This window comes from Patiria miniata, unplaced genomic scaffold (genome assembly GCF_015706575.1).
Source record: "Patiria miniata isolate m_02_andy unplaced genomic scaffold, ASM1570657v1 HiC_scaffold_5, whole genome shotgun sequence".
In the NCBI taxonomy this organism is placed as follows: domain Eukaryota; kingdom Metazoa; phylum Echinodermata; class Asteroidea; order Valvatida; family Asterinidae; genus Patiria; species Patiria miniata.
In genome coordinates, this window is record NW_024037072.1 from 1166368 (window position 1) to 1238456 (window position 72089).

Consider the following 72089-nt stretch of genomic DNA (forward strand, 5'->3'; position numbering starts at 1 on the left):
CCATTGAAAGTATGGTACGATCCCCCTCCCTCCTCCACCTATTGATTCTACGGAGCCAAGTGTGCGGACAAAAACCCTGTCTACATTTCAGCATTGATTTGCTGATGAACCCCCCACCCCCCCCCGGCCCCCAGCAAAATTTCCTTGATCCGCCCCTGAATGCGCTTGACCTATTGTGTTTGTGCTGGGACAGCAGCAACACTGGTGTACAGTAGCCTACTATATAATTGAGAAAAGACCTAAGACAATACACCATTATCATGTTGCGGCCATCTTGATTTCTCCCATTCAAATCAACGTAACCAAAGCGAGGCTGGAAGGAAAATAGTCTGGTTTCTTTTTTGCAGAAAAAAATTATCATTCAGTATTGTTATTGGATATAGGGAACATGACTGAAATGGTGGTATAATGACGTCACGTCTTTGTTTCCATGTACGCTTCCTTACGAGAACCAGATGGGACGCATCCAACCTGGTTCTCATATTAAGCCCAGACCTTGTAGATACGGACACAATAGGAGGGCGCTGTTTGGAGGAGATATCAGAAGCTGCCTTTGGTTCCATGAAAATTTGAGAAAATGTCGAAAACATGGCTGCAAATTAATTCATTGCAAAGAGCCATGACCATCATCCACACTGCAGAGAGAGATGTCAGCATGTTATTCCAAGCACCAGGCTATCTCAACGAGTTATCTTATGCTGATAGTGTGTGGATTACCCTGTCTCCTCGGATGGCTACACTCTTCAATCTAGAGAGAGATCGGGGTGCCGCGTTTCGGGGGTGGGGATTCGGCTACAAAGAGCCACGTCTATTATCAAACAAGTCGTGCATTTTCAGTAATTAACAGGCTTGCTGTTCTGAAATATTATTACCAAAGTCATACACCATCTTCAGGAAAAAAATCTATGACCATAACTTGTTTTAACACACTGACTATTCATAAAACTGTATCCGGTGTCGATGTCCAGTGTTTGTGCCTGTATTCCTCTAGCCTACCTGGAAAATTTGTTTGTAAGTAGATATTCATCCCAAATTCAGTTTAATAAGCAGTGGGCAGAGGTGGAAAAGTGTTTTTTTTTTATCTGTCTCTGACAACCTTATTCTCTTATTTACTGGAGGCCCATATGCCTACATCACAGGGGAATCTATGAAATGTTGAATTTGAGCTGTAGCCCCTAACGGAACGCTGTCACACAATTCCAAAGAAAGGATAATAAAACCAACGAAGAATTTGCTGCTTGAAACGTTTAATATCAATCACGTCAAATTACCATAGAATCACGTCAAAAAGTGAATAGAATTTAATGCAAACCCTCCACCTTTTGAGTAAAATTGAATTAAATAAAATGTGATGACGTTAATAACACAAAAGAAATTACTTCAAAGAAAAAGTTAATTAAACAAAACAAACTGCACCCGAATATTAAAGTCCTTACGGTCACGTTGGGGGAGTGGGGGGGGGGGGGGGTGAGGGGAGCCCCAAACAGGTGTAACTTTTGCAAAATTGAACCGGAATAGGAGTGAAGACGACTGTTTCTGAATTGATGCTTTTACAATTTTACAATTGATTCCATCATGTACTTAATCGTCCTTCCTTCATTTTTACAAGTGATGCATACAGAACACATCACTTGTGAATTTCGACTAAATCCATTTCACCCAAAAATCTGGCGAAAGGTGCGGCCTTCAGGTTTCCCATAAAGCACTGTAGAGAATCATACTCCCTTGGACCTTTCCTCCCTTGTGCAATTTTGGTGTTTTTAAATGTTTTGTGTTGGGTCTGTGATAAGCCTATTTTCCATATAATCGTTAGAATCGCCGACAGCGTCGCCGAAGGGCCCCCTATGCTACGCCGACATTATGGAAACGTCTTGTCGGGGACTTCTCCAACTGACGCGAACACGGACGGCGATAGTCGGACGTACTGCCTGCGAAGTCAGCGATATGAAAACCAGGTTTTATGTGACTGTCATTGTGCAGGGTTGGAGAGACACGCCCTATTGGCGACAGTGTTTTGTTGCACTTTTGTTCTTCTCTTTGGCAGCCCCGCACTGCATGTCCACGTTCTGTCTTTCGTGTGTAGTGTTTACTTGGTTTCTTATTGTTTGTGTTCCTTTGTTTTAATATCCAATTGTATGTATTTATTGTAATTGTGTGTATTTGAATATGCCGAATAAAAATATAATAACAAGTATACCCTTAAGAGGCACTTTAGCGTCCTAAGTTGTACCTTTGGGAGACGCATCACATTAGGGAGACATTTCAATGTCTCCCTAAATCCATATCCCCTTTTAAGAGGAGGCAAAATGTTAACGTCGCAAATAGACTAGATCGATTGCTCGTGGTCCAGTTAGTGAAAATACCGATTTTTTTTTTTGGGGGGGGGGGTAAGATAAGGTAACATTGAGGTAAGGGGTCATTAAAGTTGGGAAAATGTGTGCACAAGTCTATGGGAATGTCTCCTCAATACCCAATTATCGGTAATTATTATTATTTATTGTTATTGTTATACATGTAATGGTACCATTAAGGAGACACGTTATCGTAATTTCTTCGCACAATGGGAGACATTGGTCATTAAGCCCCAGTTCATACCTCACGTGAAAGCGAAAGCGAAGCGAAATTCGTGACGTCAACGATACAGTCAAAGCGCGTCCACCATTGTTGACGACATGAATTTCGCTTCGCACATGCTTTCGCGTGAAGTATGAGCCGGGCTTTAGGGAGACATTTAAATGTCACAGCCCCACTTTAGAGGCACAATTTTAATGTCACAATTAGGTTATATTTGAAGCTCGGGGTCTAATTAGTAAATATACCGAAATTTGTGTATAAAGGACAAGGGAATATTGGGTTAGGGCACATCTAAGTTTGAAAAAAATTGTGCACAAGTCTAAAGGGATGTCTCCCAAAATGTCCAATCCAGGGTAATTATTATTATTTTTTATTAATGGCCTCTCCGCACTCTTGGGGGTTCTAGTTGTACAATGTTTCAAACCAAATAAAAAGCCTTAATTGGACTTATTCAGGGCTGAGTTTTTTAAAATCAAATTTTCAACAAAAAGTAAAAGAACAAAAACAAATTCCCCTAAAACCCAGAGTAGTCGTAACAAGTTAAATTCAACAAAATAAAAGTCTTAACGTGGAACAATGACAAATACCTGTTGTTACTTAACTGCTCGCGTTTGTTGGCCTCAATGTTTCGAACTACACAGCAGTGCAAACCAAATTAAAGGGAAAATACAACATTTGCAAACATCAACAAATAAAACTACCAAATCATTTTGAAATACCTTGCTGGGCTGTTAGTGAATGACAGTGTAAAGCATCCTGTAAAATCATGGCACCTGGTATACTGTCATTTTCAAGAAAAGTGGTATTTTTGTATCAATTTCCAACGCTGGTCGGCCGACCAGCGTTGGAAAAAACTGGTTTTTTTTTCTTCAAATACTGGCCCCAATTGACCATCGCACTTGTTTGCAATCGATTACGCACCCATAAACGGGTACAAGCCAGCTAGACTTGTACCCTAACCTTACAATTCCCCAATGTATGTAAACTGCTCTGTTTCTGCTTATATGGAGTCAGGGAACCAGACTACAGGAAAATGATTGTTTTTCTTGGTTTTTATAGCATTTTCGAACCCAAAACCTCAAAAAAGTCAGTGTAACTATATTTGCTATATATTTCCGACCCCCCAATTCCATCCATTTCTGAAAATTACAGCAAAAGCAAATGATGTATATTCCCTTTAACTACTCGAGATAAAAGTCATGCAGGCTTTGTTTAATAAACGTAACATGGAAAGGATAGCGCAGTGATGGAATCTGCCACAAATAATTCACCTTGGACATATGGGTGAACATAATTCTTTGAAGTTTCCACATCCATGTGTTTTGTGTGTAAATCATATGCCAAGACTCAACCTACCTAAAGTTGACCAAAAATGAAAACTTAGAACTACTCATTACGAGAAAATATGAAACATAATTTCCTGAAAATGTAAGTCATTCTTAATTCGTAACAATAATTACGTTTTTATAAGCATTTCCGTCGGGTGCACGTATGTTCATCCCCTCCACTTAGTTTGTGCGTCAAAATTCCGCTAATGCCAGTGATTTGTCGAAATGGCAACGCCACGGTTGCGTTGACGTTTTTCGAAAATGTTGTTTTTAATCGTTGTCTGCTTTCCATTTCCATGCCTTCTGTCTTCATCGGTAAAAAAGGACAACTTACGTTGGGATTTTTGACATTTTTTTTCCAGTTTCCCCAAACATACCACGTATCACATCATTTGAATGAGAAAAATAAACAATGTTATTACAGGTTTGGGCTCCTTAGGTGGGTTCCTTAGGAGGGTTATAATTTTGTAGTTTTCTAGCATGCGTACATGTACATGTGTGTATATGTACATGTACATGTACCAACATGGTAGACCTGACGGCCTGTATTGTATAAAACACCTTCAATTCAGAAATAATAGTAGAATAATACAAAAAGCGTAGTTTGCGTAGAAACTTAAATACAATTTGACCGTTAAAAAACGGCGAACAGTAAGAACCGATGTCACCGATGTCGCCGTGCACGAACGGCCACGTTGGGCCGTCCACTGGAGGCACCGGCCCTGCTTGCGCATTGCGGAAAATCACGCTGCGATACATCGGTCAGCGGCAAACACGCTCACGCTTTCTATCTCAACCACTGACTTTTTGGAGTGTTTCCATCGCAAATTTTTTTAAAAACGATGACCAGTTTCTTTTTGTTAATTCGTAGTAGGTGGGTACAAGACTTAGGTACGAGTTCACCTGGGAACGAATTTGATGAATGCGGTTTGACTCGGGCACGAGTTGACCTTTCCCTTCATTCGCTGTCTGAATGTCATCAGGCAGGTACGTGGGCGCATTGGGTTTTGGGCGCATACGCTGTTGCACTTACACTAAAAGTCGGTGGATAAGTCGTTCTTATCTTTTTGAATTGTTTATCTACATGACAGTGTCTTTCAGTTGTTCAGGGAAACTGGAGAAATAGTTCAAAAATTAGATTGACTTACAAGGGCTTTTAAGATTGTTTTGGAAATATGTTTTTGTCCTTTAAAATCATCTTTAAATTCATATTTTATGGTCTCATAAATTTTCATAAGTTTAGTATGTCTGTAACTTGTGGAAATAATGCGACATTTTTCTCTGCTGATCAACAGGTGCGGAATATTGCCAAAATAGTCATAATCTTTTGGCCTGGTGACCAGACTGTCTAAGTGGTGGACAAGTACATTGGCATGAACATTCGGGGGTGTGTGATCAATAGTTGGATGAGAGAAGCCGACAGAATGATGGAAGATTACATAATTATTTATTCTGCAGAAATCAATGTAACTGTCGAATTTCACTTGATTAAATCTAAAAAGCAACTTTAAGGTAAAGTCTATACTAATTGCACGAGATATGAATTGGAATGATCATGTTTGGGATGCATTAGAAATTCAGTAAGTGAAGTTTCATTATTTCCCGGCCATACTTGTAATAGACGCAAAGTATTACACACCACATTTTCCTTCATCAACGCTGATGTCATCAAGTGCCATGTCACCATGGTAATCACTTCCACGTTCGCCAATGAAAATCACCTGCAAAACAAAACAATCAAAAACAGCAATAATCAGATAAAAATATTTAAGCATGTCTGCTTCTGTTTGGACGATCCTGTTCTTTTTTAGTTAAGGTCTCTTTCAGTCCATTTTTGTGTGTGTATCAAGATGATCTCTTGTCCAAAATCAAATCAAATACCAAAAAGTATGTGCATGATAAACACACTCTTTGGTACGTGATTCCCGTAAAGAGGCGTATTGATAAAGTAAACCGTTTTCTACATTAAGTAAATATATAATTGCTTTCTCAATTGGTGAGCAATCTTTGTGACTATAAATTGTTTAGATCCTTACCCGAAATTCGAGCCCAGAGGCAATATCTATTGATGCGTCCAACCACTTGTTTCCGTAGTTATCACTCGCTGACCAGCGGGCAGGGCCAAGACCACCTTGACCATCACCTGTGTAGACCGTCAATGATCCCATGCCTGTCCCGTACATGTGGTACCAAAATCTGACACACGCACCAGTGGCAGGTGCAATGGCTTTGGGGCTGTCTAGTCGAGCTTTATCGGATGGAAGTCTTGGACTCGATGCTTCAGTGTAGATGTAGACACCATTTGCTGTAAAATTAATTGTGCAGATTTTTTGGTTAAATTAACATTTAAGCCAATTTTGGTCAAAAATAATATCAGCAAACGGTAGTGAAGTTGTTGCATACCTAAAGTATTCCATGTATCAATTAATAATACATATTTAAACGTTCATGCATACGTACTTTTATTTGGTTTAACTTACAATTTCCTTGAGTGTGGTCTGCATTGGGCCCAGTGCTTGAGCTGGAGGTGCCACCGCTATCGAGTGTCCAATCGAAGTCATCATTCTGGCTGTTGTTGAATTGACATAGGTTGTAGGAATCGAAGTCACATTTCAAATCCATCAATGGCACGGTCGGCCCACCTGTGAACAATGGTGTACAATTACATTAAAATGTGTAAATGGGTGGAATGTAGTTTTTGCTCTACCTACTCTATCTACCCCTACGGTTAGATCATAACTTTGTTGTGTATTCACTGTGTTGTTTAATTTAAATACTAAACTTTGAACTGTAATGCATTGAAACTTTATCTTTTTTTCTACAGCATTTGCCAACGTATCTTAAACAATATCATTCGATTCATACAATTGCAAGAGGCTTCGCCGATTATGCCACCAACTGTGTTATGTCTTTTGTAATTCTACGTTTAATTCTTTAAGCTAGCAGTTGTTTTTCCAGAGTTTGTAAAATTTATGTCAGCATGTAAAGCAATTGATAATTGGTTCTGTCCACACTAACGGTTACAACTGATAACTTTATGAGTGAATCATGGGAGGTGGATTTCAAAGCAGTTTTCTTTAAAGACATTCCTGTACTATTCGAAATTGCACTAATAAATAAGTAGGCTGATTCATTGGTATTGGAAAAAATCACTAGGCCATCTTTAAGATGAAATGAATGATAATGTTCATAACAGGGACAATCTTGAATCATACTTTATATTCTTGGGATAAATTAATCCAGCGTATCCCCTGTATGTTCCATGTTACTTGTTTAGTGTAGAATTTGTATCATTCAAAAATAAAACAACCTGTATTTATGAAATACGGATGTGTCTTGATACATGTTCATAACATTGACAGAAATTTGTGATTAATTTCTGTCCCTGTTATGAACTGGGAGTCTTAAAGATGTGTACACCCTGTACTCAAAAATACCAAGAGGTTTAACCTAAGATCTGCCAGTGGCAATCCCTCAATTGATAGCTTTACATTAGGAACAAATTGGAGATAATTCATGTATTTCATTGACTGTCTCCCAACACTTAAAAATGAAATGTCTGTCCATGTTATGAACGTTAAATCTTGAATATAATCCTCTGTAAATTCTCGAAACCTGAGAAATTTATCCAACATGTTCTTACTAGGATATTGGATGTAGAAAGAGGGAAAACATGACAGATTACTTTATGTATGGACTCCTGTCCATGGTTCCCTCTTAAAGTCACACTTTTGTTACCGCTTGTGTGGACAGGCCCAATGCATAATGTAAAAGAAGGAAAAAAAAAACGTACTACATATTTCTTCATGGACGCTGATGTCATCAATAGCTATGTCACTTGTAAAATCACTTCCACGTTCACCCATAAAAGACACCTGCAGACATAAAAAAACACGAAGTGAAACAAAAACAAAAACAAACGTCGTTAACGTAAAGACTTAAGTAGCTGTTCTTCAGATAACTCCAAGCAAATACAATTGGGTATCAACATTCCTGACGCGTATTACCTATTTTTTGTATTTGAATGATTTTTTTTTAAATGACTGTTTCTAATCAACCATCTTTTTTTTACTCTGAATCGTTAAACAAACCTTTGAATTGTTTACCTGAAATTCAATCCCAGGGTCAATATCTATTGATGCGTCGAACCAGTTGTTACTAGCGTTACCACTTGCTGACCAGCGGGCAGGGCCAAGACCACCTTGACCATCACCTGTGTATACCGTCAATGATCCCATGTGTGCCCCGTACATGTGGTACCAAAATCTGACACACGCACCAGTGGCAGGTGCAATTGCTTTGGGGCTGTCTAGTCGAGCTTTATCGGATGGAAATCTTGGACTCGATGCTTCAGTGAAGATGTAGAAACCACTTGCTGTAAAATGAATCATTAAGTTCAGTTTCATTCATTCATTCCGGTCCGATATTTTGGTTCTATTTTATTGAAATATGGACCCTAAGTATTGTACTGCAACTTTAATTTTCTGCTAACAAAGTTTGAAGAGGCATTTTTTATATGTAACTTTTGTTTCGTCTGCATCTTTGAAAAAAAAAGCGTTTTGATGGACGGCAACAGTTAGTATGAAATAGAAGAGGGAATAGTGCGATAAGTGTCAATGTCATGAATTCCATCACTTAAAATGAACCGCTTTTTGGTTCAAGGTCTCTTTCTCACGTGAGAAGGCTTTGAATCGAGAGGGAAAGAAACAATTTGAATCTAACTTCAATATTTGGGATTGTGCTTGATATCATTACAATCAGTATATCTTTCCAAGGTTTTAAAGTGTCGTCATTTTCCTGTTTAAATTTTGTTTCAGTTTTTGCTTTTGCTTTTTCTATTTGGAAAGTAAAAACTTTCAAAGTCATATGAAAACAAGTTTGATCAAAATCTGGTAAGGGAAAGGAATAAGCATACTTTTAGAAACACCTTACCTCATCATGGAGAAATTCGCAGGGCAGGAAGAAAATTCCTTTCAAATTTGCTTTTTAAATTAACTTTTTAATGTGTACGATTCAACTTACAATTTGTTGTAGAGTGGTCTGAGTCAGGCCCGGTATCTGAGCTTGGGGTGTAGCCGTTATTGAGTGTCCAATCAAAGTCATCTTTTTGGTTGTTTATGAATTGACAAAGATTGTTGGAATTGAAGTCACAATTCAAGGCTGGCAATGGCACAGTTGGGTCTGTTGACAGAGATAGAAAATAATACCAAACGAGTAAAGGGAAGGAGTACACAGAAAGAATTCGTTGTGACAAACAAACAATAAAACATAAAAACATCATTAAACAAGTAGTTTTATGCTCTCCATATAGCTCTACACTTAAAATCATTCTTTTACTGTTAGTATATATAAATGTACTGTGCAGAGGTAAAATCATTTTCTTAGATTTTAACCCCGATTTCAAATTTTGTAATTTCTGATATTTTACGAAATTTTCCTATGGAGGTTTGCATCTTCCATTCTTTTGGTACTAGTGTAAAAGTCTGCTATCTTTGTGTATTGAGCTGCCCGCTTTTTTAGTTTTGAGTCGTACAGCTTTTTATATTGGTTTTTTCATTTTCCTTTTAAAAATATTTGTAAGTAAGTACATTTAATTAAAAAAGGGGCATTGTAGCCGAGCGGCTAGAGCGTAAAGCTACCGAGTGGAAGGTTGGCAGTTCGCGTCCCATTCGGACCAAAAACTGGTTTTATTAAAAAACAAAACAAAAAGTGTAATACAAAAGAAAACGTACTACAAGGGCCTTCATCAACGCTGATGTCATCAACAGCCATGTCACCTCTGTAATCATTTCCGCGTTCACCAACAAAAGAAACCTATAGAAATAAACGAATACAGAGTAGAGAGTAATACAAGCAAACGTCTGCACGTATACAGCTTGGCTTAATTAATCCCAAAGTGAACAACATTGGTTAATTATTTTCTTGACATGATTTGGTTTCTCAAAAAAATCTATTCCCTTCTTAATTAATAGTGTCTTTTATTTTGTGAGCCATCATTGTGACAGGAAGTTTTTTTCAGTTCCTTACCCGAACTTCCATCCCAGAAGCAATATATATTGCTGCGTCCAACCACTTGTTACCAGAGGTACCATTTGCTGACCAGCGGGCGGGGCCAAGACCACCTTGACCATCACCTGTGTATACCGTCAATGATCCCATGTCTGCCCCGTACATGTGGTACCAAAATCTGACACACGCACCAGTGGCAGGTGCAATTGCTTTGGGGCTGTCTAGTCGAGCTTTATCGGATGCAACTCTGGGATCAGATGTCTCAGTGTAGATGTAGAAACCATTTGCTGTAAAATTAATTGTGGAGATTGAATACATTAAGTTAGACAAAATGTACATTGTTTTGGTTGAACTTCAAATTTAACATTTAAGCCAATGTTGGGGAAATATCAGCAAACGGTTGTGAAGTTGTTGCTCGAGTGGATCAGAAAATAACTTTGTGATCGAAAACCTGATATATTCCCTGTATCAATTGAAATAGATGTATAAATGTACATGCATACGTGCTTTTCTATTTGTTTTATTAACTTACAAGTTCCTAGAGTGTGGTCTGCAATAGGCCCAGTGTCTAAGCTGGGGGTGCCACCGCGATTGAGAGTCCAATCAAAGTCATCGTTCTGGCTGTTGCTGAATTGACATAGGTTGTAGGAATCGAAGTCACATTTCAAATCCATCAATGGCACGGTCGGCCTACCTGTGAACAATGGTGTTCAATTATATCAAAAAGCGTAAAAGGGTAGAATTCAAGCAACAAAATATTGTAGTTTTTAATCCGCCTATTCTTTTCCCCCTACGCAGCCGTGTGGTTGCGAAGGCCTAAGCGCCGCCGTGTTAAACAACGTTAATCCGATTACGTATTTAGACGCTAAAACAGAGCAGTGAAATTCATGCACCCCAAAAATATGGCTTTTGGAACGTTGTGTTTCTCAGAAAATATGCTCTTTTATGATTGAAATGTTAAATTGTAACAGAAGAAGAAATACTATTCTTCATGTCAGTGAAAATGTCGTCGTCGTTGACTGCCTAAACGTCAATTCTGGTTACTGGTAGAGTTAACCTTAAAGTCGGGAAGAAATAGTTCAAAAACACATAAATCTCAATTTCTTAATTTTACACGAGCAGTTGAGCATTTATATCATCTAATTTTTTTTTTTATTTCAGCTTAATCTGCAAATTATTGTGTTACCAAGGTAAATTTCGACAAGAATTTTTTTGCTGACATAATTAGCTCACGTGCATGGTTTTCAAGTTTGCTGATTTTGGGGCAACAATGACGAAGTGTGTATTAGCGTATTCAATAGCGTGACTCGGCGTAATTCGCGTGGGTCTTTGTATCGACCAATGGAAGCTGGCAAAAAAAGTGATATGTATTTAAAAAAAAACTTGTGAAGGAAGCTATTCTGCAAACGTTTACTGCACACCATAATGTATAGAAACCTTATTTATTTTCGTGAGGCTTGAAAAGATTGTCCGACTTTGCAAACACCAGCGTTAGAACTTTAACAAATGTGCGTAACCAAGCCTATTTTTCCAATTTAACGAAAGGCACGGAACATATCACACCGATTTTAAGCACATACTTGGATCATTATAAGGGAAATAAATCCTGAAAGTTGCATAAAGATACGGTCTCCCAAACGGAACAAATTGGTTTTCAAAGGTTTCGCCCGCGAACGTGAACATGTCTCTGTGTGCATGTTGTTTAATTCAAAATAAAGTGTTACTTAAAGATATAGTCCATCATTTGTAATTTGTGCATTTTGCTCGTTTGAAGCACAAAAGTGTTCAAAATCTAATGAAGGATACTGAACAACTAACCTGATGAAGGTTCAGCTCAGCTTCAGCTGTATATGTTTCATACAGTTGTAAGAGGCTTCGCTGATTATGTCACCAACTGCGTGATGTCTTTTGTAATTCTAAGTTTAATTCTTTTAGCTAGCAGTTTTTTTTCTAGAATTTGTAAAATTTATGTCAGCATGTAAAGCAATAAATAATACATAATATAAAAAGAATTAAATAATACATACTACATTTTTCTTCATGATAGCTGATGTCATCAATAGCAATGTCACCCTTGTCGTCACTTCCACGTACGCCCACAAAAGACACCTGCAGAAACAAAAGAATTACAGGAATACAAAGTAAAACCAAAAATACTCAACAGGCGTCGGTAACATAGTATTACGGACTTCAGTCGCTGTAGATAAAAGACTTTTTTCTACCTTTTCTTTTACCAACTTTTTAACTGAACCTAAAAACAAGTTGTTTAATTCCTTACCTGGAAATCAACCCCAGAGGCAATATCTATTGCTGTCTCGATCCACAGTTTACCAGAGTTACTATTCGCTGACCAGCGGGCAGGGCCAAGACCACCTTGACCATCACCTGTGTATACCGTCAATGATCCCACGTCTACCCCGAACATGTGGTACCAAAATCTGACACACGCACCAGTGGCAGGTGCAATGGCTTTGGGGCTGTCTAGTCGAGCTTTATGGAATGCAACTCTGGGAGCAGATGCTTCAGTGTAGATGTAGAAACCACTTGCTGTTAATTCAATCATTGATAAGTTAAGATACATCCATTCCAGTTATAATTCAGGTTCTGTTTTACTTAAACACCTACCAAATCCCTTGGAAACGTTTCATTTTTCTCCTGATATATGTTCAATTTGTATTTTAATAATTAGAAAAAAAATCAACATTTTTTTGTCTGCATTTTTTCTGACCCAAAAAGGACTTTTGGGGGATGGCGACGGTTGTCTGCACAAGTAGATGGGCAAATAATTCGAAATGTTTAAATTATTCCATGAGGCCAAAAAAAAAGTCTCCGGTTTCTGGCATGGATCTTGCCCAAAAAATGGTGCGGCGACGCGGCTTTTTTTTTTACTTTTTTTTTTTTTGCTTCAAATGTCGGCTGATGACTGCAAATGGTGCCCAACTAAACTTAGTGCAAATATATGGAAGTCCAGAGAGGCCACATGAAGCTTATTCTCGATCATAACCCCCATCTAAAAACACGTTAAAATCGTGCAGCAGCAGGATTCCAGTCAAACCAGTGAGTTTGGCGGTTTTGAGACATCATCTTTTATTGAAAAAAAAATCATTTTGCCGACGCGCATGGCTACGGCGATGCGCGCGCATACCAGAAACCGGAGACTTTTGTTTGGGCCGAACTGAACGTGGACTGCATTTTGGTTTAATATCTATTTCTTAACCCTAAAAGGGCCGGACTTTTTCCGCGACAGCCTTTAAAACATTTTTTTTCGCGACCGGAGCTATTATGACTTTTTAGCCTCGAGCCTTGCACATCTTTTGACACCAAAAATATAAAAATCGGACAAGGGGTTGGCGCGCAGCGAAAATTTTTCCGGCGCTTCGCCGCCATGAAAACTGAATTTTCCCATATACGTCGTGTACACAGACCAGAATTACCCTTCGTACATATGAATAATTAATTAGCCATAATTCCAAAACCCTTTGACCTATAGTCATGACATTTCTTGAGTATGTTTATGTAGAGTTGCGTTATGCATGTAACGAGTTTCAATCTTTTTCGTCACTCGATGGCCGAGATCTTGGGGGGGGGGGCGGAATCCGCCCTCCCCCGGCTGAGAGATGGTCAAAATAACCCGGCCCTTTTAGGGTTAAATGAGAAGCCTTTGTACTCTTATAAAAAGTAGCAATTTGAAACTACGATGAATATTGGGATTAAACGTGATGTCGTCACGGGCAGTGTACGTTTTAAAATCTCATAATTCCCCCTTATTTTAACTTTTCCTTGATTTCCTGCTTTCTAGTGGTTACACTTCAAAAATGTTGATGAAAGCCAAATTTGCTTAAAATATGGCAAGGCAAAAGTAGTTATCCTTCCTCATGTTGTGGCATGAGAGAAAAGAAAAGGTAACTCGAGGAAACACCACCCTTAGCAGTTCACAGAGCAAGAACCAAATCCCTTTAAATTTTGCTACAATCTAAAGCCGGTCTCAGGTCGACCTGCGATTTGCTTGCGCCACGAAGGAACTGTCAGCATCAAGCAGAAAAATGATACTCAGGTCACAAAACTGAGAAATTATGTGATTCTCTTGAAACAAGCGGCATCCCGACGCAAAATAATCTCAACCATACTCATGTCACCGGGACGCGACGATCCACCACGATTCCACAGCATAGACAGTCATGTGGCTTCTTTGACAACAAAGGGAATAATTATGTGCTTGGCCGGTTCGGCTAAATTCTTTATCAGCGAGCATTCCCCTGATACGGTCTTCAATGTACTTCTATTCCCATTCACAAATACTTTTTGAGTAAAAAAGTCGACACAAGTCAAAAATTATACATTTCTAACGATTTTGTTGAACAGTTTTACTTCATTGCTTTTTTTTTTTTTTTTTTAAACACCCCTCTAGCTACGATATGGAATATCCTCTCGCAAGTAGTAGTAAACAATATGGTAAGGCCAAAAAAAAAGTCTCCGGTTTCTGGTATGGAGCTTGACCAAAAAGTGGTGCGGCGACGCGGCTTTTTTTTTTTTTACCTGATTTTTTTGCTTCAAATGTCGGCTGATGACTGCAAATCGTGTCCAACTAAACTTAGTGCAAATATATGGGAGTCCAGAGAGGCCACATAAAGCTTATTATCGACCATAACCCAATCTAAAAACACGTTAAGATTGTGCAGCAGCAGGATTCCAGTCAAACCAGTGAGTTTGGCGGTTTTGAGACATCATCTTTCATTGGAAAAAAAACCTCTTTCATTTTGCCGACGCGCATGGCTACGGCAACGCGCGCGCATACCAGAAACCGGAGACTTTTTTTTGGGCCTATTTGACGCGCTCGCTTTTTGCATATTGCGTGATGTTTCGCAGAACGAGGAGCGTCGGTGTGTAGTGTGCTGATTGGCTTCACAATAGACCCCTTGCAGACGCGTTCGATAATCGACGCGCGAAGGCGCGCGACGCCATGTTGTGGGACAGGCGTATATCTATCCACGCACATTTTGTCCCATAACATGGCGTCGCTCACCTTAGCGCGTCAATTATCGAACGCGTCTGCAAGCGGTCTATTGAAAAAGGATGTCTTGATGCGCACACGATCGCGAAGTCGTCGTATAATACAAGTTGAAATTTTCCTACTCTCAGACGGGGCTTGATCCTGAAAAGTCGGTCGCCTACTAATCTGTGTTGTCGCAAGAATAACCTGAGGCCGGCTTAAAACGTCATGAGTCAGGTTAACCGGGAATCCGGGTTCTATGAGGCATAAACACTTTTCCAAAATAAATTCACTTTTTCGGGTCAAACCATTCCATAAAATTCGTCAGAGAAGTGTCATGTTGACGCATAAGAGTGTCTTTTTTCCCCCAAAAGTATCGGGCCCAATAGAATAAAAAAAAAACCAGGTCAAATGTAGCCAGGACTTTTATATTTCGATTGTTTTTATAGTGTAGGATTTAACTTACAATTTCGTGTAGTGTGGTCTGCGTCAGGCCCAGTGTCTACGCTTGGGGTGGTGTCCTTATAGAGTGTCCAATCAAAGTCATCATTCTTACTGTTTATGAATTGACAAAGGTTGTTTGAATCGAAGTCACAATTCAAGGCTGGCAATGGCACGGTTGGGTCTGTTGACAAAGATAGAAAATAATATTAGACGAGTAAAAGGAAGGAGTACACAGACAGAATTCGTTGTGACAAACAAATAATAAAAAATGAAATACATCATTAACAAAAGTAGTTTTATGCTCTCCGTATAGCTCTTTACTTTAAATCAACCTTTACTGTAAATCATCAACTTGGCCTGCAACACTGATTGAAAATGTGTAATTTCTGATAATTTTAAGAAATTTTCCAATTGAGATTTTCAGCTAACATTATTTTGGTACTAGTGCGATATTCTGCTTTCTGTGTGAATTGAGCTGTCTGCTTTTTTAAAATTTGATTCGTGAAGCGTTTTTAACATTGGTTTTCTCCATTTTCCCTTTTGTAATATTTGTTAGTAAGTACATTTATTGAATAAAAACTAAGACAAAAGAAAACGTACTACATTGGCCTTCATCAACGCTGATGTCATCAACAGCCATGTCACCTTTGTAATCATTTCCGCGTTCACCAACAAAAGAAACCTACAGAAATAAAGGAATAAAGGAATACAGAGTAGAGAGTTATATAAAGAAAACCTCTGGACATATACAGCTGGGCTTCAGTTTATCCCAAGCTAACAAAATTGGTTATTAAACTTCTTGGCACGATTTGGTTTCTGAGAAAAAAACTATTCCCTACATTATTGATAGTGTCTTCTATTTTGGTGAGCCATCTTTGTGACAGGAATCTTTTTTAGTTTCTTACCTGAACTTCAATCCCAGGAGCAATATCTATTGCTGCGTCCAACCACTTGTTACCAGAGGTACCATTCGCTGACCAACAGGCAGGGCCAAGACCACCTTGACCATCACCTGTGTATACCGTCAATGATCCCATGTCTGCCCCGTACATGTGGTACCAAAATCTGACACACGCACCAGTGGCAGGTGCAATGGCTTTGGGGCTGTCTAGTCGAGCTTTATCGGATGGAAGTCTTGGACTCGATGCTTCAGTGTAGATGTAGACACCATTTGCTGTAAAAACCATTGTGGGGATGGAAAACATTGATTCAGGTAAACATTGATGATGTTTAGGTTGAAAATTGCAAATTTAAGATTCAACCCAATTTTGGAAAAATATCAGCATACGGTTGTGGAGTAGCTGCATGAGGGCATACGAAAATAACTTGATGATTGAACATCTAAGGTATTCCATGTATCAATTAAAATACATGTTTACATGTACACGCATATATACGTGCTTTTCTAGTTGGTTTAACTTACAAGTTCCTAGAGTGTGGTCTGCATTAGGCCCAGTGCCTGAGCTGCCGGTGCCACCGCTATCCAGTGTCCAATCGAAGTCATCATTCTGGCTGTTGTTGAATTGACATAGGTTGTAGGAATCGAAGTCACATTTCAAATCCATCAATGGCACGGTCGGCCCACCTGTGAACAATTGTGTTAAAGTATATCAAAAGTTGTAAAAGGGTGGAATTCAAGCAACAAAATAATGTAGTTTTTAATCTGCCTATTCTATCGACCCCAACAGTTAGATCATAACTTTGTTGTGTAATCTCTACCGGTATGTTGTGTAATTTAAACACCACACGTTACACGGTACCAGATTGAAACTTTATCTTTTTCTTTAACAGCGTTTCCCACCAACTGTCTGATGTCCTTTGTGGTCCTATTTTTAATTCGTTAAGCTAGAACTTGTTTTTCCAGAATGTGTTAAATATATGTCAGTATGTGAAGCAATTGATAATACATAATATACAAGGAATCAAATAATACGTACTACATTTTTCTTCATGAACGCTGATGTCATCAATAGCTATGTCACTTGTAAAATCACTTCCACGTTCACCCACAAAAGACACCTGCATCAATAAAGAAATACAAAGTGAAACAAAAACAAACCTCAACAAACGTCGTTACCATAAAGACTTAAGTAGCTGTTCTTCAGATAAATCCAAGCAAATAAAAAAGGTTATCAAACTTCCTGACACGTATTAATTATTGTTGGTATTTTGATGATTTTTTTCTTAAGTGACTGTTTCTAATCAAGCATTTTTCTAACTCTGAACCATAAAACAAACCTTTCGATTGCTTACCTGATATTCAACCCCAGGGTCAATATCTATTGATGCGTCGAACCACTTGTTACTAGCATTACCACTTGCTGACCAGCGGGCAGGGCCAAGACCACCTTGACCATCACCTGTGTATACCGTCAATGATCCCATGTCTGCCCCGTACATGTGGTACCAAAATCTTACACACGCACCAGTGGCAGGTGCAATGGCTTTCGGGCTGTCTAGTCGAGCTTTATCGGATGGAAGTCTTGGGCTCGATGCTTCAGTGTAGATGTAGAAACCACTTGCTGTAACATGATTCATTAAATTCAGATTCATTCATTCATTCCGGTCTAATATTTCGGTTCTATTTTATTGAAAGATGGACCCTAAGTATTGTACTACAACTTTAATTTTCTGCTAACGAAGTTTGAACAGGAATTTGTATATGAACACAACTGTAACTTTTGGTTCGTCTACATGTTTGACAAGCAAAAGCGTTTTGGTGGACGGCAACAGTTTGTGTGAATTAGATGAGGGAATAGTGCGATAAGTGTAAGGATGATGAATTCCATCACTTAAAATGAACCGCTTTTTGGTCCAAAGTCTCTTTCTAAAGTGGGAAGGTTTGGTATCGCCAGCGAAAGGAGCAATTTGAATCTGTAATCAATATTTGGAATGAAGCTTGATATCCTTACAGGCAGTTTATCTTTTCAAGGCTATCAAGTGCAGTAATTTTTCTTTTTAAATTTTGTTTCAATTTTTGTTTTTTCTTTTTGGAAAAGTCAAAACTTTCAAACTAAGAGATGAAAATCAAGTTTGATCAAAATCTGGTAAGGGAAAGGAATAAGCATAGGTCAAGCAGCATGAGAGAAAAGAAATGAAAACCTTCAGAAACACCTTACCTCATCGTGCAGAAATTCACAGGGCAGGAAGAAAATTCTTTTCAAATGTGCTTTTTTAATTAATTTTTACTGCGAATGATTTAACTTACAATTTGTTGTAGAGTGGTCTGAGTCAGGCCCAGTATCTGTGCTTGGGGTGTTGCCGTTATTGAGTGTCCAATCAAAGTCATCGTTCTGGTTGTTTATGAATTGACAAAGGTTGTTGGAATTGAAGTCACAATTCAAGACGACTGGCAATGGCACGGTTGGGTCTGTTGACAAAGATAGAAAATAATATGAGACGAGTAAAAGGAAGGAGTACACAGACAGAATTTGTTGTGACAAACAAATAATAAAAAATGAAATACATCATTAAAAAAAGTAGTTTTATGCTCTCCGTATAGCTCTTTACTTAAAATCAACCTTTATTGTAAATCATCAACTTGGCCTGCAACACTGATTGAAAATGTGTAATTTCTGATAATTTTAAGAAATTTTCCAATTGAGATTTTCAGCTTGCATTATTTTGGTACTAGTGCGATATTCTTCTTTCTGTGTGAATTGAGCTGTCTGCTTTTTTTAAAGTTTGATTCGTGAAGCGTTTTTAACATTGGTTTCTCCATTTTCCCTTTTGTAATATTTGTTAGTAGGTACATTTATTGAATAAAAACTAAGACAAATAATAAAACGTACTACATTGGCCTTCATCAACGCTGATGTCATCAACAGCCATGTCACCTTTGTAATCATTTCCGCGTTCACCAACAAAAGAAACCTACAGAAATAAAGGAATAAAGGAATACAGAGTAGAGAGTTATACAAGAAAACATCTGGACATATACAGCTGGGCTTCACTTTATCCCAAGCTAACAAAATTGGTTATTAAACTTCTTGGCACGATTTGGTTTCTGAGAAAAAAAACTATTCCCTACATTATTAATAGTGTCTTCTATTTTGGTGAGCCATCTTTGTGACAGGAATCTTTTTTAGTTTCTTACCTGAACTTCAATCCCAGGAGCAATATCTATTGCTGCGTCCAACCACTTGTTACCAGAGGTACCATTCGCTGACCAACGGGCAGGGCCAAGACCACCTTGACCATCACCTGTGTATACCGTCAATGATCCCATGTCTGCCCCGTACATGTGGTACCAAAATCTGACACACGCACCAGTGGCAGGTGCAATGGCTTTGGGGCTGTCTAGTCGAGCTTTATCGGATGGAAGTCTTGGACTCGATGCTTCAGTGTAGATGTAGACACCATTTGCTGTAAAAACCATTGTGGGGATGGAAAACATTGATTCAGGTAAACATTGATAATGTTTAGGTTGAAAATTGCAAATTTAAGATTCAACCCAATTTTGGTAAAATATCAGCATACGGTTGTAAAGTAGCTGCATGAGGGCATACGAAAATAACTTGATGATTGAACATCTAAGGTATTCCACGTATCAATTAAAATACATGTTGACATGTACAAGCATATTACGTGCTTTTCTAGTTGGTTTAACTTACAAGTTCCTAGAGTGTGGTCTGCATTAGGCCCAGTGCCTGAGCTGCCGGTGCCACCGCTATCCAGTGTCCAATCGAAGTCATCATTCTGGCTGTTGTTGAATTGACATAGGTTGTAGGAATCGAAGTCACATTTCAAATCCATCAATGGCACGGTCGGCCCACCTGTGAACAATTGTGTTAAAGTATATCAAAAGTTGTAAAAGGGTGGAATTCAAGCAACAAAATAATGTAGTTTTTAATCTGCCTATTCTATCGACCCCAACAGTTAGATCATAACTGTGTTGTTTAATCACTACTGGTATGTTGTGTAATTTAAACACCACACATTACACGGTACCAGATTGAAACTGTATCTTTTTCTTTAACAGAGTTTCCCACTAACTGTCTGATGTCCTTTGTGGTCCTATTTTTAATTCGTTAAGCTAGAACTTGTTTTTCCAGAATATGTTAAATATATGTCAGTATGTGAAGCAATTGATAATACATAATATACAAGGAATCAAATAATACGTACTACATTTTTCTTCATGAACGCTGATGTCATCAATAGCTATGTCACTTGTAAAATCACTTCCACGTTCACCCACAAAAGACACCTGCATCAATAAAGAAATACAAAGTGAAACAAAAACAAACCTCAACAAACGTCGTTACCATTAAGACTTAAGTAGCTGTTCTTCAGATAAATCCAAGCAAATAAAATAGCTTATCAAACTTCCTGACACGTATTAATTATTGTTGGTATTTTGATGATTTTTTTCTTAAGTGACTGTTTCTAATCAAGCATTTTTCTAACTCTGAACCATAAAAGAAACCTTTCGATTGCTTACCTGATATTCAACCCCAGGGTCAATATCTATTGATGCGTCGAACCACTTGTTACTAGCATTACCACTTGCTGACCAGCGGGCATGGCCAAGACCACCTTGGCCATCACCTGTGTATACCGTCAATGATCCCATGTCTGCCCCGTACATGTGGTACCAAAATCTTACACACGCACCAGTGGCAGGTGCAATGGCTTTCGGGCTGTCTAGTCGAGCTTTATCGGATGGAAGTCTTGGGCTCGATGCTTCAGTGTAGATGTAGAAACCACTTGCTGTAAAATGATTCATTAAATTCAGATTCATTCATTCATTCCGGTCTAATATTTCGGTTCTATTTTATTGAAAGATGGACCCTAAGTATTGTACTACAACTTTAATTTTCTGCTAACGAAGTTTGAACAGGAATTTGTATATGAACACAACTGTAACTTTTGGTTCGTCTACATGTTTGACAAGCAAAAGCGTTTTGGTGGACGGCAACAGTTTGTGTGAATTAGATGAGGGAATAGTGCGATAAGTGTAAGGATGATGAATTCCATCACTTAAAATGAACCGCTTTTTGGTCCAAAGTCTCTTTCTAACGTGGGAAGGTTTGGTATCGCCAGCGAAAGGAGCAATTTGAATCCGTAATCAATATTTGGGATGAAGCTTGATATCATCACAGGCAGTTTATCTTTTCAAGGCTATCAAGTGTAGTAATTTTCCCTATTTAAATTTTGTTTCAATTTTTGTTTTTCTTTTTGGAAAAGTCAAAACTTTCAAACTCAGAGATGAATATCAAGTTTGATCAAAATCTGGTAAGGGAAAGGAATAAGCATACGTCAAGTTGCATGAGAGAAAAGAAATAAAAAACCTTCAGAAACACCTTACCTCATCGTGCAGAAATTCACAGGGCAGGAAGAAAATTCTTTTCAAATGTGCTATTTTAATTAATTTTTACTGCGTATGATTTAACTTACAATTTGTTGTAGAGTGGTCTGAGTCAGGCCCAGTATCTGTGCTTGGGGTGTTGCCGTTATTGAGTGTCCAATCAAAGTCATCGTTCTGGTTGTTTATGAATTGACAAAGGTTGTTGGAATTGAAGTCACAATTCAAGACTGGCAATGGCGCGGTTGGGTCTGTTGACAAAGCTAGAAAATAATATTAGACGAGTAAAAGGAAGGAGTACACAGACAGAATTCGTTGTCACAAACAAATAATAAAAAATGAAATACATCATTAAAAAAAGTAGTTTTATGCTCTCCGTATAGCTCTTTACTTAAAATCAACCTTTTACTGTCAATCATAAACTTGGCCTGCAACACTGATTGAAAATGTGTAATTTCTGATGATTTTAAGGAATTTTCCAATTGAGATTTTCAGCTTGCATTCTTTTGGTACTGGTGCGATATTCCGCTATCTGTGTGAATTGAGCTGTCTGTTTTTTTAAAGTTTGATTAGTGAAGCGTTTTTAACATTGGATTTCTCCATTTTCCCTTTTGTAATATTTGTAAGTAAGTACATTTATTGAATAAAAACTAAGACAAAAGAAAACGTACTACATTGGCCTTCATCAACGCTGATGTCATCCACAGCCATGTCACCTGTGAAATCATTTCCGCGTTCACCAACAAAAGAAACCTACAGAAATAAAGGAATAAAGGAATGCAGAGTAGACAGTTATACAAGAAAACATCTGGACAAATACAGCTGGGCTTCAGTTTATCCCAAGCTAACAAAATTGGTTATTAAACTTTTTGACACGATTTGGTTTCTGAGAAAAAAAATTCCCTACATTATTAATAGTGTCTTCTATTTTGGTGAGCCATCTTTGTGACAGGAAGCTTTTTTAGCTTCTTACCTGAACTTCAATCCCAGGAGCAATATCTATTGCTGCGTCCAACCACTTGTTACCAGATGTACCATTCGCTGACCAACGGGCAGGGCCAAGACCACCTTGACCATCACCTGTGTATACCGTCAATGATCCCATGTTTGCCCCGTACATGTGGTACCAAAATCTGACACACGCACCAGTGGCAGGTGCAATGGCTTTGGGGCTGTCTAGTCGAGCTTTATCGGATGGAAGTCTTGGACTCGATGCTTCAGTGTAGATGTAGACACCATTTGCTGTAAAAACAATTGTGGAGATGGAAAACATTAATTCAGGTAAACATTGATAATGTTTAGGTTGAAAATTGCAAATTTAAGATTCCACCCAATTTTGGTAAAATATCAGCATACGGTTGTCAAGTAGCTGCATGAGGGCTTACGAAAATAACTTGATGATCGTAAATCTAAGGTATTCCATGTATCAATTAAAATACATGTTTACATGTACACGCATATATACGTGCTTTTGTAGTTGGTTTAACTTACAAGTTCCTAGAGTGTGGTCTGCATTAGGCCCAGTGCCTGAGCTGCCGGTGCCACCGCTATCCAGTGTCCAATCGAAGTCATCATTCTGGCTGTTGTTGAATTGACAAAGGTTGTAGGAATCGAAGTCACATTTCAAATCCATCAATGGCACGGTCGGCCTACCTGTGTACAATTGTGTTAAAGTATATCAAACATTGGAAAAGGGTTGAAATCAAGCAACAAAATAATGTAGTTTTTAATCTGCCTATTCTATCGACCCCAACAGTTAGATCATAACTGTGTTGTTTAATCACTACTGGTATGTTGTGTAATTTAAACACCACACGTTACACGGTACCAGATTGAAACTGTATCTTTTTCTTTAACAGAGTTTCCCACTAACTGTCTGATGTCCTTTGTGGTCCTATTTTTAATTCGTTAAGCTAGAACCTTTTTTTCCAGAATATGTTAAATATATGTCAGTATGTGAAGCAATTGATAATACATAATATACAAGGAATCAACTAATACGTACTGCATTTTTCTTCATGAAAGCTGATGTCATCAATAGCTATGTCACTTGTAAAATCACTTCCACGTTCACCCACAAAAGACACCTGCATCAATAAAGAAATACAAAGTGAAACAAAAACAAACCTCAACAAACGTCGTTACCATAAAGACTTAAGTAGCTGGTCTTCAGATAAATCCAAGCAAATAAAAAAGTTATCAAACTTCCTGACACGTATTAATTATTGTTGGTATTTTGATGATTTTTTTCTTAAGTGACTGTTTCTAAACAAGCATTTTTCTAACTCTGAACCATAAAAGAAACCTTTCGATTGCTTACCTGATATTCAACCCCAGGGTCAATATCTATTGATGCGTCGAACCACTTGTTACTAGCATTACCACTTGCTGACCAGCAGGCAGGGCCAAGACCACCTTGGCCATCACCTGTGTATACCGTCAATGATCCCATGTCTGCCCCGTACATGTGGTACCAAAATCTTACACACGCACCAGTGGCAGGTGCAATGGCTTTGGGGCTGTCTAGTCGAGCTTTATCGGATGGAAGTCTTGGACTCGATGCTTCAGTGTAGATGTAGAAACCACTTGCTGTAAAATGATTCATTAAATTCAGATTCATTCATTCATTCCGGTCTAATATTTCGGTTCTATTTTATTGAAAGATGGACCCTAAGTATTGTACTACAACTTTAATTTTCTGCTAACGAAGTTTGAACAGGAATTTGTATATGAACACAACTGTAACTTTTGGTTCGTCTGCATGTTTGACAAACAAAAGCGTTTTGGTGGACGGCAACAGTTTTTGTGAATTAGATGAGGGAATAGTGCGATAAGTGTAAGGATGATGAATTCCATCACTTAAAATGAACCGCTTTTTGGTCCAAAGTCTCTTTCTAACGTGGGAAGGTTTGTTATCGCCAGCGAAAGGAGCAATTTGAATCTGTCATCAATATTTTTGATGAAGCTTGATATCCTCACAGGCAGTTTATCTTTTCAAGGCTATCAAGTGTAGTAATTTTCCTTTTTAAATTTTGTTTCAATTTTTGTTTTTTCTTTTTGGAAAAGTCAAAACTTTCAAACTCAGAGATGAAAATCAAGTTTGATCAAAATCTGGTAAGGGAAAGGAATAAGCATAGGTCAAGCAGCATGAGAGAAAAGAAATGAAAACCTTCAGAAACACCTTACCTCATCGTGCAGAAATTCACAGGGCAGGAAGAAAATTCTTTTCAAATGTGCTTTTTTAATTAATTTTTACTGCGTATGATTTAACTTACAATTTGTTGTAGAGTGGTCTGAGTCAGGCCCAGTATCTGTGCTTGGGGTGTTGCCGTCATTGAGTGTCCAATCAAAGTCATCGTTCTGGTTGTTTATGAATTGACAAAGGTTGTTGGAATTGAAGTCACAATTCAAGACTGGCAATGGCACAGTTGGGTCTGTTGACAGAGATAGAAAATAATATTAGACGAGTAAAAGGAAGGAGTACACAGACAGAATTCGTTGTGACAAACAAATAATAAAAAATGAAATACATCATTAAAAAAAGTAGTTTTATGCTCTCCGTATAGCTCTTTACTAAAATCAACCTTTTACTGTCAATCATAAACTTGGCCTGCAACACTGATTGAAAATGTGTTATTTCTGATAATTTTAAGGAATTATCCAATTGAGATTTTCAGCTTGCATTCTTTTGGTACTAGTGCGATATTCCGCTATCTGTGTGAATTGAGCTGTCTGCTTTTTTAAAGTTTGATTCGTGAAGCGTTTTTAACATTGGATTTCTCCATTTTCCCTTTTGTAATATTTGTTAGTAAGTACATTTATTGAATAAAAAATAAGACAAAAGAAAACGTACTACATTGGCCTTCATCAACGCTGATGTCATCAACAGCCATGTCACCTGTGAAATCATTTCCGCGTTCACCAACAAAAGAAACCTACAGAAATAAAGGAATAAAGGAATACAGAGTAGAGAGTTATACAAGAAAACATCTGGACATATACAGCTGGGCTTCAGTTTATCCCAAGCTAACAAAATTGGTTATTAAACTTCTTGACACGATTTGGTTTCTGAGAAAAAAACTATTCCCTACATTATTAATAGTGTCTTCTATTTTAGTGAGCCATCTTTGTGACAGGAAGCTTTTTTAGTTTCTTACCTGAATTTCAATCCCAGGAGCAATATCTATTGCTGCTTCCAACCACGTGTTACCAGAGGTACCATTCGCTGACCAGCGGGCAGGGCCAAGACCACCTTGACCATCACCTGTGTATACCGTCAATGATCCCATGCCTGTCCCGTACATGTGGTACCAAAATCTGACACACGCACCAGTGGCAGGTGCAATGGCTTTGGGGCTGTCTAGTCGAGCTTTATCGGATGGAAGTCTTGGACTCGATGCTTCAGTGTAGATGTAGACACCATTTGCTGTAAAAACAATTGTGGGGATGGAAAACATTAATTCAGGTAAACATTGATAATGTTTAGGTTGAAAATTGCAAACTTAAGATTCAACCTAATTTTGGTAAAATATCAGCATACGGTAGTGAAGTAGCTGCATGAGGGCATACGAAAATAACTTGATGATCGAAAATCTAAGGTATTCCATGTATCAATTAAAATACAAGTTTACATGTTCACGCATATATACGTGCTTTTCTTGTTGGTTTAACTTACAAGTTCCTAGAGTGTGGTCTGCATTAGGCCCAGTGCCTGAGCTGGGTGTGCCACCGTTATCGAGTGTCCAATCGAAGTCATCGTTCTGGCTGTTGTTGAATCGACATAGGTTGTAGGAATCGAAGTCACATTTCAAATCCATCAATGGCACGGTCGGTCTACCTGTGAACAATTGTGTTAAAGTATATCAAAAATTGTAAAAGGGTGGAATTCAAGCAACAAAATAATGTAGCTTTTAATCAGCCTATTCTATCGACTCCAACAGTTAGATCATAACTTTGTTGTGTAATCACTACCGGTATGTTGTGTAATTTAAACACCACACGTTACACGGTTCCAGATTGAAACTGTATCTTTTTCTTTAACAGCGTTTCCCACCAACTGTCTGATGATTTTTGTGGTCCTATTTTTAATTCGTTAAACTAGAACTTGTTTTTCCAGAATATGTTAAATATATGTCAGTATGTGAAGCAATTGATAATACATAATATACAAGGAATCAAATAATACGTACTACATTTTTCTTCATGAACGCTGATGTCATCAATAGCTATGTCACTTGTAAAATCACTTCCACATTCACCCACAAAAGACACCTGCATAAATAAAGAAATACAAAGTGAAACAAAAACAAACCTCAACAAACATCGTTACCATAAAGACTTAAGTAGCTGTTCTTCAGATAAATCCAAGCAAATAAAATAGGTTATCAAACTTCCTGACACGTATTAATTATTGTTGGTATTTTGATGATTTTTTTCTTAAGTGACTGTTTCTAATCAAGCATTTTTCTAACTCTGAACCATACAACAAACCTTTCGCTTGCTTACCTGAAATTCAACCCCAGGGTCAATATCTATTGATGCGTCGAACCACTTGTTACCAGAGGTACCATTCGCTGACCAGCGGGCAGGGCCAAGACCACCTTGACCATCACCTGTGTAGACCGTCAATGATCCCATGCCTGTTCCGTACATGTGGTACCAAAATCTGACACACGCACCAGTGGCAGGTGCAATGGCTTTGGGGCTGTCTAGTCGAGCTTTATCGGATGGAAGTCTTGGAATCGATGCTTCAGTGTAGATGTAGACACCATTTGCTGTAAAAACAATTGTGGGGATGGAGAACATTAATTCAGGTAAACATTGATAATGTTTAGGTTGAAAATTGCAAACTTAAGATTTAACCTAATTTTGGTAAAATATCAGCATACGGTAGTGAAGTAGCTGCATGAGGGCATACGAAAATAACTTGATGATCGAAAATCTAAGGTATTCCATGTATCAATTAAAATACAAGTTTACATGTTCACGCATATATACGTGCTTTTCTTGTTGGTTTAACTTACAAGTTCCTAGAGTGTGGTCTGCATTAGGCCCAGTGCCTGAGCTGGGTGTGCCACCGTTATCGAGTGTCCAATCGAAGTCATCGTTCTGGCTGTTGTTGAATCGACATAGGTTGTAGGAATCGAAGTCACATTTCAAATCCATCAATGGCACGGTCGGCCTACCTGTGAACAATTGTGTTAAATTATATCAAAAATTGTAAAAGGGTGGAATTCAAGCAACAACATAATGTAGCTTTTAATCAGCCTATTCTATCGACTCCAACAGTAAGATCATAACTTTGTTGTGTAATCACTACCGGTATGTTGTGTAATTATATCAAAAATCGTAAAAGGGTGGAATTCAAACAACAAAATAATGTAGCTTTTAACAGTAGACGTGTATTTTGTGAAATATTGTGATATTTGCCCGCATCGTGATTTTTTTCCACAATTTATTGTTGCACACTACAAAATTCACTGATGAGTCACGGTATTGCAAAAAAAAATGCACTGCTTGTCGTGAAAAAAAAGACATTTCTACGGAAGTTTATTCAGCCCATGTCAAAAAAAAAAATTGCGGCTCACTATTTCGCTCGGGCGGATTACTTTTTAGCCCGGGTGGATTAATGTTTCGCCCTTGCGGATTACTGTTTCGCCCTGGCGGATTACTGTTTCGCCCCTTGCGGATTACTGTTTCGCCTCTGATGGATTACTGTTTCGCCCTGGCGGATTACTGTTTCGCCCTGGCGGATTACTGTTTTGCCCTGGCGGATTACTGTTTCGCCCCTTGCGGATTACTGTTTCGCCTCTGGCGGATTACTGTTTCGCCCTGGCGGATTACTGTTTCGCACCTGGCGGATTACTGTTTCGCCAGGGCGGATTAGTATTTCTCCCTGTTGGATTACTGTTTGAACTCAAAACGGCTCAAATGAATACATAACTTAAATACTGCTGCACTTTATTACAATTCTAGTAAAATGTTAAATAGGGGATTCCAATTACAAAGAATGACATGATGACGTCATAACCTAGAACACGTCAAAGAAACTATTTATAATTCTTTTTAAATTTAAAAACCATTTGATGTAATTTTACCGAATTTCCAATAAAGATTTCAGCTCTGTTGTTGACGAAAGGCATCCTAATGTTATGACGTCATCAAACCGGAGGTGTAATTTCTATATACACGTTTACATCCGTTTTATGTTTTTTTTTTTAGTTCTTTTCGCTAAACATGTGTACCTCGCATGTGTATATCTGGTCGCAATTACATTGTAAATCCTAATTCATTTTGCACATTTCAGCCGATGACGTCATCTAACCGGAAGTAATGTACAAATAAAATATGCCATGAAACATTTCAAAACCTAAGTGATCAGTTTTCAAATTTGGAAGTTGTTATGCTGAACTTCATCGGTGTTTTCTTAGATAAAATATTCGCAACTAATAGGAACAAAGTTGGCGCCCTATCACCCTGCGCCTGATGACGCAAAAAAATAATATGATAAATGCATGCATTTAATTATTAGAAACATGCTCTTAGCCCATACAAATTCATTTCAAGCATTTTTTGGTTTTGCTTCGATGAATCAAATTCAATTTGGCTGCCAATGTGGCTGCCAAAAATGGTCAATGTTGAGAATAACCATATGTTGGCCATAAATGTAAGTGATATGTATAAGTGAAAGTTGATATTATGTACTTGAGACTTCATTGCATATCTGGATTTGTCTTACTTGCATTTTTCTAACATGTTCCAAATTCCGGCCAGGCTGCCATTACCGGCCGGATTAAGTACCGCGTCACCGACACCACGAAGTAACACCCATCTACATACCAGTAAAAACTAGCAATCGGAGAAAACGGCAACTAAACTTGAACGCCTTCTAAAACAACACTTTGCGTCAAAACGACAGAGTATTTTCAGTTGGGTTTCTCGTTGTGGACACTTGATGAATTGAATTGATTAAATCTGCTGTTTTTCACTCGTAACTGTAAATTTTCGTTTTCACGAAGTAACACTCTCCAATGTATTTAACACGAGGAAAGTGCAACTTCAGGTCAGCGCGCGCGCGCTCATACAACTTGTTACAAAAAGAGTGTTACTTCGTGAAAACGTTTTTGCTCACTTATGAGCAGAGTGCACGCCATGCATTGCAATGGAAATGGAACTTGAGTGTTACTTCGTGAAAACGAAAATTGTCACTTTTGGCAAAAGTTGCCATGGATACTTAGCGTAATTATTAAAGCAAAGCTCTTGAAGGTTTGAAACTTCGTGCAATGGTAGGCCTTGATGAATAATGTTTAAAAATCCAAAAAACTGAAAATCGAAAAAAACATGCTTTAACACGGTAGAGTGTTACTTCGTGGTGTCGGTGACGACCGGTACAGGCCAGCCCTTTGCTCGGCCGGCTAGTTTAATCCTCTTCAAACCGGCAGAGCAACCGGCCAGAGTAATGATAATTAATTCGGTGTTTTCTGCTATCTCTTTTGGTAGATTTTACTTTCATTGAAACCAAACTGTTAGGTAATACGCTAAAACGAAATGCAATGAATAAATATATGCTAGCCATCCATCTGTGGAAAGATAGAGTCTGGAAGCTTGTTTACGCACATCTTCATACAATAGACACTAATCCGCTTAGAACTCTTTGTTTAACTCTGGAGGCTGACAGGCTGCGTACCAGTAGGTTGTTCGTTGATTGACTTTGAAGTGTCGCCGAGATACTGGAGCAAAACCGCCATTATGGTCGCGAAGGCGAAGCATGGTAAATTCGTAAACCCCCAAAAACATGGCCTTTGGAACGATGTGTTTCTCAGAAAATATGCTCAGTATGATTAAAATGTTAAATTGTAACGGAAGAAATTATAAATTTCAAGTCAGTGAAAAAAAGGCCGTCATCGATGCCAAAACCTCAATACTGGTTACTGGTAAAGCAGACCTTCAAGTCTGGAAGTAATCGTTGGAAAACGTCTTCAAATTCTAGGAATTTACGAAAAAGTTGTTATTTTTTACGAGTAGTTCAACACTTATACCATCGAAGTATATTCCAAATTTAGGCTTAATCTGTTGTTGCTAACGCTTGTGTTACTGCTTGAACTATCTCTAAGGAAAATCTCGACGAGGATTTTTCCTACCCGACCCACTTGCATGGTTTGCATAGCGCCGTATAGGCGCTACGGTTGACCAATTTTGGCCTGGCGGCACAATAACGACGGGTATATTAGCATATTCATTAGTGTCGCCTGGCGTGACTTGGCGTGGGTCTCGGTATCGACTAATGCGGAAGCCGGCAAAAAAGGTGATATTTATTAATTAATAGCTCGTGGAAAAGGTTTTTATGCACATTCCTTGTCCTAAGGGTCGTTTTCACAAAAGGGCGACAGTTATATGTCGCCTTAATAAGGTGTGTCGCCCTATTGTGGACGGAGTTAGCAAAATCTGTCGCCCTATCCTAGCTGTTAGTAAAATAATATAAATAATTATAATAAAAATGATAATAATTACCCTGTATTGGACATTTGGGAGCTAGACATCCCCATAGACTTGTGCACAAAGTTGTTCAAACATAAATGTGCCCCAACCCAATATTCCCTTGTCCTTTTCCCACGAATTTCGGTATGTTCACTAATTAAAGCAACAAATACAATCTAATTGCGACAACAAAATTGTGCCTCTAAAGGGGGGCTGTGACATTAGGGAGACATGAAAATGTCCCCCTAATGACCGTTGTCTCCCATGGTGCAAAGAAATTACGATAACGTGTCTTATAACGCGCTCTACCAAGATCACAGCGCCTAACAAAAAGGAGGAAAACACAGAGGGGTCGGGACAACAAAGCAGTACTAACAATAACAACATGGGGGGGGGGGGGGGGGGACAGAGGCATTAAGAGAGATCTGGGAAAAGGAAAGTATTTAAAGAACGCTTGAAAGTTGACACCAACTCCGCCTCTCTCAGATCAACAGGAAGCTCGTTTCAAGGATGCGGCGCTGCAACCTTGAAAGAGTTATCCCCGGCTCTCTTGTTGGATCTTGGGAGAGAAAGCCGGGTGTGATCAGAAGATGAGCAGAATCGGTGTCTGTGGGAAGCTGAAGCATTGAGTAACTGTATGAGGTTGGTCAAGTAGGTTGGGGATAGAGCACGAAGGCACTTGTATAGTAGGGTGAGAATTTTAAAGGAGATCCGCTGCTTGACAGGGAGCCAGTGAAGCTCTACCAACAGGTCAGCAGAGGGTTGGTCCCGTCCACACACACACAAAGACTAGCCGAGCAGCTTTATTTTAAAGGTGCTACGAGCGCCTAAGGTCTGAATCGTGTGCACCGAGCAAGAGAGAATTGGCGTTGTCTAGACGGGACAGGACAAGACCTCTGACGGCCTGATGGCAGGCATCTTGTGTAATGAATCGGCGAATGCGCCAGAGATAACGTATGTGGAAGTTAATGGTCTTGCAAAGAAAATTAACTTGCTGGGACATATTTAGAGAACCATCCAAGGTGACACCTAGTTCTTAATGGACTTGGAAACAGGAATAGAAAGACTACCTAATTTCAGCTCAAGGTCAGAGAATGTCGGTAAAATACGGATGTTCGCAAAGAGAAAGAATTCGGTTTTGTCCTGGTTTAACTGCAGCATGTTGTGAATCATCCATTTGTTAATCATGGAAACACGTGAGAATAGCTTGGATAGCACGCCCTGACAATTACCCTCAGTTCGAGGTTCAAATTCGGCATATAGCTGAATATCGTCGGCATATGCGTGAAACCCGATATCAAATTCACGAATGACTAAAAGTAATGAACACATCACAACGAGTTTTAGCACATAATTGGATCATTATAATAGTCGGGTGGGAAGAAGGGGGGATCATGCACCCTCGGAAATCAAATTCTAATCAATGTCTGATTCAAAGACGTAAAGACGTTTCTGATCTAAAGACGTAAATTAGAAATTGATTTCCAAGAGTGCAATAAACCATAAGGGAAATAAACCCTGAAAGTTGCATGAGGATGCGGTCTTCCAAACGGGAGAAATTAATTTTCACAGATGTCTCCTGGCTGTGCGAACGTGTCTGTGCACATGTAGTTTCATTCAAAATAAAGTGTTACGTAACCTTTAGAATTCACCCTTCGCAACCACATGGCTGTTGTACCGGCCAAGAGGGGCAAAAATACCGGGGTTTAGCCCCCCCCCAATCTTGTCTAGCCCCCCCCCCCCCAATTTTGTGTAGCCCTCATTGAAAATATGGCACGAGCCCCCTCCCCCACCTTTTGTTTTTCGGAGGCCTAAGTGTCCGGAGAAAATAACCGGTATGCAATTCAGCACGCCTTCCTGAAAAAATTCTGGATCCACCCTGCTAGCCCCCCAAAATATTGGCTCTAGAACCGCGCCTGTGATCATACCCGCCTCAAAGGGCCGGTACAGGCAGCGCAGTGAAAGAGGTCAAATCTATCCATCCAGGAGATAGAGACCACATTATTTGGCTGATATATGACGCTTTGCTATTTTTTTTTTTACCAATAATGCGGGCATGTTGGCCCCCATATTTTACGCCATATTGGCCGCCATTTTGAATTTGAAGCATGATAGCAAAAAAGAGATACCAGCAATGAATTTGTGAGGGTAAAAAACATAATAACTAACAATTTTGTTGATCCTTTTATCACATTATTTGGACGATATATGACTTTTTCGTCTTTTTACCAATAAGGCGGCCATAGGCCTATTGGCTGCCATATTTGACGCCATATTGGCCGCCATTTCGAATTTGAATCATGATAGCGAAAGAAAACCAGAATTGAATTTGCGAGGGTAAAAAAACACATAACTAACAAGTTCATTGATGCTTTTATCACATTATTTCGACGATACATGTATATGCCTTTTTCAATTTTCTTTTTACCATATTGGCCGCATTCCTGGCCGCCAACATTAATTTTAAGCATGATAGCAAAAAAGGGATACCAGAAATGAATTTGTAAGGGTCAATTTCTTATAACTTACGATTTTTAAAATGATTTTATCACATTATTTAGCTGATATATGCCTTTTTCCAAGTTATTACCATTTTGGACGGGCCATACTGGCCGCCATCTTGGATATCTAAGGGGAAGCATTGGATTGTTTTTACTGTTAACATCCAAAATGTGTTTTAGGACCCTAAAAGGCACCCCACAAATTGGTGAAAGTTAGTTCTGAGGGGGGGGGGGGGTGCACGGAGGGTTCCCTGTAAATACCCAACTAACAGGTTTTCCCGGACAATTTTGGAAAATGTGCATTTGAAGTATTTTGTTCAACACAAATTCAATTTGGCGCTGATTTTGAGAGCGACGTATATTGGGGTTTCATTTTGGCAATAACTAGCATTTGATTTCATATTGCATCTTTCAAAAAAATGAATGTGCATTACGTTTCATTTCAATGATTACAAATACGTGATTTGGATTTCGGTTCGACGGATGCATTGCCGATTATTACGAATGTGCAATCCATTTCGCAGAAAATCGATTTGTTCTTGTGACACGGGCTGAATTGTGCATTCTTTTCATTTGTCATAATTTAAATTTGCAAAGTCTGCATTCATTTAAAATAAAGTGTACAGCCTAGACAAATCATGATACAGCTTTGATTGATTCATTGGTTAATCAATGTATTGTAGGCCTAATGGATCATTGATGTGCTTGTTCTTATGTAAACAAAGGCTGATTTGAAAATGGAAGATGAAACGTGAGAAAGATATAAATCTTTCCAAAAATAAATCAATCAAAATAATCTTGTAGGAATATTATTGGAACGGTAAAGGGAAACATCACGTGTCATGTTACATGGGATCCGGAGGACATTTGTGTTGTGTTGTGCGTGGTTACATGATGGGATTGTGGCAAATGCTGAGCAAAAAAAAAGAACGATTGTCTTTATCTTAGGTTTTTTATGTAGGATTTATTACAATAGTTGGTATGTTTTCAAAGACTACATCACTTTGGTTTAGCTCAATCATCACGAATATTCAAAAATTCAATCATTCAATCAACCATTCGTCATATGTTACTTTTGTGAACACATAAGTGAATTCTAATGCTTGACCAGGCAAACGTAACACTGCTTGGGAATTCGGCTACACATTAGCGTAGTAGATTGATGATAAATTAAAAGGAAAACAGGATTGCAGATGTGCCTTCGATTTCGCGCAAAAATGAAATCTCGATAAACCAAATTCAGTGCACATTCGGGAATTCGTTCGCTGAGTTTTTACGACAGAATGCACCTTCATGGAAATAGAACTATTATTTGTTAAATAGAAACAGCGATTTGAAACGTTCATTCTATTTCGCACGAAAACGAAAGCTTCTTTTACAAATTATTGTACACATTTTCCGAAATTGTCCGGGAAAACCTATAATTAGGGGAGGTTTTTTTAATTACGCGCAGAGTTCTGTTAGCATTACGGGTCGATGATTACATAAACCGAAATTTAATATTCACCAAATGTATCTCATTTACTATTATATTTCATAATAAATAGTAAGTACATTTTCCCCACTTTGTTATTTTTCTTTGAGCAAAAGGATACGTTAAAGAAATAGAATAAATAAATTCTCTCACATTTCAATATGAATGTCCTTTTCCCCTTGTTTTCTGAGGACAATATGTCAAACTAGTCATGACAATAAAATGGAACCATTCTATTTATTTCGTGCCTACTCGTTTGTGTTCGTAGGGTTGTTTCTCCTAAAACTTTAAACACACACAATACGAATCAGGGCGGAATTTTCTCCTTTTCTAAATTCCGTCCTGAAAAAATCAACATGCAAGTTTGAGAGTCTTGCTAAGTTTTTAATTTAAAAAGATGTTCATCTCTTTTATTTAGTTTTTTAAATTGTCATGTCAAAAGTTGCTCCGACAATACCATTGGCCAACATTCCTTTAAATTGTGTATCCTTTAAGGAAATTCAACACCATACCAACGTTCGGTGTTTTTCATGCAGTAGCCCAGCACTTCCTTGATGCAAATATATCTCGTAGGTTAGCTACCTCTTGTGCCACAAGGGTTATCATTGTCGGGTTGCTGCGTACCGCGGGGTGTAAAGTATGGGGCGACTGTCTCCAACAGGAGCCGGCTATAAAGGGGATTTTGTTGGCCACTTACTTCGGGCCTTGGTTCTTGCGCGATTTCAAAAGTGTAAGCCCAACACACAATTTTTGGAAGTCTGAGCACCACTTTTTGGCCTCTTCCTAATTACAAGAAACAATGGAGATGAATTCTGACACAATTTGACGACAGTCTTCCTCAGCATCCCGACGGTTCAGTATTTGCCTCTACAACTTTGATCAACGTACTCATTTAAGTAGCCAGTAGAGCAATATTTGGGTCAGGCTTGAGGTCTGGTTTAGGGGACTCATTACATTTTTCCGTTTCAGTGTATTCAACGGTTATTAACCCTTTCCTGACAATTCATGTAGTTTGGATTGAAGGGGTGGGGTCTCATGGAAGTCGTCTCAGTCGTTACATTGCCCTTTTGGTTTCTGACAGAACTTATAATCTGAGCAAATTTCAACCCTATGCCCGGAAGAGTGGCTAGTTCTTTGGACAAAGCTTTGTTGATATTAATCACCATGATTGTTATATTAATACCCCCTTACTTACTTAAATGAATATTACATTACGAAGAAGCTGTTATTTGGGCTGTATCGACAGCCGGTCACTTTCGATACTGCCAACGCCTTCTGTTGGAAGTGACGCCCAACAGTTTGACCTGATTGGCAGTATTAACGCAATTTAGGCTGCCAATAGTAGTTATTTCGGTTAATCAAATTTCATGTACCAAAATCCGCTGCACACTTTATGGATATAACAGCTTCTATATTAAACACAACACTATGTAATTATGAAAACAATTTCAAACCTTAATACATGTACATGTCAACAAACCATATCAACAACATGTTGTTGGTTTGACAAGTCTGGCCTAATGAAATGTCTTTCAGCAAAAGCGGAGATACATCGTTCATTAAATATAATACTAGTCAATGAAATTTGTTTTTGATTTTTTTCAACAAACGCAAAAAAAATGTAGAACATTTTAAATAACTGATTTATTCTAGTCGCCAATGTTGCAGTTGACTGTCTTACCTTAGATTCCGCCAAGCCTGGCCGGGGTGAGTCTCGGGAGTCGAAGGCACGGACGCAATGAAACAAGGCGTTCACCGCAAGGTGCTGTTCTCAAGACTGACATATGGCTGGCATGGGCAGCTCAGGAGACACCCAGCTGCGCCATTTTTCAGTGACTTTATTTATGCTTTACTTCGCTTCAGTGACTTTACTCATACTTCTACATACTTTATAAACCATATAATACATAGTTTATAAGAACCGTTTTGAAGAAAGGTCGAGGAGAAATATCCAAATCACCCCACAAAAAAGTGAGATGAGCAGCCCGATCACCCAACAAACGTCTTTATTAACTTCCCCAAAATGTTTTTAATAATTTTAAGCTATTTTCAGCTCAAATACTAATTCGTCCGGGGCGAAATAGCAATCCGTCTGGGCGAAAGAGTGGGCCATTTTTTTGAGGCCATATCCTATATAAGCTTCCGTATAAAAGCAACGTGATCACGGAACTCGACATTTCTGGTTTCTAAGTCGAGTTATCTACACGTTATATTCGCCTTGTACAACGGTCGAGTTGTCAGAGCGTTGTGTAAACCGTAGAGACAGGTTGTGTAAACCGTGAAGTTGGTTTCATCAGTGAATCTTAATCCCAACGATGTTATTTTCGAATATTCTCTTGGGATCCTAAGCAGAAAAAACATCTGCTTTTATTTCAACAACACCAGACAATATTGGTTATAAGGCTCTTGCCAATACGTGAGTGGCCCAGGCATTGTGCGTGAGTGGCCCAGGCATTGTGATGGAAATGTACAATCCCAGTGCCAAAGCACATGCATGACATGTACAATTTACACAAGTTAAAAACGTTGTCTTCAATGTGCTTAAGAAAACGGATTCTTTTCACTTACCCTTTATAACGCCTCCTGCAGCAAATGCCACTATTTGGGAAACACAAGCCAAAAAAAAAAAAAAAAATCAGTTTTTTACATAGAGAGTCTGCGTTTGAAAAAAAAAAAAAAAAAATTCAAAGTAACCATGGGCGTTGCGAGGGGGGGGGCGCAAGGGGGCGCTTGCCCCCCACGGAAAAGCCCCCCCCCCCCCAACAAAAAGGAAGGAAAAAAAAGAGAAAAAAAGAAAGAAAAAGAGGCGCGAAGTCAAAGTGGTGTAAATTCAAATTTAATGGGTGGGTGGGGGGGAGCAAAATGTCCCTGCCCCCCTCTTAAACTGATAAATCGAGAATATGTTGAGAAATACAGGGTTTTTTTTGGGGGAAATATGTTTCGCCCTCTCTAGAAACAATTGTGGCGACGCCCACGAAAATAACATGAAAAACATATACATCACAACCCATAAAAGTATATATTTCGGCAGCCAAATTGCCTTATATAGGTTTTCCCGGCCAATTTCACCAAGTTTTCATTCAATTTAACGCCTGGCTCATTCGATTTAGATTGAAATTGAAAGATCATGCAGATCGGCATTCGACAATCAAAAAGAATCATTTAATTTCACTATCCAAGCATTCTATCGCCTTTTAGCTTCACTCGTCCCTATCAAAGATGCATTCATATTAAAAGTATCGCGTTGTTCATTCAATTTCGTCTAAACCATTAGTAAGGGGTTGATCGGGCATTCGTTTTCATTAATGGGCAAACATGTTTCACATTTTGTCAAGCATCTTTTAAGACTTCATAAGTGTCCGTATTCCTTAGCGTAAATCATATTTGATGACTTCAAACCGTAGATAGACTTTCTTTCTTAAAGGGTATGTGCAATGAATTTTTCTCAGGAATTCTTTTTTGTGCAACTCTGTGAAATGTAAGAAAACTACATATTTGACAACACTTTTTGGGCTAATCTTACTGCAAATGTGCAATTCTTTAAGCATTTAAAAGTTTCCATGTTTTTCCGGACTAACGCTGTTACTGTGATGTCATTTCAGGAAGACACTGTTCAGTTTAGGGTTTTTTCTTTCAAATTATTCATCCAAAATTTGCTAATTGAAAACATTTGTGGGAAAGGGATGGTCATTGGCCTACTGCCATGTACTGACACATCATATATAATCACCAAATAAAAGAAATTTATGACAGCAAAATAGCCAACATTCTAGCAACTTTTTTTTTGCTGAAATAGCCTTGTAACATTAATCATGCTCGGAATGCCATCACAGGTTTTCTAATGAATATGAAACTTTGCATTAGCATAAAAACGGAGAAGGCACCAGAAACACACCTCAAAATGGAAAATAAAACTTGCAACTAAGGTTAAATGTGACACAAAGATGTATTTTCAAGGTTTGCATTGAAAACTTTGCATGGGCCCTGTGAATATGGTAAGTGTTCGGTCAGACATTCGCAAGAAAGCATTTAAGAAATAACGCAAGAGAAATGTTCCCGACGGTACAACCATTTCCAAACATATTACGTGTCCCGATGTCTTGCACGTCAAGAAATCGTCAACGTAAAAAAAGCCCCTTGATCAAACATTTAAACAGGTAGAACAGATCAACAGTGAAAAAGAAATTATCTTAGTCCCTTTCAATTCGTCGGGAAAACCTATACAATGTCGTGGTTCTCTTCTGCCGCTCGTAAAATCGACGCAATAGAATCTTAGTGCCAGTGGTTTTCAAAGTGAATGAAAAGATGTAGGCTAGCTGAATTCAAAATTGAGTTTTACCCGTCATCGTCGCAGTGTTGTCCGAGTGCCTTTTAGAAAAAAAAATCACAAACTCCTCGGATAGGACGTCTGCTTTATATAGAGGACGTCTTGAATGCCCTTTCACACTAGACAAATCTCGGGGCTGACGCGGGGTTGACGCATGTTTGAAAACATGCGGCGTTTCACACTTGAAAATTGTTAACCCCGGGTTCGCCCCCGGGTTAAATCTTACCCTGCTCGTGACCAGGGTTGAGATTTTCAATCCGGGTTCAAACTCTCGCCATGCAGGGTTCAAATCAACAGCAACCGAATGAAATAAGCTTGGTTTGCAAGTGAGAAACGATGCGGGGGTTACAAAAAAAATCAAGCACTCAACCCGGGGCGGCAGTGGGTTTGCCCAGGGTGAGTTCAAGCCGGGTTTGAGGCGCAGTAGTGTGAAAAGACTCGACTACCGAGCTTTCCAAGGCCGGCTGGCTGGTTTGAATCTGATGTTCAAGCCAAAAAAAACTGTGAATTGAATTGAATGGAATTGACAGCAAAAGTTGAAGATATACGGATTAATTGTTCAATTTGTACAAGATATACATGCGGAAATTTGTCCCCCAAAAATCTCACTCAGTTTCAGACAAAGTCAGATAAATTCTACCAAATGCAAATCAAAGAATGAATTTACCAAGAAGCAGGGCAGCAACAGCTAATGCTCGGCGTCCGTCTTGCCCATGGTGGCTCTCTGTTGCCAAAACAGTCACGACGACTCTGAGCTGAGGCAATCCAAACCTCCCATTATATGGAATTTCAATCAAACTAGGACCTGTTCATTTGGGTAACTTGAGCCAGCTGAATCAATGGAAAGTTAGATTAATGATTCTCAAATGATCTGATAAAAATTCACAGTTAGTTTATCGAACAAAATGAATAACCGATCAGTATCTGCGCCAGCTGTTGCGTCTGAACAATTAAAGCAAGCGTTACCAAGCGTTACGGCCGAACTGTTTTTTTTTGTTACTTGGTCACAATGTAGGCTATAGCTTTTCAAATCGAATGTATCAACACATATATTGACTTCCTATTTCCAAGAGAGGATATATTCCCTATGTTCCGTCATGAAAACTACACTTCCAAAGTTACGATTTTTTTCTTATGTAACTAAACTGTGGCAGACGCCGGATGTTTTTTAGTAGAAGCTGCACAAAGTTCTTATAGCGACACGGTATGACAGTAACTTACAAAATAGCGTTAAAACAATGCTCTCAAATATTCATAGGTATCTTGGCTTTTTATAAAACCTCTCTAGTACTGAGCAGGCACATACAGGCATACTCTGGGACATAACGAGGTTAGAAATGGTGAAACGACTTCAACATTGACAGAGATCTTCGAGATGGACCATAAGGATTTATCCACTTCCTCCAAAAAAGAAGATGAGAAACTTATATTTCTTTTAATCCCAACAATTGAGCGTGTTAGAAAATGAAAGTTCAGCAGACTTTTCTGTTTACAGTTATTAGCTCTATTCGCTTATTCATTATCCAATATCTTACAGACGATCGATTTTTTAAATATTTTTTGATGACACCTGCACAAAGTGCTTATAAACAACACGGTATATGATTATTGAAAAAAAAATAGTTGTTAAAAAATGGTCTCCAAAAAATTGATATTTATCTTGGCTTTTTATAAAACCTCTCTAGTACTGAGCTGCATACACATGCAGGCCAACGCTGGCAAATAACGAGGTTTGAAAAGGTGAAATGATTTTCAGTGACATGGATCCTCAAGTCAAGACTTACCGTAAGAATTTATCCATCCCCTCCAAACAAAAACTTATATTTCCTTTCATCCCAACAATTGACCATGTTAGAAAATGAAAGTTCTCAGTTGTAAGCTCTATTCCCTTATTTATTATCCATAAGCTTATACACGGCGATAGATTCTGTCGTAAATTGAAAGCATTAAGGGTCTTGTTTACTTCCTGTGACAGCTGCTTCTCCTGGCCAAACTCACCCCATACGAACAACTGAATCGTCACTAATAAATAACCGCATTGGCATGCAATTTGGTTAACTTGACTGATTTTCCTCAATTTCAAATTGTATTATTATAGCCGCACTCTGAAAGATCAAATGTCATTTTCCAGATTTCTTGCATTTGTTCATGTTGCTTTAGCAGTGTAAAAGCACGACACCCGTTCATGGTACGGTATACGGGTAATGGTTCCTGACTAACATTCCCAAGCCTAGACATTGAAAAAATGGGAGATGGGTAAAAGTCAAGTTGGATAGAATACAGTTTGGAGAGTGTAGGTGTAGCGTGAATATCCGACTCCATGACATGTGGACTCATTGGTAGTATTGCGCATGCTTAAGTACGAGAATAAGCTGTTTTTAGGATCACTTACGGGAGATTGACCTGTCACGTGCGAGGGATTAACCAATAATAGGGACAAGGGGTCCGATTTTCATGGGAATCGGATTTGCATATGACACCGGTACAGTGCCTATGTGTAACCATGGAGCTATAGCTATAGCTCCATGGTGTAACGCCGCTTGTTTTGTAGCCTAACGAATGTATCTTTTTGTCTCATGTTGATCATCTTACCGGTGTCTTATGTTGATTTTTTTTATGTTGATTCTGTTTTCGTATGAGGACGAAACAAAATCCTATAATGTGTATTACGTGTTTTATGCGTTTGCGTTTAACTTTGATACTGAACTGCACTGCATGTATCTATGACCATTGAAATCAACAGGGGAGGGGCAGAGCACACCAATGAGTTTAGTTACGAAACGAGCCTGTCCTTTGACTTTCTCCACTCTATAGATGAGAATTTATTAGAAAGTGCAAGTTGAGAGTTTTCTCTTGTGTTTAGTGGGGGTGGGTATTAGCCCATACTTTTTTGGATGCCCCCCTAAAAATATGTAGTTACCCATGGGAATCAATGGAAAAATACTTAAAAAATCATTTGAGACCGTTAACCCCCGTGAAAATTGCCCTCAAAGTGTCATTTTGAAAATATGGTATGGTACCCCGACTCCTTGTGCACAAAGTGTATGTAACTATTTTTTGGCTCCAGACTATTTTCTCCCACACTGGTCTAGCATAGAAATAAGTTAGTAAAACAGAGGAAATAAAGAAACTTCCCTTATTTTTTTTTAGTAAATCCTTTTGTGTTGCCTCAAGTGTATTTCATGTATGTCATTACAAATTTTAACCATTGCCAATACAAATTCTTACATTTAAAAAGAAAAAAAATATTAGGTTTAAAACACATTCCCATGCAGCTTTGTATGCGGAATGCAGTTATAGGTACCGGTAGGTCTACTTATTTTTGTTTACGTTTCGTTATTATTGATAATAGCACCAGACAAACAAAGAAAAGGTCCATAAAACAAGTTTCAAATTAGGAAGGCAGTCCTATTCTCAGGGAAAGTGAGTGGAAAAACAGTCACCCAACTATGGACCAAAAAACAACTTTTTCACAATCATGTTGCAAGAAATGGCCAGTAAAAAGGAACTTAACTTTTCCATTTTTTGTGTTAATGTTTGATTGTTGTTTCTAGTAGGCCACTACATATTTTGAAGGGGGCAGAACATTAAAAAGTGAAATAAAAATTTACCTACCCCTATGTTTAGTTATATACATGTACACGTCCCATTCTAAATGCTTGCCATGATTGACAGAGAATACATGAACTATTTAAAATTATTCAAATTAAGGCTTAACCCCCCCCCCCCCCCAAGAAAGCTATTTATTAACTGACAAAGTAAAATCTACATCAAGACATGCAATACTTTTTAATATAATGAGTGCACTGGTGCAAGTGGAAGGGTTTTGCATCAGATAACATTACACCATCTTCTTGCTGACACGTCTACACATGATTATTATTTGACCTGATACGTTTCGGGGTCCCAATGACATTCTTCTATTTGATTTCAATACGCCCCCCTTCACTCTTAAAACGCAAATGTATCCCAATTTATCCAGCGTTGGATAAAAATGAAAGTTTGTGCGTGCCGATTCGCGTGACATCGCTGAAACTGTGTGCCCACGGACCACCTGTCTATAATACGTGTTCCGTGGTGTGAGCGAGCAGTGCAGTGGGTGTTAATACGCATTTTAGATTATCATTATGCGCTATGTCACGCCGGTTGTCAGCTTACTGGTCCGCGGTCGCCGGTCGAAGGGTCTTTCTCAGTGGTCATCATGTGGATCATTCGCGACTATTTAGATTTAGATCAATGATAATCTTTTTAGAAACTCAAAATCTCAGTGGGGGGGGGGGGGGGGGGGGGACAAGGCTTCATGGGGGGGGGGCGGTCAAACCCCCACGCCCCCCCCCGGTGGCTACGCCACTGGTGTTGACATTATAATAGGCCTATGTCCAGTTTCCGGACATGGAGGTCTTGACACGTTGATCGTCGCTGACGGAAACCTCCAAAGTAATGACTATACATAAATCTTGATTTGACTGGGGCAACTTTCAAAACTTGACGTTGAGGACAAAGCATCGTGTTAGGCCAAAAAAAAAAAGTCTCCGGTTTCTGGTATGGAGCTTGCCCCAAAAGTGGTGCGGCGACGCGGCTTTTTTTTTTTTTTTACCTGTTTTTTTTTTTTTTTTGGCTTCAAATGTCGGCTGATGACTGCAAATGGTGCCCGACTAAACTTAGTGCAAATATATGGGAGTCCAGAGAGGCCACATAAAGCTTATTCTCGATCATAGCCCCATCTAAAAACACGTTAAAATTGTGCAGCAGCAGGATTCCAGTCAAACCAGTGAGTTTAGCGGTTTTGAGACATCATCTTGTGTTGAAAAAAAAAAATTTCATTTTGCCGACGCGCATGGCTACGGCGACGCGCGCGCATACCAGAAACCGGAGACTTTTTTTTTTTGGCCTTATCGTCAATATAGATAAATTCAACTATCTTATAGGCCTACAACATAGATCTGCAGTGCTTACCTTGAATATGTATTAAGTTGGGCGCGATCATCATCGTGGCGCGATCGATTGATATAGCTGCACGATATCGCCCGATGGCTGCACGAACGATAGACCACCCAATAGCGCAGCGCGATCGGGTGATCGCGCAGATTGACCGATCGCGCCCGACAGTTTTGTATAGTTTGTTGGGCCTAATGACGGTATCATGCAAACTAGAAACGTACAACCATTTTGAACACACAAGTACCAATTACCAGGCGTTGATGAAAATATGAAATGTCTATCTTATTTTTTCAAAACTGGTCGTAACACACACTGTAGGTTTAATCCTTGTTTCTGATGATCATTGTCAACGGCAAGAATATATACCATCAATCTTGAAAATAGAAAGGGAAAACAGAAAGGTGTAACTGTTTTTTTCCCCCAGTCTTTGTCAGTAAAATATAATTCCTTGTACAATTATTGAGTTACAAATGCAGGATAGTATTCATACATGCCATAACCTAGTTACGCATTTTGCTCATTTCACTTATTTGTTGCAGATGACGAACAAATTTATATAAAAGCTGTACTAAGTGGTTATAAACAACACGGTGTGGAAAAAAAAGACAGTGTAGTGTTCAAAAAATAGTGTTCTCCAAAAACTGATAGGTATCGTGGCTTCAGTGCCTTAGAGATACTAACATGAATGTTACCAGTGGTATAATAAGGGAGTATCATCATTATGTATTACCACATGCAGGCATACTCTGGGACATAACGAGGTTAGAAATGGTGAAACGACTTCAACATTGACAGAGATCTTCAAGATTGACAAAAAAGGATTAATCTTTCCCCTAAAAAGAGAAGATTTATATTTCTTTTAATCCTAACAATTGAGCGTGTCATTCAGCAGACTTTTCTGTTTACAGTTATTAGCTCTATTCGCTTATTTATTATCAAAATACCCTCATAGGCGATCGATTCTGTCGTAAATTGAAAGCATTAAGGGTCTTGTTTACTTCCTGTGACAGCTGTATCTCCTGGAAAATTTCACCCCATACGAACAACTAAAACAATTCAAAATGCTTGCGTGCAATTTAGTTAGCTTGGCTGATTTTTCTCAATTTCAAATTGTATTGTTGTACCCGCACTGTGAAAGATCAATTGTCATTTTTCCAGATTTCTTGCATTTGTTCATGTTGCTATAGCATTGGAGAGCGCCGGTAAAATGCCAATGTGTAAAGCAACGAAGAGGTTGTCATTTTTCCCCCTCTTTTTTGTATTTTTTTTTTAGTCCCACAATTTGGCCTTAGTGATATGAATGTGGCCTGTTTACGAATAGTATAATTGGGGTGTAAGTGGCACCACCAACGTCAATTTTTTTTGAGCCCCCCCCCCCAAAAAAAACCACCAAATCCTGGGCGCGCCACTGGTGTAAAGATGCTGATTTTGTTGCCTGTAGATTGAAGCCCAATAAATGTATCTTTGTGTCTCAATGATGGTTCTTTAACCGGAGGTTTTTTTAAATTGTTTTATGTTGATAATCATGTAAGTCAGGAAGAAGATGGTGTAATGATATCTGATGCGAAACTCTTCCCCTTGCACCAGTGCACTCTTTATATTAAAAAGTATTCCATGTCTTGATGTTCATTTCACCTCGTCAATTAATATATTTTGGTACGCCTTAATTTGAATATAAAGTGGTTCATGTATAAGTTAAACAGCTGTTCCATCGCGCGTGGCAAACATTTAGACTGTACGGTGTGTCGAATAACTAAACACAAGAGAAAATTCTCAACTTTCACTTTCTAAGGCCCCTTTGCACAGGGCTGCGACCTTTGTACCACCTATGAGCGACCAAAAAATGGCCAGGACGCTCAATGGTCGCCTAAACCCAGAAAATCCTGTTTCTATGTAACTGATCCAGCTATCCTTGTGCCTCCCTTGAACCGCCAAAACTGCAAATTTCGGGTATTTTCATGTCGAGCTACGAGCGCCCTGTGCGTCCACTGAGCCACTTGCCTGCCTGCCCTGTGCTTCCCCTGTGCAACCTACGGCAACCAACGCCGGATGGAGACACAGCGGTCGCCACAGTCATCGTTCAGTGCACGCTGTTGGTCGGCCAAAGGAGGCACAAGGGAGGCAGAAGCATATCGCCAAGATTGACGGTAAAATTTGCAACAGAACGGATCTATTACGACCATTTGCCGACCATTGTGCATCCATTCTGCAACCACGGCAATGCTTGTTCCTCCCTTCTGTCTCATTTGAGCAACCAACCCCCTCGGCGACCTTTGTGCGACTGTTTTGAACATGTTCAAAAATGTACGGCGACATGGCGTCCATTCTGTGTACCACCTTTGAACGACCTAGGCAACCATGCGGCCTCCTTTGAGCCTCCAACGGCGACCTGGCCAGGTTTATGGTGCTCAAGGGAGGCCCAAAGATGGCAGCCCTGTGTAAAGGGGGTCTTTTTCATCTATAGAGTGGAGAAAGTCAAAGGACAGGCTCGTTCCGTAACTAAACTCACCAGTGTGCTCCAACCCCTTGAATTTCAATTGGTCTTATAATACATGCCGTCCTTATACGATAAAAGAATCAACATAAAAGAGTCAACAAAGACACCTGTAAGAGAATCATCATAAGACTAGACACAAAGATACAGGCTACAAAACCAGCAGCATTACACGTCGACAATGTACTGACGCTCTAAGAACCATGTTCTATCCAGTTCGATTTTGACCCATCTCCCATTTTACCAACGTCTAGGCTCGGGAATGAGTTAGGAACCATTAACCCGTATATTGTACAAATCTGGTAAATGACAATTATTGATCTTCAGAGTGCGGCTATTATAATACAATTTGAAGTTGAGAAATATCAGTCAAGCTTACAAAATTGCATGCCATTGCATTTACTTATTAATGACGATTCAGTTATTCCTTTGGGGTGAAATTTTTCAGGAGAAGCAGCTGTCACAGGAAGTAAACAAGACCCTTAATGCTTTCAATTTATGACAGAATCGATCGTCGTGTAAAAGCTTATGGATAATAAATAAGGGAATAGAGCTTGAAACTGTGAACTTTCATTTTCTAACATGGCCAATTGTTGGCATGAAAGGAAATATTTTATTTTGAGGAGATGGATAACTTCATGGGGTCGATCTTGAGGATCCATGTCACTGTTAAAATCGTTTCATCTTTTATAATTTCAAGGTATTTCCCAGTATAGGCTTATGTGTGCATGCAGGTCAGTGCTAAATTGGTTTTACAAAATATCCGAACCCATGTGGTAATACTCCCTCATAATACCACAGGTAACGCTCACGCATGGATCCTTCACGACTCGCCAAACTCCTGGTTAGACGCGTGATAACGGCCCGTACTGGTGGGAATACTGCAAATATTTGTCACTGACAAAGACCCCTGCGCGCAGCGGCTTTCAGATTTGCAGGGCTCTGCGGTGAATATTCACGATCCTACGTTTTTGGCCTTTATTCTTTAATTCTGATAAGTGATAACTACATGAAACCATGTTATTAAACGCCGAGCACAATATATTTAGCTTTAAAATGAACAATGAAATGTCGCATTTATTTCATCGGTTCGGGACCACATCTCTCTAAATCGTTTTAATGAAAGCCTAATTAAAAACGAGATTTGGGTAAACGGTGTTCTCCTCGGAAAAAGTACTACATTCGTATTTATTTCCGGGGCAAATACTTCATCTATGACGACAAAAACTGCACAATGACGTGTGCATGCTATAACCTGACGTATTTATTTTTTACAATTTTGGAACAAGTATATCTTACATAAGGAGCGTTTTTGCTTACAGTTTTATGAACATTTCCGTTTCAGATGTCATGCAAAAAACTCCGACAAAATGGCACACCCTGGAACATTCGCGTTCAACATGCCCACTGGAATTAATTCCCGTTATCACGCATCCATCCTTGTGTGTAGGATCTGTGATGCAAGACCTTATATTGTTGTAGACGTTGATGTATACGTTGATTAATTTCATTTTTGTTTAATGATTATGAAATCCGGAACACCACTGCTTAAAAAAGAAAATTACATCTTGAAGATATCTTAATGTACAATTATTATATTGACTGTAATCATTTTAGCAATTTTAAATCGCAAGCATATTTTATCCAGAATTAAAGAGAAATTTAATCTTTCAGTTGAGTTGTGTATGCAACACAACGTATGCCTTTAACCAAAAAAATAAATATAATGCAAACACTAATCAAGACTTTTTTTTCATTGTAAAGCTGAAATAACTGCAATGTTGCAGGGGTGAAATATTGGTAAGAAAAAAAAATTGTTTTACAAGTACATGTAATGCATAATTAACTTTTTTTTTTTTAATGGAGTTCCCACATAATTATGCTTTACCAAAAAATCAGAAATTCCTTTTTTTTGCCCACCTCTCAAATATTTTCATTGACGATCGCACCCAAAATGAACATTAAACGGTTCACGATATGAAGTTTCCGACTGACCTTATTTTGTGCAAATGTCCATTTTTCCAAAATGTATGAGAACTACCTACGTGAACAACTTTTTTGGAGGAGAAAAGTCCATTTTTTTACAACTTAATGCTTCAGGTGAGGGGCTTTCTGATCAAATTGTGAACCCTAATTTGTTGGTAACTGAGAAATAAGTTTGTTCTGAGACTTATTTGTTCCTGTACTGATACAACAAAGTATCACCAAAGCTAAAAATAGTGTCCTTTTAACCCTAAAGGGGCCGGGTTATTTTGACCATCTCTCAGCCGGGGGGGGGGGGGGGGGGCGGATTACGCCCCCCCCTAAGATCTCGGCCATCGAGTGACGAACAATTTTGAAACTCGGCACATGCATAGAGCAACTCTTCATAAACATACCATACCCAAGAAATTTCATGACTATAGGTCAAAAGGTTTTGGAATTATGGCCAATTAATTATTCATATGTACGGATGGCAATTCTGCTCTGTGTACACGACGTATATGCGAAAATTCAGTTTTCACGGCGCGTAGCGCTGGAAAATTTTTCGCTACGCGGCAACCCGTGGTCCGATTTTTATGTTTTTGGTATCAAAAGATGCGCAAAGCTCGAGGCTAAAAAGTCATAACAGCTCGGGTCGCGAATTTTTTTTTTAGAGGCTATCACGGAAAATGTTGAGGGGGGAGGGGGGCGGATTCCGCCCCCCGGCCCCTTTAGGGTTAAAACTCCGAAATTTCTAGAAACTATTAACACGAAGTATAAGGCCTATGTATGCAGAGGTATATGTTGATGTGGATGCAGTTTTTGTTTTCACTTTTTTATCCTTGCCATGGAGTTCGACAATATAATTTTCGAAGTATATAATAATGTATGTATAACTGGTGTATAATTAAGGTGCATTTTATGCTCTTGTAGTATTGTTTGAACACATAAAATCAGTATTGTTTTCAAATAAACCATCGATGCTCAAGTGAATTAAATAAAGTCTTCTTTAGTAGATTATGTGTTATACCATTGGTCACGACGTTACAGCGTTTTTTTCTCATCCTGTACACCTTTACAACAACTTTTTCGATTTGATTAATTATTCACATTAAAAAAGAGTCTACAACAACGAACGGAGTCCACCGAAGTTACCGTCGTTCAATCGATTTGAATTAAAATACAAGTACTTTGTACGGTAACCAATGTATGCTAAGCATTTGGTTTATTTGAACGCGTCCTTGTGGTTCTATACGACTGATTTTGATTACGATTTGTGAATCTTCACTGATCTAATACTAGTTATTTTGCCGTGGGTGGTTTTAAACGGTTGATAAAACACCAACTAGTTTTAAATACTACTTTCCGGTGTCACATGAATTTGGACTACCTCAAATCTGGTTCAATTTACCCTTTTATTGGTCGAACGTTCTCAAGCTCCACTTAGGCATGCGCAATACTACCAATGAGTCTGTATGCCATCGAGTTGTAAATTCACGCTACACCGGCACCGCCGCATTCTGCGCTACTTCGCGCAATATGCGCCACGCTCGCCAATCTCCACATCAGGACATTTTTAGAACCACTTGCGAGGGGTACAAACATTAAACATAGCTAAAGGGGTGTTTTACAAAACATACGAAGTAAAACTGTTCAACAAAATCGTTGGAAATTTATGAATATTGACATGTTTTGTGTCAATATTCATATACAACCACATATTGACATGATGACATCTGGCATTACTTCCGATCATACAATCATCCCTCCTCCTGATGTTAATCATAAGGATCATCTTGGGATTGCAAACAAAATCAATGACTGTTTTACTTCAGTTGCGAAGGATCTTGATCCTCTGGATTTGACATCACTACCTGCATATTTGCCATCCCCTGATCCATGTCCTTCAGTTCAGGTATGGGAGGTTTACAGAGAGCTTAAGAAAACTAGATGTAGGAAAGCAGGTGGGCCAGATGGAATCCCAGCACCGATAATCAGTGAATTTGCATATGAATGGAGTAAACCCCTCGCCAACATCCTTAATTCATCTTACCAAGAATGTGTGGTTCCAAATCAGTGGAAAAAAGCAATTATTATTCCGTTGCCGAAGAGTTCTCCCCCAACTTGGAACAAACTCCGTCCGGTGTCTCTAACCGATCATTTTGCCAAACTAGCCGAGCATTTTGTTGTTCAATGGATTACCTCAGATATCCACATGAATTTGGATCCCAACCAATTTGGTAATATGAAAGGAGCGTCAACAGCTCATTACCTTATCAAGCTGGTTGACAATTTGTGTTCGCATTCTGAATCTTCAAAAAGTTACAGCACAATAGTGATAACACTGAGAGTTTAGTAAGGCTTTTGATCTAGTTGACCACAATCGTCTTGTTAAGGATTTACTCCATTTGGGCACACGCTCATCTGTTATCCCCTCGATATGCAGTTTTTTGACTGATCGTTCCCAGTGCGTCAGGTACAAAAACTCGTTATCTGAATTCAATGTTTTGAATGGTGGTCTTCCACAGTGGACTAAATTTGGTCCCTTGGGTTTTCTTTCCAAATTTAGTGATGCAGTGAGTTCTCGGGCTCTTACTAACAGCAAGATTCTGAGTCTGAAATATGTAGATGATATGACCATTGTTGAAAATAGTACAAACAATGAACCGAGAGTTATCCAGTCTGTCTTAGTTGAATTTAGTGAATGGGCTGTGCAAAACAATATGAAGATCAATCCTGATATATGTGCTAATATGAATGTGTGTTTCATAAAAAAAATACCTCCGTTTTCACCCATTCAGATTTCGGATACTGACCTTCAGAGAGTAGATTGTGTGAAAATTCTTGGCGTTTTGGTTAGTTCAGACCTCAAATGGGACAAGCATATCGATCACATCTTTCATAAGACTAGCAGCAACATTTTTATGCTCAAATTGTTGAAGAAATTTAACTTATCACGTTCAGACTTGTTAACAATATACAAAGGCTACATTCGTCCACTCACTAAATATGCTACACAGGTTTGGAATGCAGGGTTAACTAAAGTTCATGTTGATAAACTGGAGAGCATCCAAAAACGTGCCCTCAAAATTATACTGGGATTTGATTATGTTGATTATGAGCATGCCCTAATAAAATGCAATTTAGCTTCTCTTCAAAACTGTAGAAAGGATCTATGTCTTGACTTTGCTAACAAACTGAAAAACTCTAGCTTATTTCAGGACTGGTTACCTCAGCCGAGAAGTAGTCATGTGCAATATCAGCTTAGAAACAGTCACAACTTATCCAAAATGATGTGCAAGACTAAACGATACCAGAATAGCCCCATCCCATAGTTTGTTGAGCTTTTGAACAACAGTTCCAAGTCTTAACTCCCGTTCATACTAGAATTTGATAATCAAAAAAAAATATAGATACATATATAATAATACAAAATCCTATTTAATTCATGTACTGCATTCCTAGGGAAAAACATAAAAACCACAAAAACAAACAAACATTTTTTATCATGTACTTTTCTGGTAGAGTGCGCCTTTCTTATATTCCGATGTGCAAATCTTAACTCATTTTTTTTTCATGTACTGTATTCTGATATTTGTATGTACGATGGTAAATGTTTTAGTAAATTTGTATTTCTGATTTTGTGTTTGTAATTTGTACGCACTGTAACAATTTAGCCTCTGGCTACACAAACACAATGATTAATAAACCAGAACAATAATAATAATAATAATTATGTTTTGACTTTTTGACCGAGAGGTATTTTGGGGCCCAATTAGCCATTTCAATTTGTTTAATACTGGCCAAGCACATAATATTTCTTCCCTCGTTGTTAATTAAGGAGGCTTCATACTTCACGCGAATGCGAAGCGAATTTGACGTCACAAAATTATCGCTGCGAAATTAGCGGGAGCTGAAATGTGCAAAATCGCAATTCGCAGCACGAAAACTTGTCTTAACGTCACAAATTCGCGTTCACCCTGACTAAAACCACGAATACTATCCATCAATAATGAACAAAACTCTCAATCACAATCATTATGCCTAATCAGTGTGTTTGGTGACTGTTGATGAATCAAATCTATATTTTTTAGTTCATTTAATCTAACACAACAAGCACTTTTGTTGGAATATATTAGCATCCAATGCTTTAGTGGAATTAATCAAGGCGACATCCAAAAGCAGCTCCAATCGCAGAGCACACCAATTCGGACATTCAGAAGGCTCGATGTATATAACCGTCGCCACCACACTCTCATCGAACAGGCGAGTGACCGGGTGTTGCTATTTGTGTTACCGACGAACACCTGCAAGGAAAACAAATTTATCAATGTTGTATGTATATCCAGAAGATTGGAAAGTAGGCTTTGGAAAATAGTGAATTCCACTTATTGGACAGTACAATTCCATACAATTCTTTGTGTTTCGTTTATGACTCTTGATTTGTTCATACCTCCAACTAATTGGTTTTACGTAAAAACATATCATTTTTTTTATTTTGCAAAGAGTGAACCTCGTCTTTATTCTGTTGGAAAGAGTTTGTGGTTTGTCTGGGATTGTTGATTTTAATAATTTGTTCGTGGTTAATGTGTTCGTTTTTCATATAAATGCGGGACAAGATTTCTTGTTTCAAGGTAACAGTGTATGCGGTCCGAAATAACAACAAAAAAGATCAAAGTTCAAATAGAGCGAAGTTAAAATAAAATCAATATATTTAAAGGTTGAAAATCGGGACTAAATATACAAATAGCGTAATTGCTTTATTTTCTTTAAAAAAAAAAGAATGTACCTTGATGTCTCCGTTCACATCTTTGACACGTTCAGATTCATATGAGGGCTGCTTCTTATATGCCACCTTGTACTTCGTTGTTACCAACGAACTGCGTGTGGATTTCTGCCATCCTTGTGTGGTGACCCCAGACACCACTGTACTCTGAAGGAGGTCCACCTCGATCCAGGCATCCAAGCATCTAGATACACAGATTGAGGGTAACGGGGAAAGGGGAAAATTGTTGTATTCAGCAACATTCTCCTTTGAAATGATTTCTGTTAATGGATGTAATTATTTTCTTAAATTTAAGTGCTTTTGGTAACAATGATGAGATCAGATATACAATGATTATATTCTTGCGTGTAAAGTGCTAGGTCTAGTATTTCCTCTTGACACCTACTTCAGTGGTACCCATGCAATATTATTGTGGAGGCGTGCCATCCAGGCAAGACAACAGCCATCCCCGCTGGACGCCGTGATGTGATCATTAGGGATTGTTCCGTCCTGCATACCAAGGGCCTCTGAATTCGAACAGTTCACTGTTGCTAGAATTGGAATAAAAAAAAAAACCCAAAGAGTGACGAAGCCAGCGGGGAGGGGGTTCTACGTCTCTCTTATTTTGTAAATAGTGCACTTTTTTTCAAAAGTTCCTTTTTTCCAGGAGTGTCCTTTTTTAACTTGTGCCCGTTTTGAAATGTTGCGCGATGAAAAGCACCACCTATTGTCAGATAGTACCCATGATCGTCAGGTTTGAACAGTGCCTCAATAAGAATATGGTGTCCAGCACTCCATCCCCACCCCCTGCCAACCCTGCCCCAACAAACCCATCCCCTCCAACTCAATCCCGCTTTGATAGAAAATATTTGGAATGTGTCCATCAAATTGTTTTTATTCTTGAGAGGTGCTCCTTTCGACCAAAACTCATCCTTCAGAGAAATGTCTATCGAATTGGGAGTAGTTAGGTTCATTTTGGGGGCACAAAAGCAACCCCCAAAAAAAATATTTGAAAGGGCTGGTTAAAGCATGGTCTCCATATCGTTGACAGAGGGAGGCATATCAGCATGCGTTTAACGTTTATGCGGTACCCGCTGCTATGTACATCAGATTCGAACCGGCCAATCGATCCCGTTAGCTCGGTGGTCGAGTGGTAAGACATCTGCACTAGAAAGCAGGAGGTCGTGGGTTCGAGTCCCACCCGAGTGATTTTTTCCAACTTTCACTCGGGAGGTAACACACTGAGTATACAGTGTTTAAACGTCGGTGAAGGGCAAAACCTAATTTGATTTATATATCACCCCGACGCAAAATTCCTTATCATAAAAGAAAGAATTGGTTAAGCGCCCTCTTCTAATGCTCGCCGAGTTCGCATACCATACCAGCTCGCATCAGCAGCTAAGCAGACCACCGAGCATAGCGTGACGTCATTGCCAGCCAATCAGGAAAGTGCACAAACGTTAGCGCACAGATGTACATTGTTCCGATTGGCTGGAAGTCGCCCTGTGGGAGGGGCAATTTACTGTTACTAATAGGCCTAACGGCTTGTTATCTATGGAAAGAGTTGACAAAGAAATGACCTTCAATGCAGCGGAAAATATTCCAGAATCGACAACCGGAACGACGTCCATTGAAAACACAAACAGTTCATAACAAGAAAAACCTTACAATTAATTAACAATCATTGTCGCATAATACTCCCAAATGAAGCGTAGAAACATGATCTACTTTGACATTGGTCTTAAGATAAAATATCGCACATATTGAACTTGCCGTTATGTTTAATATTGAGCCTCATTTTCCATCTCCCTGGTTTTAAAGGGAATATACATCATTTGCTTTTGCTGTAATTTTCAGAAATGGATGGAATTGGGGGGTTGGAAATATATAGCAAATATAGTTACACTGACTTTTTTGAGGTTTTGGGTTCGAAAATGCTATAAAAACCAAGAAAAACAATCAATTTCCTGTAGTCTGGTTCCCTGACTCTATTTAAGAAGAAACAGAGCAGTTTACATATATTGGGGAATTGTAAGGTCAGGGAACCAGTCTAGCTTGCTTGTACCCGTTCATAGGTGTGTAATCGATTGCAAACAAGTGCGATGGTCAACTGGGGCCAGTATTTGAAAAAAAGCCAGTTTTTTCCAACGCTGATCGGCCGATCAGCATTGGAAATTGATACAAAAATACCACTTTTCTTGAAAATGACAGTATACCAGGTGCCATGATTTTACAGGATGCTTTACACTGTCATTCACTAAAGTCCAGCAAGGTATTTCAAAATGATTTGGTAGTTTTATTTTTTGATGTTTGCAAATGTTGTATTTTCCCTTTAAGCGAAGCGACCGTAATGCATTCGCTTTGCAATATTGGATCCCTGGCAATATTTAATGCCTGGCAATTATGAACGTTTTCCACAATATCGAATGAAACCTTCAATTAACGAGGTGGAAAGTTCGGTTAATATCTATAGCATATAATAATTTTGGTGAGCTAATCATCTTTACCCTTAGCTGAGAAGCTGAATTGCGAAGACATTGGCTACAGCGTAGTCGAGCCGATCATGACCAAGGAGCACAGCCAGTCATCAAAAATGTTAATTTTGCGGAGCGAGGAAAACCGGAGAAAAACCATCGTGGAACAAGAGAGAATCAACGAACAACTCTACTCACATATTATTGTCCTGGTCCGAGCCGGTAATCAAACCCAGGCCACCAAACGGCTTCTGGCTCCATGTTGCATTGATCAACGTAACCTTGCCAGCATTATATCACTGAGCCTACATCAGCGGATCCTTGAAACCACGAACCAAGAATATTTTCTGAAATTATGTTTCCATTATAAAGATAAGCACAGTTTATGATACTAGAGTCCTTTTATTTCTCATGTAGAAAGGACACAGGTGAGATCATCATATTCCAACATATGAACCAACAACCATTCAGTGTTAGTATAGGTTTTCCCGGCCAATTTCGCAAAAATATAGCATTCGAATTTATCTTGATCATGGCCAATTTGAAGCGGAGTAGCGCCCTGCTGTCATTCCCGTGGTTCGTATTAGATTTCAGGAGATCAAATTCGTTTAAAAACCTGACATTTTCATGTTTAACTCATCCTAAATTGAAGTTATGTCATTCGGTTTAAGTGATCACTCAATTTAGCAGTCGGTTTGGTCAAGGGTTATTTGCATGAGATTCTTGATTTCTTTTTCATTTCCGTGCATTCTATTTAGCACTTTTTGTATTCAAAAAAAAATAAATAAAACGAAGGCATACGACGCGAGTCTTTAAATTTCTTCCACCTATTTATCATTTCTGCTTTTCCGTTTCATTTTTTTCAAAGTGTCTACTATCTGTCTCTTTATTCTAAAGAGATAAAAATGTAAACAAATTAAACAAACACGGGGCATATGAAACAACAAACCTATAGGCAACAGTAAACTTAGGTGATGTTTTCCCTTCTTTTTATCGTGTTCACATAAATCTATATGTTCTTAATTCTTATCTTTGGGTTTTTGATCTTCTGTTTTCAAATTGTGATCTTGGTTATATATATTTGCTTATATCTCTTTAACTTTTTAGTTGTTTAATCATCTTAAATGATGAGGATACTGTCTCCTGCACGTCTGTTAGCCATAGATCTCTTGCCGTGCCAAGCATCTACATTTGAAATTCTCATGTAACGCCCATGAGCTGCCATATGCATGTTGATATTTCTAGTGCTTCAAGCTTGCAGTGCACGGTGATCAGAGTATTGGCAGAATCTTGTTGGAGACAGGTTTTTATATCCATACTTCCCAATTGGAACAAAGGCACTCCATCTAATTCTAACAAACAACGGAATGACATAAACCTATTTCGAATTCATTTGCTTAATTTTCACAGATGCCTGCTTAATGGTGAATTTGAATGACCAAACTTACACAGCTGGAAGCTCCGGCGAATTTGGATGCTCGTTTGTGCAATCTTAATTTGAATGCCCTGTTGTTAAAATTGCATGATTAAAATGTGAAATCGCAGGCTTCAAATGTTAAATTGATTGGTGTTTTTAGCTAATTGAATGTTGATCTCAACGTGCATTCAAATCAAGCTTTTCGTGCGAAATTGAGTGATTGGTCACCAATTTGGCCGCCAAATCCGCTGACCTGGCCGGGAAAACGTATAAAAACTGTAACGTTCAATGAAAAGTCAAACTGGCAATGATCGAATGCATTGCATTATAAACACCGCCAAAGAAAAGAAAAGAAAAAAAGAAGAAATTCCATGAAAGACCGGTTTTATGAAAAATGATGCACTTTACAAAGTTGCAAATTTAGAGAGTACGCGAGTCGAATGGAAATTGTTGCGTCACAATTTCATAGTTGCCCGAATTAAAGAACGGCAGGGATATACCTGGCACGATTTGAGGTAACCCCCCCCCCCATCTCGCTATGTCATATGCAAACCCTAGACTATTGTCACCTGACACATCGCCCTAGATAACTCAAAAGAATTCCTGAGATTCTGGTCACACAAAGACCAACACAAATGGGGGGGGGGGGGGGGGGGTTCCCTGCGTCTCATATCGCGTTACATATGGGCAGCGAATACCGATAGCACGTACGTGCTTGTAAGCATGGGATCACGTAAAATTGGCGAATTTGAAGCATGGCGGCCACAATATGAGGGCGCTGTTTTGTTTGGGTAATTACAAAAGACTTTACCCAAATCACACATTGCTTTCCTATTGTGTCTTCCGTACCGCGGAAAGGCTAATTGAATAACCCGCGCTTTGCTCGGGCACTGTGCTGTCGATAGGCGATTTAAGCATATTGTGGGCTATGAACTTGAGGGTTTATAAAAAATAAGGATGGAAGCCGTGCGAAGGACCGTGAGCTTGTATTTCTGTAAAATTTGGATGAAATTGGGGTCACAACACAGCCCTCTATTTTGCAATGGAGTGTAAGGCACCGTATTTCAAAATGGAGATGGGCTTCAGGACAATTTTAAGGGGTAATCACCGTTGAATGGAAATTTCTCCCCAAAGTCATCGGATTACCCCAAAAAAATTGACAAGAAAATGAAAGATGATGAAATAAGCTTTAATTTAATGTGTGTCTCGAATACCTGTTGTGAGTATTTTCGCTGAATATCTGAAGGGGGGGGGGGGGGCATTTAGCAATGGGTATAAGGCAGTTATATATTTACCAGTGAATTACGGTCATGTGTGTTTGCGTTTGCAAGTTCTCCTCGCGTATTTCTTTAATTTCAACTTTTCAAACTGCATCGTTTTTCATAAACCGTTGTCAATCTCGGACGATTAACAGTCTTTGGTAGCAAACAGGCATATCAAAATGAAGCTAAAAAAAATACAATACCATAATACAATACCATAACTTTTCGATGGACTTATGATATTATCTGAGACATTCGATGCCTTGGCTCAATACAGGGGAGGGGCGGAGGGGGGGGGGGGGGCTGAGAAGAGCGCGAATGATGGTCTGTGCGCCACTTCCATTCGTAAAACAGGGGTGTGCAAAATGGTGATAACGGAAATATCCCTTTTAAAGTCGTTATTTGTCTGCTTTCTGATTTCTGCGAGCATAACGCAAGCACCTGTTCTATACCGAATGTGTATATTAGTCTAGTATTTAAAGACCAATTCTAGAAAAGAATCTGTATTAATTTGCTTCGTTCTATCGTGCAGTGAATCACATACGCCGACACATGGTGGTTGCCCGCGATGTGCGCGCGCTGCTGTCAATGAAGGAAATGAGACACGTTCCCCCGCTAGGGGCGCCCAACCGTTCCGCCTCCCCCGGCTCAACATGTCTGAATTGTCTGTATAACAACAGTTTCGAATCTGGTGACAAAATTAAGCCGCAAAGAAACAAACACCAAGGTCGAGTAACCGCTTGTGTGTGTCTCAGGTGAGTGTATTTTCAGAGAAAAGGGTGGGAGGGGGATAGTATACAAATACTGACTGCTTCGAGTATGTAGTAGAGGGTGGAGGAGGGGGTATCCCCCCCGATATTTGTAAAGACTGCACTTTTCCATTCAAGAACCATTTTTTTTTTATATATCCTCGCCTACCCGCCCCCAATATTTGTAAAGATTTCCCTCTTTTGTTAACAAGTGTTTTTTTTTTCTGAACAAGTGGCCTTTGTAATAAACAAAAAGACTCGTGCCCTTTTCTGTGCCATTGGCCGTTACGGGTGGCTTTATTTGAACAGCAACCCCATCGACAGACGTTACCAGCCCCCCCCCCCATCCCAACCATTGTATTTTACGGAGGCCAAGCGTCCGACGGGAAAAAATGTCTGCATTTCAGAACGGACTTCAAGTGCCCTTTTCAAGAAATCCCCCCCCTAATAAAAATGACCTTGATACGCCCCTGGATGAAGCAGTCTATTTTCGATTTTTAACGCCTCTCCCACAGACTATGCTTGATGTTTTTTTTTATTTAATCTAAATACAATTGAAGTGTACTTATACTATAGTACTTGAACACGAAATAAGTTGAAAATGTATATATTTGCACTTTTCCACACTAACCCTTCATGAAATGTTTGAGCCCAGCTCATATAATCAAAATAACATTTTATCGCACTGGAGCGGTCCTTGGGCGGAATACCTACGTTATTTATGGAGTGCTGTGGCCTCGTGGTCTGGAGCATTGAATTCCTGGTCTGCAGGTAATTCCGCAGGTTCGAGCCCGGCCTGCGGTTATGGTGCGTGTGCCCTTGAGCAAGGCACTTTGTCACTCATTGCTTCTCTCCACCCAGGAGTAAATGGGTACTTGTGAGGGTAGAGATGGTTATTGTGGTTGATAGCTGCTTTGCGCCGAAGGGGAAGTTATGTAATATGCTACGCGTAAATTCGCTGATTACTTAGGCAAGACCCGCCTCTTGACCTCCTAGATTTTGACCAATCAGTGAACGCTTTCTATATCGGGTTTTCGTTCATTCACCCGTTGCGCGTCAAAGACGATTGTCAAAAAATTGTGTCACGCGCTCTGTATCATGTTACGCGATATCGCGCCAAGTTGTTGTTGTATAACAAAGCACTGCATTCAAATTGACCAATCAAACCATTTAGTCCTGATTTAGGAATGAAATGATGTCACGATTTAGTAAAATCGACTCCGATTGGCTGGCGCTCGGCTTGCATATATCATGTCAAAACATAACAAATGTTATACAGGAGATTGGCTCCGTGAATAACGGTTGATACTCAGACTACCGAAATGGCAGCATCGACCTGTATACTTCCTAGAAAGCTTAAAGATGGTATTTGGAATGTTTGATTGGCCCAATGAGCAGGGTAATAATAAGCGCCTTGTATGATTGGCCAATTTGGCGCTCTATAAATCCATAGTTATTATTATTATTATATTATTATTATGATGTATATTATTATTACTCCACTGTATGCTATAATAGGGCGACAGAATTTGCTAACTGCCTGCACAATAGGGCGACACACCTTGTTAAAGCGTCATTATAACTGTCGCCCTTTTGTGGTAACGACTTTTAGGACAAGGAATGTTACTGTCGCAAACCATCTCGATCAATTCCTCGTGGTCCAAGTAGTAAAAAAAGTACCGGATTTCGTGGGAAAAGGATAAGGTAAACTTGGGTTAGGTGACAGGTTAGGTTTGTGCACAAGTCTTTGGGAAAGTCGCCCTATTTTAGCAAAAAGATATTAGCGCTGGTTCCCCCTCCCAAGTCCAAAATGCACGGGATGCGACGCTTAGGAAAAACGGTTCTGAAGGTCAGACGACCCCTACAAGCCATAGTACATACATGTACTATGGTGAAAGATTGATGCACTTTCAACTGATTGGTTAAGTGTGTGCTTTTGTAATTGGGGGGGGGGGGGGGCGAGGCAGATGTTTATATTACCACTGAACCTATACCTTGACTCCTCTGATCTGAAGAAACCCTGCACCTGATGAAATATTACTTACAGGGTCTCGTGATTCTGTCGATCAAATGGCAATGGCTTTTCCATGTGAAATTTGTAAAACACAGGATGTAAAACAATCACAAAATTCTTCAGCTCTCCGGTGGATATGTGATAACACCCAGGGGCTTGTCTATCCCCCCTAAAAAAAAATCATTTTTTATCCCCCTAGATAAATAGTCGTGAAAAGGGTGCATTTGTACACTTTTAGTTAATATAGTGTGCCTGACTGTAGGATTTTCGATCAGCGCTCCCCTTTTAAAATATACCCCCCCCCCTCCCTTTTTGATTTTCGGATGCCTATTTTGTCCGGAGAAAATAACCGGTCTACATTTCAGCACGCCTACCTGAAAAAAATTCTGGATACCACCCTGCTAGCCCCCCAAAAAATATTGGCTCTAGAACCACGCCTGATAAAACCTGAAAACTTAGTATCACAGGTGAGATAAATCAAACAAATTATAATGGATTGGTATTTTATTCAAGAAGTACACAATAAGCCTTAAAAAGATTTCAAATGTCGGTGAATATCGTCGTGTAGTGCATAGTCATGCCACACCTCCATGATTCAACCAAGGGCGGATCCAGAACACAATTTTTGAGGGGCCAAAAAAATTTGGCCCCCAAAAAGTGGGTCAAAATTTACGGCGTGGGGTTCGGGGCCCTCTTAAGGGCCCCTTTGCCCCCCCCCCCCCGATCCGCCCTTGGATTCAACACACATTTTTCAGTCAACACCTAAACACAACCACCGTTTTAAAGTTCTGTGAACGGATCGCAAAAAAGGTGTGCGTTCTCTCAGCAAAACGAAAACAAATCACACACATCCATATGTGATTTGTTTTCGTTCTGCTGAAAGAACACTTACCTTTTTGTGATCCGTGGACACAACCTAAAAATGGTGGTTGTATTTAAAATTCCGTAACTTGAAAATTACACGAGTGATCTAAATGATTCTTTGAAACGCAAGCAGGAATACAATTATTTGTTTCCCATTGTTTGGCCGAGAAGTGCCACAGCTCAGCCGATGGAGGATAGTATTTTGCACCGCGAAGTTGCGGGTTCGAATTTCGGTTTTGCACCCGATTTTTTTTTTTCCTTTTCTAACCTGAGGCTTTGGAGGATTTGTTTTTAAAGGATATGAAGTCCGAATTTGAGAAACGTTCAAATTCTCTTTTTTGCAAATTTGATATTTTCTTCTCATATTTTTATAAAAGTTAGTCCAAAACGCCATAGCGTACACCCATATGTGGATGCCGTTTGGGAGAAAAAAAAATTGCGGCCCGGCGACTTTTGCGGCATCTTCAAAACACATGAACAAGGCGTTTCTTGGATTTTATGATGAAAATGTGGGTTTTTGCTACATGCACATTTTATGTCTCGACAGTGCCATTTCACTGGCCGTGACCTGAGGGCATGATCATTTCAAAGAAGTAAAAATCGGAGATTCTGAAACAAACGCTCCAATATCTTAACCCTAAATAGTAGGGGGGCCAATGTAAAGATTTGGGTTCCCGTTGAAATTTCATGTTAATTTAAGGCAACCATTATAAATGTAATCTTATGAGTCCTGAGAACAAGAAAATTGATGTTGCCATTTTTTCCATTGACCTTTAGTGACCTTGACCTGAGGTCAAAGTTCATGGGTCATTTTCACCTAAAATTTGCCTTTCGGAAGGGTTTGCGAAGATTTTCGAGGGAAGTGAGCACATATTGAATTTGGTTGAGAGTTTCCCCATTATAATAAATGTTATTATTAATGTATTTATGGGTTTTGCTGAAGAAAGCATGGGAAAATGTCACTTTTGCCCGAAAAGGGCCGGGTTGTTTTGACCATCTCACGCAGATTGCGCCCCCCCCCATGACCTCGGCCATCGAGTGACGAAAAATTATGAAACTCGGTACATGCATAGAACAACTTAACATGAACAAACCCAAGAAATTTTATGACTATAGGTAAAAGAGTTTTGGAATTACGGCTAATTAATTATTCATAAGCACGTATGGTAATTCAAATGTGTACACTACGTATATGGGGAAGTTCAGTTTTGACGGAGGGTAGCGCCGAAAATGTTTTGCTGCGCGGCAACCTGTGGTTCGAATTTTATGTTTTTGGTATCAAAATATGTGCAAGACTCGAGGCTAAAAGTCAGGACAGCTCAGGCCGTGAAATAAATAATTTTTCAAGAGTATCGCGGAAAAAGTTGAAAGGGGGAAATCCGCCCCCCCCCCTTTTAGGGCCAAAATATGACCAACCCTTTATTAGTGCCTGGCATCTAAATATGAAATGTTGTAAAGTGTCCTCTGCAGTACTGCACTCACACAGGGTATTTGTCGGTTGAGGAAAATCCCCACTTCTTCATGGTGCTTTTGATGCGAGCCACTCCAGAGCGGAGGTGATTTAAGTACCTCCAGGTCTTCCATCCTGCATTGGATCCTGTAGGTAAGGCTTCTGCAGGCTTGATTGGCATCTCATGTAGTGGGGGAGACGACACCAGCCTGGCCAACCCACATGCATAGAGCAACTCTTCCGCCCCCCCCGGCCCCTTTAGGGTTAAAGGGACAGATAGGCCATCAGCCGATTACAGCAAAAAAGGGATGGGGTTATTTGGGGGTTCGAGGGAGCTTGAATTTAATTAACGCACGAGCATAACGCCGTTCAAAACATTAAACATTCAAAATTCTTATAGGATTTGGAGTTCATGGAAATATGCATATAGATGGAAATACGGTGACGTTATCATGAATTCATCAACAACGTATACACCTTGCATATATCAACATGCGTAGGAGCAAACTTGCTTACCAAACTCACGACAGGACTAACAATTGTACATGTTTAAACTTGAATGAATTGGGAAAAGTCATGAAAGCTATAATCCATCATTTGCAGCTATCCAAAAAGTAACTGACGTAATTATAGTTGGAAAAAAAACATACTTCGTTGAAAGATAGTAAGGGAACTGCAGCTGTGGTAGTCGGATTTGACATCCCGCAGCCGCAATCAGTCCTTCACATTGGTCTTCGGCCACTAGTCAGGTGGCATATGGTCGGAATCGTGACCGACTGGTCCAAAGCACCAAACTTGGCAGATAGATTCTTGTAGCCCTAGAGAAGGTATTTAGAAGGGGTGACGACTGAAATTCTTTTGGGAAGGGTGCCTAATTTGCATAAATCGTTAATCCCTGCCGTGTAATATATTTATTCCCATATTTGGGTATATTTTTATTGTTTAATTTTTTTTTAAAGTTTATTTTGGTTTTTCTACTTGCATATTCTTACTTCAATAACATTTTGTAAAACATATAAGTGACTGAATAATTAGGTAAGTAAAGAACCAAAATTGGGTTCATAGTAAAGAACCAAAATTGCTACTATTTTACCCTAAAGTTACGCGCATTTACCTTTTCCTCAGATATCATCAACTTTAGTCTCGCCAAACGTGGGTATTGATGAGCTTCAAATTCACAAAGTTACTTACTGGCATAGTTACCCTAACAAAAATAAGTTGGAAATCAAGTGAAAATTGATAACATATTGATGTTTAGCCCAAAAGACCAAAAAAGGGGAGAAAATGTGGTGTCCGTAAATTGGGCTAGTACGGGAAGGGTAACGTGGGGACTTGAACAAGTTCAACGAAATCCCCCTAAATAAGAGATTATTGTTGTTTACAATAATTTTGTCCACGCCAAAACGTTTTCTCAACAATAATTTTGTGAATTTCCTTGAACTTGTTCCAGTGTTCCATGTTAGGCAACCCTTCACCTACTTGTTAGCCTAATTTATGGACACCTCGTTTTTTCCCAGTTTTTGTTTTCTGGGCTAAATATCACAATGTTATCATTGTTCACATGATTTTGCATAAGGTTTTAATAGGGTAACTGTACCAGTAAGCTACTTGGTGAATTTGAAGTTCATCAATGCTGATGTTTGGCAAGACTAATTGATGATATCTGGAGACAAGGTAAATGCGCGCAATTTTAGGGCATAATAGTAGCCATTTTGGATCGTTACTATGTCCTCGTAATTATTCAGTCACTTATATGCTTTTGAAAATGTTATTTAAGTAAAGATATGTAAGTAGAATCCCCAAAATACACTTAGAAATTAGAAATATACCCAAATATGGGAATAAATATATTACACGACAGGGATTAACGATTTAAATTAGGCACCCTTCCCAAAAGAATTTCAGGTGTCACCCCTTCTAAATATCTTCTCTAGGTCTATAAGAATCTATCTACCAAGTTTGGTGCTTTGGACCAGTGGGTCACGATCTTGACGAAAATTAGATCTAAGCCACCTGACTACACCTGGTCTTGTCGTGGGCGAATTGCCGTAGGCAATGGAGCTGTCCCGCGGTGCGGAGGGCTCGGGGTCCGAGTCCAGCGCGTTTGAGGTCAGCACGTATTGTGCCTAGTAGATTTATGCAACGCCGTCCTCGTTGCAAAACGTTGAGGATATATACATGTTGCTGTCATAAATTTCTTTCCTTTGGTGATTCTTTGTGTCAGGGTTCATTCAAATTAATATGATGTTTTAATTGATATATTTTCCTATTTTCCTCCGAGGTTAACTTTCCCCAAAAATCGGACTGTAAAATTAACTGATATGAGGGAAACAACATGTACCAAAAAGGAAAAAAAAGGCTAAGATAATTTCTTTTTTACTTTTATTTTTTTTATACTTGTTTAAACGTTTGATAAAGGGGCTTCTATTAACGTTGACGATTTCTCGACGCGCAAGACATCGGCGCATGTGTGTTTGGCAATGGTTGTACCATCGGGAACACTTCTTTTGCTTGGGTAATTTCTTAAATTATTTCTTGCGTATGTCTGACCGAACACTTATTCTCAAAGGGTCCATGCAATGTCATTTGTCAATGTAAACTTTAAAAAAACATCTTTTAATTTAACACTCTCACATTTAACCTTATTTTAAAGTTTTATTTTTCCATTTTGAATGGTGTATTTGGTGCGTTTGTGGCAGGGCCAAATTTAACTTGTATTTTTGCAACGTATTTTTGTATGCTTTAGTATAGTAGTAGCCCCCTGAGCAAATCCAGCGTTTTTTTTATTAGCTTTCCCCTTCCCTTTCTTAGTTGTGTATCCCCCTGATTAACTTTCCCCAGTAACAGTCCACATAGTATGTAAATTAGCAGTACTCCCATGCCATTGGTTCTAAGCTACCTCCCCCTGTCCCAAGATCATGTGCCCTGCCACCCTGTAAGACCACAAGCCCTTCAGCAGCAGACCAGCAGCAGAAAGGAGAGTTTGGGTATTTTATTGAGCTCCTCTCTTTCCCCTATTTCTTGGGTGTGTCCTGCGCTGTGGGTTTTGTTCTGCTCGGGTTTTGGTGAGTTTTGTTATGAAAATATGCTTTTATATGTATGTAGTATGTTATCAAGTGTATTATTAAGTTTTTAGAAATTTTGAAAGACCTGTCTTAGTAATATAGGTTTTCCCGGCGAATTTCCGAATTTTTCCAATCAGTTACATTATCAGCCTTTCAATTTCCTGTGAGTTTTGCACATGTGGTCAAATTGGGGTTTCTTTTTCGTTTTGGGTTCGTTCAATTTCATTTTTAGGCAGCCAAGATTTTGCTCTGAATGTTCGTTTTCATTTTCGGGCATCCTATTTCGTTTTAGTGCATTCAAGACTTAACTTGTAGCAGTCTTAAATGAGGTCTTTGAAACCTTTTGACAATTGACGAATTCAAATTAGCGAACATCTGTGCGCTTGTAAAGTATAACCATGCTTTTCGTTTCTTATTCGTTTATGGGCAATCGCTTTCATCGTTTCGTCATTTAAATTTGTAAAAACTTGTTATCGATACATTTCCTATTTTTCTCCGAGGTTCATTTCCTTCCAAAACTTGATAACTGTAAAACTTACAATGTTACAAATTAACTGATAGGCCCTATGAGGGAAACAAGATGTAATTACGAATTAATTAATTGAAGTGATAATTTAGCATAAATAATTTGAAAGAAAACCCCAAAAACTGAACAGTGTCTTCCTGAAATGACATGACAGTAACAGGGCGTTCATACGTCAGTCCGGAAAAGCATGGAAACTTTAAGTGTTTAACCTTGAAAGGGCCGGGTTGTTTTGACCATTCCGCCTCGCGTCCCTTAAGGGTTAAAGAAATGCACTTCTGTGATTAACCACAAAATGTTGTCAAATGTGTAGTTTTCTTACATTTTACAGTAGTAAAGAGTTCCACAAAAAGGATTTCTGAGAAAAACTCATGATTTACGCTAAGGAATACGGACACGTATGAAGTGTTAAAAGATGTTTGACAAATTGTGAAATATCTTTGCCCATTAATGAAAACGAATGGCCGATCAACCCTTTACTGCTGGTTTAGACGAAATTGAATGAACAACGCAATACTTTTAATATGAATGCATCTTTGATAGGGACGAGTAAAGCTAAAAGGCGATAGTTTGCTGGGATAGTGAAATTGAATGATTCTTTTTGATTGTCGAATGCCGATCTGCGTGTTCTTTCAATTTCAATCTAAATCGAATGAGCCAGGCGTTAAATTGAATGAAAACTTGGTGAAATTGGCCGCCAAAACCTATAGTATTGTTCACAGCTCGGTCAAGTTTTGCACAGTTTGATCTAGTTCATTTGACGTATGTTCGGAGGAAATAAATTGGGTTTTCTTGAGTGGTTGATGGATGCATTGCATTGCCTTTTGATTGTTAGGTTAATTGTTGGTTTGATACTTTTTCTTTTGACATCTGATTTCAGTATTTTGGATGGTGTTTTCTTCATTACCTTTACTGTTTTATTGTACATGAAGCTATTACTGATTTATAGCTTGCCTATGTTTATTCATTAGTTAGACTAAGCTGTTCCTTTAGTGTAGATTTGCCTTTCCTTTATTTTGTATTTTGCCACCTGTTTCATTTAGTTAACCTTATCTGCTTTGGACCTGCGCAAGTTTACTGTTCAGGAATGTTGAATTCCCCATAGTGTGTCGTTTTTCCAGGTTACACGTTCCCTATTTATATGCTGATGCAAAGTTCCATATTCATGAGCAAAACGTTACTGATATATATATGTTGCTGTCATAAATTTCTTTTCTTTGGTGATTCTTTGTGTCAGTACATGCATGGCAGTAAGCCAATGAGCAATCTTTTCTCACAAATGTTTTCAGTTAGCAAATTTTGGGTGAATAATTTGAAAGAAAAAACTGAAACGCGTCTTCCTGAAATCACATCACAGCACCAGCGTAGCAGTAGTCCGGGAAAGCATGGACATTTGTAATGTTTAAAGACGTGCACTCTGCAATAAGACTAACCAAAAAAAAGGATGTCAACATAGTTTTCATACATTTCAGAGTAGTATAGAAAGTTGCACAAAATGTACTCCTGAGAAAAATTGATTGCATGGACCCTTTAATTAAGAAAGAGAGTTGTGCATCTACGGATTGAAGACATCGGGTATGATTTACATGCAGGAAGTCTTAAAACATGTTCGACAAAATGTGAAATATCTTTGCCCATTAATGAAAAGGAATGCCCGATCAACCCCTTACTGCTGATTTAGACGAAATTGAACGAACAACGCGATACTTTTAATTGGAAAGCATTTTTTACAGGGACGAGTGAAGCTAAAAGACGATAGAATGCTCGGATAGTGAAATTAAATGATTCTTTTTGGTTGTCGAATGACGATCTGGGTGATCTTTCAATTTCAATCTAAATTGAATGAGTCAGGCGTTAAATTGAATGAAAACTTAATGAAGTTAGGCGGGAAAACATATGTTGCACCCATATTAGGAATCAACGGATTTGTAAATCCGGTACGGTACTGTCTCGTTCACGAACATATCGTCACAGTTTTCACGAAGAGACAATTTTGGCCACGGGGCGTTGAAACATAGTTTTGAGAAAATCGACTTTAAACTTGAACCCTTTTTAAACTGAAGATTTCGCCTATTTTTAGAGGACATGTTGATTATTTTTTTATACCGATAGTAAGCTGAAATCTCACACTAACACATTGTACCAAATGCGAGTCAATAGACCAATCAATTGAGGAGCAATTAACGTTCATAGTTAATTGTCTCTTCGTGAAAACTCAAAATCCACAGGCGATTGGTTTTGCCGGGAAAATTGGCAATGATCCAATTGTCTCTTCGTGAAAACTCAAACTCTCCGCTATCCAAACACGCACAAATTGGCTCTTCGTGAAAACTCAAATCCCACACGCGCTTCGTTTTGCCCGCACGCGTCGTTTTGCTTGCGCGCGCTTGAAAATTGTCTCTTCGTGAAAACTCAAAATCGCACACGCGCGTTATTTTGTCCCCATAGAACAACGTGCATTTTTGCTACAATTGTCTCTTCGTGAAAACTGAAAATACGACTTGGGTGAAATTTTCACTTTATTGATTCTCATGATCTCAATGATTTCATCTGATTTTGACAAAATAAATTCGCCAAGATGTCCGCTGCAATACACTTAATCAATTTCGGCCAAAAAAAGAATTTCGAAAATATACTGATTTTTGCCAAAATTGTCTCTTCGTGAAAACTGTGACGATATTATGGCACGGCCGGTAAAACAAGGATTATTTTCATTAGTATTTATTAGTAGAAGGTCCCAAAAATTAAGTATTCAGTGTTAAGAAAATGTAGGTAGTTTGGTCAAGCAAAACTATTCTGAGACTGAATGATCACTAGTACTTAGAGCAACGAACTGAGTCTGCCAATTCACCAAGCCGCCATGATGTACTACTAGACTTGTTGCCAGTTTGTGTACAGTACACACACAAAAATACGAAGAAAACCGTGAAATTTCACCGTTGCAACCGAGTATTAATCATGTTCTTATAGTTAAAGATGTTTCCCCGTTTATTCATTGGGTTTCATTCTTAGCATGAAACCATACGTATTAATCTGCTTCATTTGTATTGACTGTCTAACTAATCCATTGAATAGGCCCCCTACTGTATATTTATAATATTTCCTTCAGTCTTTCAAGATTCGTGTGAATCTTTTCTTTCCTTCATTGTCGGACATGTATTGTAATCATTCATAATAAACATTTGTACAGTTCAAGATTGTGTATTTCCATTCATTCATTGGGTTGATTCTTTTCGTTGCCTTGCATTTTTCACACTGACTGTCTAAGAATTCCATTGAATTTTAGTTTAATTATTTTATGATTTTTTTTGGAGATCCGATAGGCCTATGTGAATTCAATCCATAGCATTTAAAATATTTGTATGGTTAATTTAAGATTTTTATTTCGATTAATTAATGGGGTTCCTTCATTTATTGCTCTTGTGAAACGTTTCTGATAATTAATTTCCTTGCTTATAACTTCAGGCTGCTATTCGTATGTTTACAACGCCTCTGGTGAAAATTTAAATCTTGAAAAAAAATTGCTTCTGCTCTGCCTCAAGCCGGGTAGGTCCTATTCATTAATGACCGATTCTGTTAGTTGATATAGAAATTGCCCGGTTATAACATTAAAAAATTATAAAAAATAAAAACGCTTCCTAATTAAAACATTTGCAAATGTTTTAATTAGAAAGCGTGTTTTTTTTAAACGAGTCAGCCATGTCAAATTGGAAGTTAGGAAAAAGTCATCATTTCGGAACTTGCAAGTAGAAAGTAAATTACAAATTTTGCTCTGATGGATAATTTTAATTTTAGAACATGCATGTAGGCATGCACAATCCCTGCCAAAATGGTTGAGACACTTCCTGAGCCTCCCACGGTCACCCACTCTACGGTCAATGTTGTTCTCTGCAGCTAGCTGATGGAGTACACACCGGACAAACAGAGACAACATTTGAGTGGGGGTCGGGGCAGTGGCGTATCCGGGGGGGGGAACATTGCCCCCCCCCTTCCTCCCGACGGATTTGTTTTTGACAATTTCTTTTTCAGCAATAATTTCAAGAAATGGTTTTCTGACAATGAATCCCACAAAATAAAACCCGCTGCATGGGCATATGATTAGCAGTATGCATACTAATGGTCAGTTGGAAAAGCGCCCCTATTTTGCGGATGGGTACCAGGCTCCCCCCCCCCCTTTTTGAAGTGTCTTGAGAAAAAAAGACCCTATACCCTACATTGAAATATATAGTGTGGCACCATCAGATTGAACAGTTTACATTAAAATACATAGGCCTCTAAGAACCCACTTAAATATCACTTCCTTGTTTTAAGGTTGACGGGTCATTTAACATTAATATTATAATAATTTATAAGTGTTCGTAAAAAAATTCAAACAAAACAAGAACAATCAACTATTTCTAATAAAGTCTAAGGAATACATGGACGTCGCTTGCCTCCTCTGAAGCAAAGAAAATAACATAAAATATTAGTTCTATGGTTTGGGGGATGTCGCTACCCCCTCGAAAGAAATGATAAATCGAGAATACGCTTGAAAAAGTACAGGGATTTTGGTGAAAAAAATGTAGTTTGCCCCTCTATAACTAAAAACAAATTCCTAACGACGCCCATACTAATGAACTTATACAACATCAAATAACCCGCCAATCTTACTGATTATTTAAGATGTGTCAAGTGCAAA

At 38.9% G+C, this 72089-nt stretch overlaps 1 protein-coding gene across 1 annotated transcript; it reads right to left on the bottom strand.

Moving 5' to 3' along the window:
• Positions 1 to 5533: 5533 nt before the first annotated feature.
• LOC119740546 (MAM and LDL-receptor class A domain-containing protein 1-like) lies at positions 5534 to 54338 on the bottom strand. The gene is made up of 40 exons (XM_038215891.1): positions 54335 to 54338; positions 54000 to 54144; positions 53618 to 53798; positions 53033 to 53135; positions 27676 to 27837; positions 27158 to 27426; positions 26845 to 26923; positions 26328 to 26489; positions 25810 to 26078; positions 25506 to 25587; positions 24928 to 25086; positions 23973 to 24241; positions 23661 to 23739; positions 23144 to 23305; positions 22626 to 22894; positions 22324 to 22405; positions 21745 to 21903; positions 20789 to 21057; positions 20476 to 20554; positions 19959 to 20120; positions 19442 to 19710; positions 19137 to 19218; positions 18554 to 18715; positions 17599 to 17867; positions 17283 to 17364; positions 16769 to 16930; positions 16251 to 16519; positions 15946 to 16027; positions 15368 to 15526; positions 12190 to 12458; positions 11942 to 12020; positions 10444 to 10605; positions 9930 to 10198; positions 9635 to 9716; positions 8925 to 9083; positions 8009 to 8277; positions 7699 to 7777; positions 6383 to 6544; positions 5939 to 6207; positions 5534 to 5623 (listed from the first exon to the last, which is right to left on the bottom strand). Exons 1-40 carry the CDS (start codon positions 54336 to 54338, stop codon positions 5534 to 5536), a joined length of 6570 nt encoding a protein of 2189 aa, XP_038071819.1.
• Positions 54339 to 72089: the final 17751 nt, after the last annotated feature.

Excerpts from the sequence above, each read along its gene's own strand:
- LOC119740546 (XM_038215891.1), bottom strand. Across the intron at positions 16,931-17,282 it reads CGTTCATGAAGAAAAATGTA|GTGGGCCGACCGTGCCATTG; the intron begins GTACGTATTATT and ends AATTGTTCACAG. Across the intron at positions 10,606-11,941 it reads CAGCTATCATGAAGAAAAAT|GTAGGCCGACCGTGCCATTG; the intron begins GTAGTATGTATT and ends CATTGTTCACAG.